The 69,918-nt window shown below is 44.0% G+C and overlaps 4 protein-coding genes and 1 long non-coding RNA gene across 12 annotated transcripts; 2 read left to right on the forward strand and 3 right to left on the reverse strand.

Annotated features, from left to right (window-relative positions):
• Window positions 1-731: 731 nt before the first annotated feature.
• On the reverse strand, window positions 732-9,278 carry UTP15 (UTP15, small subunit processome component). Its single transcript, XM_027634320.1, has 12 exons — window positions 9,049-9,278; window positions 8,617-8,709; window positions 8,348-8,532; window positions 7,003-7,181; window positions 6,095-6,220; window positions 5,317-5,452; window positions 4,133-4,217; window positions 2,987-3,136; window positions 2,703-2,804; window positions 2,372-2,505; window positions 1,848-1,906; window positions 732-1,352 (listed from the first exon to the last, which is right to left on the reverse strand). Exons 1-12 carry the CDS (start codon window positions 9,136-9,138, stop codon window positions 1,129-1,131), a joined length of 1,563 nt encoding a protein of 520 aa, XP_027490121.1. The 5' UTR covers window positions 9,139-9,278; the 3' UTR covers window positions 732-1,128.
• A 60-nt stretch (window positions 9,279-9,338) lies between these two features.
• On the forward strand, window positions 9,339-17,796 carry ANKRA2 (ankyrin repeat family A member 2). Of its 4 annotated transcripts, none has more exons than XM_027634322.1 (9): window positions 9,339-9,378; window positions 10,080-10,468; window positions 12,427-12,585; window positions 13,939-14,004; window positions 15,397-15,494; window positions 15,656-15,781; window positions 16,175-16,241; window positions 16,331-16,411; window positions 17,460-17,796. In XM_027634322.1, exons 2-9 carry the CDS (start codon window positions 10,180-10,182, stop codon window positions 17,513-17,515), a joined length of 942 nt encoding a protein of 313 aa, XP_027490123.1. In that variant the 5' UTR covers window positions 9,339-9,378; window positions 10,080-10,179; the 3' UTR covers window positions 17,516-17,796. The 4 variants fall into 4 exon arrangements, with proteins under 4 accessions (XP_027490123.1, XP_027490124.1, XP_027490125.1 ...); XM_027634323.1 differs by having other exon boundaries at window positions 9,376-9,427; XM_027634324.1 differs by lacking the exon at window positions 9,339-9,378 and adding an exon at window positions 9,427-9,445.
• Window positions 17,797-20,357: 2,561 nt separating this feature from the next.
• Window positions 20,358-26,471, reverse strand: LOC113943057. 2 transcript variants are annotated; one of them, XR_003526181.1, is made up of 3 exons: window positions 25,873-26,471; window positions 21,195-21,352; window positions 20,358-20,393 (listed from the first exon to the last, which is right to left on the reverse strand). It is a non-coding gene; the product is annotated as an uncharacterized LOC113943057 (long non-coding RNA). The 2 variants fall into 2 exon arrangements; XR_003526180.1 differs by having other exon boundaries at window positions 25,797-26,471.
• An 8,013-nt stretch (window positions 26,472-34,484) lies between these two features.
• On the reverse strand, window positions 34,485-41,979 carry BTF3 (basic transcription factor 3). Of its 4 annotated transcripts, none has more exons than XM_027634327.1 (6): window positions 41,890-41,979; window positions 41,484-41,552; window positions 38,174-38,287; window positions 37,776-37,977; window positions 35,386-35,442; window positions 34,485-34,843 (listed from the first exon to the last, which is right to left on the reverse strand). In XM_027634327.1, exons 2-6 carry the CDS (start codon window positions 41,550-41,552, stop codon window positions 34,797-34,799), a joined length of 489 nt encoding a protein of 162 aa, XP_027490128.1. In that variant the 5' UTR covers window positions 41,890-41,979; the 3' UTR covers window positions 34,485-34,796. The 4 variants fall into 4 exon arrangements, with proteins under 4 accessions (XP_027490128.1, XP_027490130.1, XP_027490129.1 ...); XM_027634329.1 differs by lacking the exon at window positions 41,890-41,979 and adding an exon at window positions 41,841-41,858; XM_027634328.1 differs by lacking the exon at window positions 41,890-41,979 and adding an exon at window positions 41,658-41,778.
• A 10,844-nt stretch (window positions 41,980-52,823) lies between these two features.
• FOXD1 (forkhead box D1) lies at window positions 52,824-55,765 on the forward strand. The gene is made up of 2 exons (XM_027634961.1): window positions 52,824-54,103; window positions 55,475-55,765. The coding sequence occupies exon 1, from the start codon at window positions 52,843-52,845 to the stop codon at window positions 54,079-54,081; it is 1,239 nt and encodes a 412-aa protein (XP_027490762.1). The 5' UTR covers window positions 52,824-52,842; the 3' UTR covers window positions 54,082-54,103; window positions 55,475-55,765.
• The last annotated feature ends 14,153 nt before the right edge of the window (window positions 55,766-69,918 follow it).

Below are 69,918 nucleotides of genomic sequence, written 5' to 3' on the forward strand. Positions count from 1 at the left end.
TCTATCTGAACATTGAGCCATTGACCAGTACTCTCTGGATGCGACCATCTAACCAAATTCTCATCCACCGAACAGTCCATCCATCAAATCTCTCTCTCTCCAACTTAGATCAAACTGATCGCTATTTTAATCCAACTTCTTCCTATGCTTCTGCTAGCCACACATCAAACTTTGAGACACTAAAATGGATACATATCTTAGACATGAATACTGTCAGTAAGAACTGAGAATACGTTTGATGTCAAGGTTAGTTTTCAAGCCATGGAACACTACGCTGCCAAGAGAAATGTGTGCCTTCAACTCCAAGCAATACTGGTTCACAGAATAAGGCAGCTCTAGGAAGAGCCTAGTGTCATCCTAAATGTACTCAATAGCCTTTAGCATACCTCTGTTTCCAATGTGTACACAGTGATACAGCACTGCCTGAAGTTAAAATAAACCATACCCTAGCATTCAAACACATACTGATAACAATGTAGACAGAAAGTGACAGAATTAAACAAAAATTGAGTTCTGACATTTAACTGAATATTTTCTCACTGCTGTGTATTTTCCTTATTACAAAAATTTATTTTGAATTAATTTCCCTTTAGAAGTATTATCTACTTTCTATATAATTCATATTTTTCAATATACATAAGCATGTACTTCTCTTCTTGAGTCATTTTGCAATTTCCAGTGAATTCATGGAAGTCTGAAATGAAGATGAAGCAGGGAGAGAAAACACAATGTATCAAATGCATATGCCGTTTTATTCCTATTTCCAAGGATGTGAGACAGGATACTAATCTTAAATAAGGGCAATGACACGTTAAAATTAGACAAACCTCAATTATTTTCTAGTAAATAAAATCAAATCATTATAGTACTGGATGCCAAACACAACTTTAAAAAGTTATATAGCTCTGGAATAAAACTTTAAAATTCAATTGTTTAAAAAATTTTGCAAGGAAAATCTTGAAAACTTCCTTCTTTTTCTGTCTTCAGCAATCAAGCCTATTCAGCAATACAGTTTGGAAGACAGATCTTCAACCCAGAAAGGCTTATTTTGACAGTCACTATTAGAAGGAGAATAGATCATATATTCCAAGTCCACAATATTTTTGTGACAATTTGCTGTGATGGTTCTCAGTCATTCCTATTTGTTTCCATGGTCTCTGCAAGACCATTACTTTTGTTCTCTTCTAGATATGTATCTCTTTTCTCAGTAAAAGTAGCAAACAGTGTATCCATCATTCCCAAAACTTCTAGTAGTTCCTCTTGATAGTCAATCTCTTTTCCTATAGCTTCCTGAAGTTTCAAGAACTGTTTATCAACAATCGCTGACTGCCCAACCACAGGCTGATAAATATCTGTAAAAAAAACATCACTTAAAAATCCACATATTTATAAAAAGGTGAAAATTATAGTAGCTAGTTAGAGATGCTTTTAAGGAATCTGGCATAAGTCCAACCCTGTGGACAAATAAAACAACTTTAATGGTGTTCCGTAAACAGTGGTCATATGTACTCAATGTAACAGTACGTCAAACTAATAAAAACATGTTTTTATGACCTCTAATACCATTTTTACCTCACAGAAGAAGTTACTTGTACTATGTAAGCATAGAAACATGAAGCATTAAAGGTACTTAGAGACCACGAGGAGCTTCCTGCAGCCAGTGCAAATCAGATACTGACTGCGGTTAGAGTTATCTGGCAATGTCTCTTTTTGGATCATTCTCTTGACGCTGACTTCATACTTATAAACAAACCCATAAAAGTTTGTTTTCTTTAAAATGTAGCACTTTCAACCTTATTTCCAAGCGAGCTATATAACTTCGAGAATCTTTTTTGTGTTGTCCTTACCAGTGATCATATCTGCAACAGTGACCAGCACAGGAGTAAATCGTGGCTCAATCACACGCCTGCAAAATTGGAAGACATTCTAGTTTTACTGCTTTTATCCACTGCACTTCTACCACCAACAAGCAGCTTTTTCACAAAGGCATACAGACAACTTCTTCATGAAGACACAGCACAGAACAGCAGTCACAGATGTAGGTCAAAAAAAAACCCCTATATGTGGTATTCACCCTCCTCCTTTTGGGAAGACAGTGGGGGTTGGAGGACTGCCAAAAGTCTCAGGGACATGAGGACATAACAGATCAAGGGTTGAATTTCTGTCAAAGAAGTAGAATATCTCATACTATCAGCAAAACTGTCCTGTGCTAGCCGGTAAACTGTTTCAGACCTATCCCAGCTTGCGATCAGAATGCAAAAGGCTTGTGAGAGCAACAATGTTCTACCTGTGATCTGCTGAAACTCTATGACAAGTTACTGGAAAACAAAAGTGTCAAAATAGTTAGAGGGAACTCAGGTTAAAATAATACCTTGCCACAAAGGTAAGGAGGAGATTAACTTGCTTCTCATCTCGGCCTGCAAGTGCACTCCTCAATGTTCCTCTGCGATGTAGTTCCTGCATAACTGCAACTGTAACTTCAGGAGTATGAAGCATGATGGGTGGCTGGACACACATAGAAGAGTTTAGTACCAAAGCAATATCTTTACACACAACACAGGGCTGATATCAACAAAACCAAAATGGAAACCCAAGTTTGATTCCTTTCTAGTTACACACTAAGATAAAATTAGTTTGACATATAGAAAAAATTCACATCAGGTGATATCACACAACTCTGATGAGAAAAACCAATGCCTCACCTCCAGGACTGCATCAAGAGCCTTGGAAGACTCAAAGCTCTTCAGCAGCTTGTCGTATTTCCGCAAAACACGTTTTACAGGTTTACTGACACAGAAATCTTCCTAGGATTCGAAGAAGAGTTCAGAATTAGACAAATACACACACATAATACATTAGACGTATTACCATGAACAAGCTTGTATGTCTTTATATATTTCCTCCCTTCCCTTTCTCCAACCCAGCACATTCCAAAAAAACTATTTTTGACAAGGGCTTCAGTACCTATTTTCTCACCACCTCATACCTGTTTTGGCATGTAAGTTCTTCCTTTCACATAGGTCCTATATGCTGGTTGTCTCTTCTTTTGTGACTTTTCATTCCTTTCTTCAGGTTTTCTGTGTTTAACATTTAGCACCCCATTGGTCATGCCTACAACTATAGTTTCATCTTCAGGCTAGAACAAAGAAATCACAGAGTTAGGACCCAAGTATTTTATTTGCTGCTGTATCATGGAGATTTTTAAATTTTTATGCTTTGTGATAAGGCTCAAATAATAGTGTGACAGATACCTCTTTGAGGTCCCGTGATCAAATACTTTGTTCAAAACAGGGACAGCTTCAAGGCTATGTTCATAAGCAATATTACAGATTAACTAGAGAATCGAGCTCAATTATGCATTAACATCCTTCTGTAAGTATGAGGTTTTGTTTTTTTCAATAGTATACAACTGCCTTTGGCCTGTTGCCTTACAACAGGCATGACCACCACGTAGGAGAAAGCAAAGCTATCATGGAACAGCAGAATTTTGAGAAACAACTGAAAGTTGTTCAAAACACTGGTCACTTACATAACAAAGTAGGTATAAATTTCACTCAAAGAAGCTGCAGATGCTCTGTGCCTTTAAGTGTTCAAGGCCAGGCTGGATGGAGCAACCTAGTCTACTGGAAGGTGTCCTTGCCTCTGGCAGGGGGGGCTGGAACTAGGTGATTTTTTAAGATATCATTCAAGCCAAACTATGATATAATAAAAGGCTACAGAATTATGACAGGTATGATGGAGATCAGTGGGCCAATGTCTCATTTAAAGGCATCAACTGAAGATAATGAAGGTTCAAGTGGAACAATAAGAAGCAATTCTTCACACAACAAGTATGAGAAATGTGGAACTCCTTGTCAAGGAATCTAGGCAAAGTTTCAAGTTTGCCGAAGCTCAAAAGAGACTGAGTAGGCTTATGCAAGAGAAATTCTTTAACTTACACAGAAATCACACTCTGCTGAGCTAATTTCTCATGTATTTATTACTCAGGAGGAATATAATCAGTCATCCCACTTTGCATCCAACAGCACTCTTCTGAAACACTTCCAATAGCCACGAAAGCAAAATTAATTACTTTAGTGACTTAAAAGGTATCAGTAATTACCTTATCTAGGAAAATGTCTACTGTACTTACCGATAATGCAAGACTGAGGATGGATGTTGCATAATTAAAGCTGTGGACTACTTTGTAGGATGTAGTACTGTAAATCTTCACATGCCTATACAGAAGAGTAATGACAGAACTATTGTTAGTAGTGCCTTATCATAGTCACTTTACAGGAATTTCATCACTCTCAACTTCTATAGATCATTTAAGGAAACTGAGTATTGATACGATGCATTCCCCAGACTACCACTGAGCTTCTTAATTATTACTATTAAAAGATATCCACAAGTCAAGACAGGATTGCTCTTACCCCAGAAAAGATGAAAATGGGGCAAGGACAAGAGAAGAAACTGAAGGCAGATGTAGTGACTATCTGACTTCAGAAACGCTTATTAGGAAACAGCATCACTTCAAATTTGTTCTTAAATTTTAAAGGTAAGATCTATTAGCAATTTCTGGAAGTAAATCCACAGATATTGTATTCAGCTCCTCCTTAATGATTTCATTGAAAGTATCAAATATTTAAAAAATGGGAAAACAAAACATTCTCTTACAAGGATGAACTGTAGTGTTATGTAATCATAAAGCCTGAAGTAACCTAGGAAATACACAAGGGAGGAGGGAAACAGACCACTGTCATTTCAGACCACTTCATATTTCTAATGTTTTAGAGACAACAGACCAAGCACCAGTATTCACCAATTTAAACCAACCAAACAAAAAAGCAAGAAGGTCATCTTTCATCTGTCATCTCAGGTATAAAAAGCAACAGCATGAGACAGAAAACTCAGGCTTTTTAAAAGTGAATACTAATACACTTTTAGCTATTTAAACCGTATTAAAGAATAGTTACTTTACAGAGACTGCAAAGGTCAGTTCAGAAATTAAAAAAACCCAAAACACTTATTCAGAAGTTGTCCATGTGCATTCCCATATGGCACATGCAATCCTTACTGACATTCAGGTTAGTAAGAAGAAAAGGTTAAGGTATATCATAGAATCATAGTACAGTTCAAGGTGGAAGAAACCTTTCAAATGTCATCTAGACCAACTCCCCTGTAATAAGCAGGGACATTAGTTAAATACCTTGGCCCCAAAACCTGTTCTCAAGTAAAGCCCAAAAAACATGGACAGATTCACAAATCCTTTCTGTTCAAAGGAATAAAAGTTCTAAAGAATTTAAATCTCAAAAAGCCACAAAATGTACTAACCTGTCCAGGGATCCTGACAATAACCTTTGTCCAGAGCTGTTCAGGCATAAACAAGTTACAGTTTTGTGATGATTTTTAAGTGAAACTAGTAACTGTCCGCCTTTTAGTACATCCCAAACTTTGACATATCGACCTCCTGTGAAAAGGAAGCACATAAAACAGTCTTACATACGTACACATTTACGCTTCTCTGAAGTTCTCACAGAATAATACAGTACCTCCTTCATGACACAGTTTTCTGTACCTACTCACCATCCCTTCCATTATGACTGTCTCCTGGGACAAGACACACTACAAGCCTCCTCCTTTTTAGACCATTCTAAATGGAGCTGAATGATTCAACATACTCCTCACCAAAAAACAAAAATCTGTAAACCACTGGGTCACAGGACTTGTGATGCAATGGCAAGAAGAGACTAAAAAACCTTGTCAACATTAAGAGAAAGATACAGTCCCATCTTTTCAAAACTTCTTAAGTATGTTTATTCCTTCACTTCAGCACTGGGCTAATTAAAGTCTGTATTTTGTCATTAAAAATGTCTTTTTCTGGGTGGGTCTACGACAAGAATATCAAAACAGAGACAAAAACAAAAGACCCCTACTTACGCCCTCCAAATAAACACAGATTCCTAAAGAAGATATTTGAGAAATCTAGCTGTTACATCACTTACCACTTCATTACGAAACTAAAGCACCACACAAAAAATAAGTAGCTGTAGTATTTCTCAAATTACGACTGCAGAAAAGATATTTGATTTATTTCATTTTATTGAATTACCTGCAGATACTAGAAGTCCACCAGAAGGGAACAGAAGCACGCTCTCCACAGGATGGCCATGTTCTATTGTCATGACACTACTTTTTGTTCGTGCATCAAATAGTTTCACAGTGTGATCATAGGAACCTAGAAACACCACCATAAATGGTTTCAGTTTCATAATTTCAATTATTTCAGGAACTAAAACAGCCATGTTCTACAATCTAAAGGAGCTCCTGGCTAATAGTAACGTTTTAAACCACACACTTAAAAACTCTATGTGGTTTACCTTGGTTATTTTATAGCCTTCAGGCAACATAAACTTTCTAATTTTAGCCCTAGCTTCATCTCGGTCCTTAAAAGTAATTTGCTTTAATTTTATTTCACTTCCATTAATGAAGTGTATTTACAACAACAAATACTAGGCAACCTGATGAAACCTAGACTCTTGTGCCTCCGGATGTAAGGAATATTAGGGTTTTTTCAAAGCAGCTTACCACAGATTAATAGAAAGCTACTGCCAAGAAAACCAAAAGGAATGGTTTCAAAGAACTCTTCACGTGACCTTTCATTCTGGAGCCAGAAACTACTGTCCTGCTCTGGAACCGGATAAAATACCTCAGTCAACCCCAGCCAAAGGATACATTCACAGTATTTTCTTAACTTTCAAAAGCTAGTTAGAACAGTTCTGTTAACCCTAATAGGCTAAAACAAAAGATGTTAAAACTCAGTTCATGTTGAGTTTCCCCAAAACGTCAGTGTCAAGCTTAAAAACCAAGCAAAAAAAGGAAACAACAAAGTAGGCATTGTGTAGGAAGACTAATTCTCCACTATGAAAATACAATAAACAAGATCCTACTGAATGAAAAATCTTCTTTCTGCATTTTTCTTCAATTCAAAAGAAGCATAGATAAAGAATAAAATCGAACCTGTTATAAAGACATCCGCATTCACTTTACTTGCACAGCCGCATCTCACATAGTCAGTATGCTCACTATATGAGACGATTTCTGTGGCACTTGGAATATCCCACAAATTTGTTGAATAATCATCACCACCAGAAAATATCCTGTATTTATCGGACAGGAAACCCACTAGATGAACTGGTCTAGAAAACAAAGTCCACAATACCCAAAGTCAAAATACAATGTGTTTCAAGAAGAGTTAGTCCGTATGAGGAGTTTAATAAAGTATGTTAACTTAGAAGTGCAAGGTGGTTTTTTACATCAGAAGTTACAAAGCCTTACTTTAGAGGTTAAAATATTTTAGGTTTTGTATTTTCAGGCAGAAAAGGGTCCTGCTGACAGATGCTTACCTAAGCACTGATATGGTATGCTTTAAATGTTTTACAGGTCTCCTTGAAAGCTCATTCAAAAGCTCTAAATTCTGCACTTGTTACTTAGAGGTCTGTGTGCTAGCACTGTCCTTTAGAAAACATTTACAATAGTGAATTTTAAGAAAAATTTATTATAGTAAATTTTAAGTACGACTGGTTTGGACAATCTTCCCATCCTTTAAAATTGCTATTTAAATCTTTATTATCAACATAACATCCCAACAGAGAACGACTTATACGGAAAACACAGATACACAGATCTTACTACAGTTAACTTGGTCATTGGAACGTAACACTTGATCTACAAACACAGACCTCAAACAGAAACACTCACATCAACCTGGGTGATTCCCACTGAAAGGGGGGTTGTTGTTCTACATAGATGAAATACCCATTGGTCTTCCACAGCACAGCAACCTGTTCAAGCATTGTCTTCTCCTCACTGATACACAGAACTTCTAACTCCTTCCCCACCCCACCCCATCATGATGAACTTTTTATGTTTTGTTTTGTTTTGTTTTTTTAAGGGATCCCTTCTCTTCCTGGTATATTTCTTCATTGTTTTTGTTTAGACACTTTTTAGAACTCTTTTCCTGCCAGCATCAAACATAATGTACTTATCAGTGCCAGGTAGTCACAAAACTGCATCTACACAACATATTAACAGACACCTACTGGAAACAGAAAATGTATTTACTCTTCTCTATACTCTATGCATATTTAGCATTTAAAAAAAACCACCTCCCTCAAAATTAGAATTTAACTGTAAAATCTACTTTTCAGTTAAGATCTGCATGAGACAGTTGCAAGCAACATGTAACAGTATTACTCAGATTTTCAGCAACATACGAAGCAGGCACATAAGTACTATATCCTGGTGAGGCAGTGGCACGGGTTGCCCAGGAAAGTTATGGAGGGAAAAGCCAATACTGTCTTACTTAGTGTGCCCATCAAACTGCCTCAGTGGTGCTCTCCCACTGACATCAAAGAGGCGGATGCTGCTGTCCTCGCTGCCTGCAACAAGCAGCTGCCCATCATCCCTGTACGTGGCACTATATGCGGCATCTCTGAAGCGAGAGAATGTTTTGATGGGCTCCTGGGAGTAACGGCCATAAATGTGGATCTGGAAAAACAACAAGGCGTTAAATTTTCTTGTATCATATCAACACAAGGACAGCATCATAAAAACCTCAGAAAAGCCACTTACCCTTGAGGAGGCTGTGACAGCATAGTTGTATGGTGGGACTGGGGAGAAGTCAATTTTACTTACTGCACCAAATTCCTTTATCTGAACGGGTGTCTAAAACAATAGTAGCAAAGATCATAAAAAAAACATTACCACACCATCAAATAGGAAAACAGCAAAATAAAATCTAATTTCTACAGAGCGTTCAAAACTCCTTTAGAACCAAATCGTTTCTTAATTATGATACCGAATTTCACTTCTGCCAGTCTCTACTCCGGCTCTCGTAGTTTTTTTCCAATACACTCAAAACAACTGATCCATTCGTTACGTGTTTTCATGAAAAACAAAAAAAACCTAACTCACGCATCTTTACAAAATAATTCGATTAGTTGCACGAAAGCGGTAAAAAAAATTTTCCAGGGTAGTAACTGAGGCTGTTGCGCCGCCTCCTACCTTGTACCCTCGCCAGTACAGCGTGTCCTGCGTGATCTTCTCGCCGAGCTTGGGGCACGCCTGCACCACCACCGGCTTGTACGCGGCCATGGCGCACCGAGCGCGGGGCCTCCGGGCACGGCGAAGGCTGCCGCGGCGTCTCCCCTGACCTCTCCGGGTCAGGCGGGGGCTGTCCGGGAGAGCCTCGGGAAGCGCGACGGGATCGCGACACGCTGCGGGCGCGCTATGGCGGCACCGGGCCGCCCGCGAGGAGAGGCAGCGCGGGCGCACAGTCAGCGCGTCATCGCGCGTCACTTCCCCGCCCGCGGCGGCCGAGGGAGCGCGGCCCGGGTGAGGCCGGGACGGGCCGGCGGGAGAGGGGACGTGGGGTAGCGGGAAGGTCGAAGCGGTGCTGGAGGTACCGGCATCTGTGGGGCTGCCAGGCTGGAGCGGTTTCTGGGTGGCGGGTGCTTCGCCCCCCTCCAGGGCGCAGGGAGGGCTCCAGGCGTGCCCGCGCTGCGGCGGATCCCCTCCCGATCGGAGGTTTCCCGCGGTCCTGTGAGCAAGCCCCTGCTGTCCCGGGGTGTCTGCCGTCGGTGTGGAAGGGATTTGGGGTTTTTCCTGCGTGTGTAGTAGAAGCCGTTTATTTTACGCAGGTCGCAAAAAGACACAAAGGGGCTTAAAGTCACTTTAGCTTTTCATTCAAGTCTGATGTTTTTAGGAAATAAAATCATCTTTATGAGCTTTTTCGTGGCTTGGTATAAACCAGATTGGTTGTGGTGAGAGGGTTTTTGTTGCAACCAGACAAATATTCTGAAGCATCACTTAGATGAAACTTCTACTGGCTTCATTATGGAATTTGGTTTAAACATCCACGTGATAAAATGTCAGTGGAGAATTCAGTCAGTAGCTTGTGACAGCAACAAGATTGATATTTCACCAATGTTTTGACTGTCAAAACTAAATGCCATAAAATTAAATTAAGCCAAATTTGGTGTATTTTTATTCATTGTTTCACCAGAACGTTCTTAACCTGTGTTACGTTTGTTCAGTTGCAGCTTGTTCAAAAAACTGGACTTGGCTGTACAGAATTGGACTTAGCTGGAAACTGTGAAGAAACATTTTGCATGAAACTTTTACGTGATTGAAGCCATGGCATCGTCAACAAACTTAGACGTTGGGGCCCAGTTAATTGTGGAAGAATGTACCACGAGCTATAGCCTGCCGCCCATGCCAGACATTAAAGTGGAGCATCAGCTAGACTCCAGCACAGAGGAAGGACCAGCTCAGAGTGTCACCATGGGGATGAAATTCATTTTGCCCAATAGATTTGATATGAATGTCTGCTCACGATTTGTGAAATCTCTGAATGAGGAGGACAGTAAAAATATTCAAGACCAAGTCAACTCTGACCTTGAAGTTGCATCTGTCTTATTTAAAGGTTGAATTTATGGTACAAATTGTTTTCTGTGGACTGTGTCATCCTGTTAAACTATTATGTTTTCTTTAAAAAAAATCCACTATCTTATACGTGGTATTCCCCTTTTTATTATATGATTAATGGATTATTAATGTAAAATTAATTTCCACCAAGATTATTTTTGAAATCACATTTCAGTTTTTCTTTTAAATTGAAAAAGCAGTGGCACAAAAAGCCCAAGTTAACAAGAACTGATGCTGATCATGGAAACATTTGTAGCATGTCCTACAACAGTATGGATCTTCACAAAACACTACTGAAAGCACTATGCGATCACTTTAATTTCAGTAGCTTTTAGCAGCATGTTTTATCTTTTCACTAGTATGAGGAAAAAATAATGTAGGTCATGTGGTTGCTTGTTTTATCAGTGTGGCTGTACAAGGCCTGTGGTCGTAGAAATGGGCTTGTCAGTTCAGTTTCATGCCACTTGAAAGCAAAAGCTGCTCCAATTCTGAATGCCTGCAGCTAATCCAGCCATTGCTGGGCAGCTTCATCAGAACTGATCCATGCTTTTTCACAGCTGGGGATATTGATACAGAACAAAATTAAGTCTTTAATTTACTTCCTCTTAACAACTGGGGTTTTTGGCATTTGCTGTCATATCTCAGACATGGTGTGTCTTCTCATGAGGTTGAATGTCACCCATTTCCTGAAACAAATGCAAACACAGGCCTATTGTGAATTTTGATGGTTTCACTGATTGGTATTGTTGGGCTGCAGTTCAGCCGTTGTAGTTTTCAGACTTTTTTGATTTGGAGGCCCTAAGTGCTCACCAGCAGACCTGCAGGTCTGAGCAGCAGATGTAAATCTGTCAGCAATAAGCAGGTTGCTGTCTTAGAAGTAGTCCTGCAGATCCAGGGACCACAGGTCAAAATCTGTAGTAGGGCGCTTAGTGAAGTCAGCTGTAGCTATTTGATTGGCAAACAAAATGTAATTTAATTTTTATCCTGTGAAGCTCTACTCCTTTTAGTTGGTTCTTTCTCAGAATTTGTGCATAGGTTTATGATCACAAAGTTCTCTATGGTATTAATTCAGTGTGTGTTAATTAGCTTCCAGGCATTTATTACTGCTTCACACTGGTGTCAAATCAGTACGGAGTTTAATCCTTCAATGTCTTTCCAATATTTAATCAGTTAGCTTCTTAAAAATTTCTTGGCTTCTCAGCTACTTCTCAAAACCAAAAGCAACTTTTGAGAATTAGAAGCCAAGGCAACATATAAATATATTCTGTAGTAAAATGCCATTAGCTTCCAAGAGAAAGCAAGGAAAGTTAGTATGAAGGAACACATTAGCACTGAATGACTTCCTGAATTCTAAGTGGTGACCTGCTGTTGCATTTTATATGTTAGTGTGGAACATCTCTTTTCCTGCTGGATAAGTATTCATAAGGCATTCATAATGCTGTCAAAATATTACCCAGGAGTGGGAAAAGCCCTGGTAAAGAAAGTTAGTGAAGGTCTTCTCCACCCAGGCAGTGGACTGGTTAGGAGCAGGCAGAGGCATGATCTGAGCAGTTACCAGACTGCACATCTGACCAGAAGTGCATCATGTCATTACGTTGGAGTGTCCGTAAGGATATGACAGGTTGAGTGGAGCCCTCCTACAGATAAATCCAATGCAGGCATGTTGAAAAATCTAGACAAAGGCTTACCTCATTTAGAGATCAACTTGTCTTTGGGTGACGTTATACCATACTGAATGTGTGTGGTAGCAGCATTGTTTTATGCTAGAAATGAATGCAGCCTTTTATTCAACTTTCACAATACACAGTGGAAAAAGCACATGTCAAAAGCTTTCTTAACATGGATTTTAAAGGTCTTGTGATACTGGTGCTTTCTAGTTTGACTTAGAATCTATGGTTTGCTTTTAATGCTCTTATTAGTACTGAAATCTTGTCTGGTTTTTTTTGTTCAATGTAGCCGAATGCAACAGCCACACTTCTCCTTCCCCTGGTATCCAAGTAAGACATGTTTATACTCCATCAACTACTAAGCATTTCTCACCAATAAAACAATCAACTACCCTAACTAACAAACACAGGGGAAACGAAGTCTCTACAACACCTCTGCTTGTAAACTGTAAGTATCCCTCTGCCTTACTAATTATTTTGTGAACTGTATGTTGAATACTTGACAGATTTTTCCAGGTTTTGGTGTTGCAATGAACTTCAACACAGGAAGAAAACACTTAAATTAGTCTTATCTAATATCACATGGTTTCAACCACAAAATAGTCATCCACCTTTTGTATTGAATTAATGACTGAAGCTTACTTTCCAGAAAGAATCTAATTATTGATTTAAATAATATAGGTAAAGATTTTTCTAATTTTTTTCTAAGCTGTAGGTTAATGTGCCTCATACACGTTTTCAGAATTTGTGCATCTTGTAAAATTTATTAAAATTAGATTATTAGAATACTGCAAATATGATTGTCATGGATCTTGAAAATCAAGAAAGTAGTATTATTTATGGGGGGGGGTTTCTGAATTTTCAAGCATTTTCTTTATAAATTAATTTGCTGTAATTTACTTTATCTGTAAATTATTTCCTCTATAAATGATAGGCCTTTTTTTTTTTTTCAAAAAGCCACTTGCATGGGAAAAATTAAGCTGGAGCTGCAGTGTAGGGCTCTGAATAAAATATGACGTCTATCTGAAATTTTCATGTAGTGACTGAGGACAGTCACATTTACAACTGATGTAACATTAGCTAATTTCATTATTATATAGTGTGGATGATTTATTACATTTTCCCTCCTGAGAATCTTTCAGGCCTGCTCCAAGTTGCAGTTAGGAAAACCATGAACCCATGCAGCTTGCTGTGGGATTGGAGATTTTTTTTCTTCATAATCTCTTAAGAATTATTCTGCTTTTAAGACATGGTACCTTATATTAAGGAATTAAAAAAAAATCCCACAATATTTTCCTTTCTCTGTCAGGTTGTATATAGTTTTGTAACGTCTGATCTATTCCACATTGTAGTGAGTGAGAGTCACACTAGAGGTTTTGTCCGTTGAATAGCAGGAGAGCTCTCCTGATGATATGCAGTGTCTTAGGTGTAATTTTTAAATTGTACATCCTTAATTTATCAAAATACATTTATTTTCATTTGATAAATGGTCTTAATGTGATCTTGGTTTGCTGACCAAGCAGTAGAGAAGAGTGTGGGAAAAGTCAGTGTGGGAGTATGTATCTTTGTTTTCAAATAAGACTTCTACAATGATTAAAAAATTACCTAAACCTATAGAACTCTTTGAAAACTTCAGTTTTTAAGAGAGTGATTTCAGTTCAGAGTACAAGGTGAAACCTATCTACCCCCTCAAATCCAAGATCAGTAGTGCTCAAGCCAAAGGATATGTTATACTCAGCTTCAGTTAGAGTAGAATGAAAACTGGTGTGTGTAACACATGCTTTTGCTTCCTTTTCTGCAGCTTTATCAGTCCATCAGCTGGCTGCTCAGGGAGAAATGTTATATCTGGCCACACGTATTGAACAAGGTAAGACAGAGGGAGATTAAGTGCCTTTCTTTTTCCTTTGGGCCATTTATATGCTGTTGTATTTGACCCTTCTTTAAAGCTATATTAAAAAAAGAAGTCCTCAGTTCTGGTACAAATTGAAGGACATTTGACATATCTGTGCTTTGCAGATATGGACTGTTGTTTCGCATCAGTCTGTTATTCACTCAGTGCTATGATTTGCATTTAAATTAAAACATTAGCATTAATAGGAGTAGTAGATAAATCCTTTCCTCTCACTCCTCTCAAGCTATATAGGTAATCCATGGAAATGAGAAAGGAATCTTAGTTCTATCAGAGGAATTAATTTTACTTTATTTTTAGATTTTCGTTGTAATTTAAAACACATTTCTTCTAATGATGGTTTTCCAGTTCTGTTCAATCAATCAGCATAAGGACCTGTGTGCTGCTAATTTAAGCCATGGCTGACACCTGCACTATCATAGTACTACACATTCTGAGTTGTGTGGTAGTCTTCAGTGTGGCATTTGTTGTTCACAACACGTATACAAAATTTCAACTCTAGATAACATATTGAATTTAGTACTATTTAGTTAATAGTATATTCTTGTTGTACTAATAGTAATTAGCCATGCTTTCAGTGCATCCTCGTTGAAATGTTTACTGGATAGGAGGTAATGAGTCACTAAGTCTATATACTATGTAATGAGCCATGTATATGAAAAGCAGATCAATTCTGGAGTGTTGGTAATTATTAAAAATGCTTATTTTGTTACTATGATAACCATGAGATTTTTAAAGTATAGGTATTTTTTAAAAAATCCAACTGAACTATTTCAGTCAGCCAATTGTTAAAAAAAGCTTTTTTTTTTTCCTAGCTGCACTAGATGTAGACCTTAATTATTTTCACAGACCACCTTATTGATTACATGAACTTTGAGGGAATGAAGTTGTTCTATCTATATTGTTGTATAGGCACATTCTTTACAAGATTGTGTGGCTCACTGTATTGAAAAAAAACACTGCCTACAGTATAATACAGAATGTACCTTTTTATTTTTCACATATCCTTTCTCTTCTTTCCAAAGATAAAGCCCAGATTACAAACAACTTGTAACATTTCTAAATAAAAACAGAGTTTATAAAGTTTAAAAACTTAAATTTTAAACTATTAAACTAAAAGTTTAAATTTTACTGGGGTCAGTTGGATGTGTTTTTTTTTCTTGGACAAAGATATTTCCACCACCAATGGGAGAGAATTTTGTTTTTAAAGTTGAGATGAGAATGACTTTTAGGCCACACTGGTGCCTGGTGAATATATGGTATTCACCATGGATACATCAATACATTTCACCAGCTCACACAGTGCATTAGTGAAAGGGATTACTAAGTTATATATTTTTCTTTAAACAGAAAATTTAATCAATCATAAGGATGAAGAAGGATTTACCCCTCTGATGTGGGCTGCAGCTCATGGGCAGATAGCAGTAGTGGAATTTCTCCTCCAGAATGTAAGGAAAAAACCACACTACATTTTAAATTTATTTACTCATTAGTTCATTTTGCCTTCTTAAGTTTGTCAATGCTGCTATAGAGTTAAATGGTTTAAATTTAAGTTCTATGTAAAACCTCAAATTTGCTTCTTGTTTTTAAATTGATACTTTTATTTCAGGGTGCAGATCCTCAGATCCTGGGGAAGGGGCGAGAAAGTGCCCTCTCACTGGCCTGCAGTAAAGGGTACACAGATATTGTCAAAATGCTGCTTGACTGTGGAGTTGATGTCAATGAGTATGACTGGGTAAGACTCTAGTTTAAATTTATGTCAGAGGGTGCTTTGTTCAGAAAACTGAAGCAGGACATAGCACTGGCTCGGATTTAAAAATTGTTCTACTTCTTCTGAAATATTTGAGAGTTTCAAAACTTGCATAGGATAAGAGAAGTTGGTTCTGCTAGTTCTGACCTCTAGGGAGAAAGAGAATGAGATTAATGCTGGCTCCTTGTAGAAGTGTGAGCTTAAAGTTTAAAAAATAGACAAAAAAAGATGGAAGTTGTGAAGATCCAAAACAACCTCATTTTCATAAAATCTATGAAGTCTTTTACTGATACATAGAAGCATATTGGTGTGTTAGGGAATTAAAATCACAGACTGTTTAATCACTAAGTGTCTTAAGGCATTTCTCTGCTTTTGCAGAATGGAGGCACGCCCTTACTATATGCAGTACATGGGAACCATGTGAAATGTGTAAAAATTCTCCTTGGTAAGCAGACTGTCCAAACAGAATTACCAATAATAATGTACTATCAGTTGTCATTGTCAGAAATACAAGTCTGTTCCTATTTTACATAGAAAATGGTGCTGATCCAACTATCGAAACAGATGCTGGCTATAATTCCATGGATTTGGCTGTAGCCTTGGGCTATCGGAGTGGTGAGTATTGCAAATGTAAACTCTTCTAAAAAAATTTTAGTTTTTACAGCTCCTTGTATACGTAGCTGCTGTAATGGCCTGGTAGAGGTTTTGCAGCATTCAACATGTTACCTGTCCTACAAGTCTTAATACACCTAAATGAATCAGGCCAAAATGGGTAGGGGCTTCCATCCCTTTTTCAGAAAGCCAGGTACCTAGTAAGAAAATGTCACTGACCTGGATCTGCATCAGTGGGCACAAATATCGGTGTTTAGGGCTGATGCAGCCATGATTTAGACAAGGGGAGCCGAGCTGCTCCCCCATCCCTGTAAAAGCAGTGTGTTGCACTGGACAATTGTAAGAGGCCTGCAGCTGTCCTGAACCCCTCACTCTGGTTGACTGGCATGTAATGATGTAGTTTGCAAAACCTTCTTCCTCTGTCAGACCAGCTCTATCTCTAGTTTGTCTTGGAGGCACACAGTAATAGGATCAGTAGTGAATATACTACCTCACTTGGTTATGGAAAACAGAAGCAAAGAAGGGACTCTTCATTGGTTTTTTTCCTCATGCTGTCTTCATTTTGAAAGCTGTGAAATGTCTGCCATCACAGAAATGAACTGAACCAAAAAATACTCCCAGCACTGGATGTGCTGCTTCTCCAAGCAGAGCCCTGTGCTTATGAATGAGCCAGTAACTTCACAGATGTCTAGATATAGGACTGCTTCAAAAGCTCAATCTCAGAATGTTCCACAGAAGACATTCCTAATAATTTTTTTCCCTACTTTCCATTTGTAGGCTAAAAATTTGCTTTCCATATGCTATCAACCTATTCAAACCACAGAACAGATGAGGACCCCCAAACCCCATCATCTGCCTTCCTGGATGTATTGTGTTTGCATTATATAAGGCTTTTATTTTCTGAAGGGATGCAAACCCTCTTCACAGAGTAAATTATTCCTGTCTGGTTTTTAATAAATCATTATACAGGACAAGCAGGCATCTGGCAGAAAAAACAGTACAACCCTGAAAAATGAACACTGATTAACCTCATCTTTTTTCTCTGCTTTAGTTCAACAGGTTATTGAGTCTCATTTATTAAGGCTACTTCAAAATATCAAGGAATAAGGGTTGGCTCTTCTTCGGGTGTCAGTTCTTGGCTTGGAGATTTGAACTGCTTTTTAGCCTTGTAATCGGTGACAAAGGTTGGTTTTTTTGTAACTTTACCTCAGTTCAACTATTTGCTGATTTTAGTTAAGCTATTTAGTATTCTTCCTCTTCTTTCATTGTTATTCATGCAAATATGTAATTTCATCCTTTTCTTAAATATATTTTATATAATTTTAGAAGAAAAAGTCAGTTGTCATGCATGAAAATATTTGTAAATAAATCCAGTTTTGACCATCTAAATGTTTACACTGAATGCAGTGGGTGACACTGTGCCAAGTATCCTACTTCGTCACATCATTGATACGTATTCACATGAAGAAATGTGTTTAGGTATTGAGGTATATCACCACAGAAGATAGATGTCTTTATTGTTATTAATACTAACTAGTGTGTGTGATAGTTTGTGATATTCTCAGTTCATATTTGTCCTGCCTCTGGCCAGGACACGTTATTTTTCCAGTAGGCAGGAGGGGGCATGGCTGGGACCCTTTGTCATTACCAGGGGTGCAGGGGAGTCTCTTTCAGAGAGAAAGGGTTCCTTTTACTTGGGGTGGTGTGGCTGTGGTGGAGTTGGGTCAAGCTCCATCGTGAGCATTTTTGCGTGTACTTTTTTTTGTATACTTTTGTTATTAATATTGTTGCTGTTACTGTTTGTTTTCGTATCTCATTGCTGTTTCTAGTAAATTGCTTTTTTTCTCAACCTGTGATCTTTACCTTTTGTGTCTCCAATTCCCCTTTCCATCTGGCCTTGGAGGGAGAGGAGAGGGGGTGGGGGAGCGAGCAAGCAGCAGCATGGTTTGGAGGGTCTCATCAGGAGCACTACATTGGGGACTACCCTTCCTAAACCAGGACATCCTTATTTGGCACCCAGTTTGGCACAAAGGGTTGAGAAAACAACAGATCTGGCCAGAGCAGATTGGAAATAAAATTGATTTAAGCGTTTGTTTTATTGGGTGCAGAGACACTGGTCACAATGTTCCTTAGTCTGTTCGTGTGGCTGAGGTACCTAACCCTGTATATATTCTCATTTGTGCCCCTCATGATGATATATTTTAGAGTAGGAAGAGGGATCAGGATTGCTTTGTTAATGTACTGTGGGATATCAGTTTATGGCACGATAACATCAAGGGCAGTGAGGGTCATTTGGGATATGTATCCAGTGCTGCTCTCCTATCCTTACCTTGGGTGCTGCCTATGGGAGCCCATTAGTAATTGTACCCAGTCTGTGGGTGGAACAGGGAAGAATGATTTTCCCCAGCTTTTCACCCCCTTTTTCTACGTCAAGCCTGTTACAACAGCTTTTGAGAATTGTGAATTGCCTCTGGATATTGAGGAAAGCATGGTTTTGTTGCTAAGTCTGCCAGGTCTCCTCAGTGCAGTCCACACCATGTTTAGAATCAAGGTAGAGATTTCTAGGAAGGTCATTCAGAGATCTGCAATGAGTCATGAGTGACATGGGGATAAAATGGCCAACTTTTGAAGGATTACTCTGCTCTAACGGTTTGGAAGTTCCCCCCTGAGCAATTACAGGACCCTGATAAAGTGGTAGAATATGTGAAGGAAAAATGTTGCGGCAACTTGAAAGAGGCACAAAGTTATGCAATGTGCTGGGCCCTGGCTACTATTTATCAGACACCGATGGTCACTACATGGCATCCTCAGGGGGAGGAGGAGGAAAAGCAGAACAATAGGCACTGTAGCCACTCAAACTTCAGCTGAATCACAGGAACAACTCATGCTGGTAGCAGTCCCACCTATACAGAAGAAATCCAAGACCAAATCAGTTCACAAAGTGAGGGATGAAGAGGAAGCAGGGCCCTCATGACAGGAGGAAGAGCCAGGGCTAGAGATTTCTGTCCGATCCCTATCCCTGGGTGAGCTGTAAGGTATGCAAAAATATTTCAGTCACCAGTTGGGTGAGGCCCTGGTGACCTGGCTGCTCCAATGCTGGGATATTGCAGCCCACGATATGACACTAGATGGTAGTGAAGCCAAGAAACTGGGATCCCTGTCCTGGGATGTGGGAATTAAAAGAGGATTGGGAAGAGGAATCTCTCAGCCTCTGGAGGCAACTCCTGTCTGTCAAGCAGGAGGGAAAGTTATTTTCTCAAGAATGGTCTAATAGTGCACCCAAGCAAGTGGAAGACTATGAAGAAAGGTATCCAGTACAAGGTATCCAGTCCTGAGAGAATCAGCTGTGCTGGTGGTAAGCTACAGAGATTCAAATAATGAGCAGAGGTGTACACAATCCATGTGGTGGAAGTTTGTATGGAGCACACCATTGTCATACACCAATTTATTTGCATTCATGTCTGTTACAACCCACCCCTGAGGACAAGGATAATTCAAGTTAATAGATCCCTTTGGGCAGATTAGAGTGAAAAGACACTGAATGACCAGTGTTTATAAATATGTAGGTATATATATGTATGTAGGGTTTATTTTAGAACAGTCTGGTTGCAATGGAGAGCAGGTATGTAGCCCTTTTAGTTATTATTATCTAAAGTAATATAATAATATAAAAGCATAAAAATATCACTTAAGAAAATATAAGGAAAAGAAAGGAAGGATAAGAGTAGAAAGATATCACCACCCGTGGATCCAGTGACAAGACTTGATTGTTGCTATTTCAATGTCCGTTGGTCAAAGTGATGGTTGCAGTCTTGATCCATCATGGATGGGAGAAAGCCCACAAAATACAGAGTTCAACAGGTTGATATACCTTTAGGTTTACTTGGGAATGCCCTGGTAACTCCCCTGGGGGTGGAGCTTTACTGCTTTACTGCTTTACTGCTGAATCTACACTCTGATTCAGCAGTGTAGATCATGTGTGGTCCTGTGGTAGAAAGATCCAGAAATGAGTCTGGGGGTGCTTTAGGGGTCTTTGATGGTTTATGACACCTTCTAAAACATGACAGCTGCCTCTCATGTCAGTGTATTTGAGCCAATTATGCCCTATCACAAGGGATGAATACCTTCAGGCCCATATATGAATGCCCCAATATCTCCCCTGGGGGAGAGTTTTACAACAGAGCCAGTTGTAGAAGGGAGGACGCTGGCATGATGAAAAGCACCATCCCACCTTGAAGGATCAGCCTCTTCTCTTATCTGACTTAAAATGTTGTTTCTTGCTAAACAAAGGTTGATTTGTCATCATTATCCTCTGCTGCTCATGCCCTCTGCATCAGAGGTTTCACCACTACACACCCAAAATTCTCCTCTCCCCCTCGGCAGGGAGCTGCAAACCCAGGCCCAGCAAAGCACCCTGCCACCTCCACAAATGGCTGATTGTTTTGAGTCATTAACCATTAACATTTCTGTCTTTCACAATATCAGTGAAAGAAGGAGAAAAACAGTGCTCCAGTGACTACCTGACTCCAGCAATATGAAGATCATCCTTTTTCCTCCCTACCAATCTGTACCTTGTCTGTAGAAAGACTGTCCAAGAATGGACAGATTTGAAAGACTTGCACAAACGAGAGGAAACATCCCATGCCCCACCGGTATGGACCAGAGTTTCTGCTACTGGGAGCAAGCACCCCCCTGTTTGAGAGAGTGGGTACACACCACAAGGTAACCTGTGTTTTTATCTGCATGACCAAGGAGAGGACATGAGGAAGGGGGATGGAAAACCCACCTCTGTCCCAGCAGATGGGTACATGAGTTGAGAGGAAGAACAACTACTGCAGGAAATTCTTCAAGGATAAATGCTGCTCCAGTTTCCAGTGGGCAAGTCCTCTGATGGAATAGAAGGGCTGATGTTATTTCTGGTCCTCTTTAAAGAACATCCAGTTCCTATTTACAAGAAGTGAGCAACAAGTACTATAAACCAGAACTAGAGAGGCCATGCCTCCAGCCAGGTACTGGAAAGGGACAGTTGGATCTATTGGACCGTGGGGCTCCAGTGACTTGGCACATCAGACCCACAAGGGTATAAGGCCATCAAGATGCCTGATGCCATCAAGATATGCAGGGGCAGAATCCATCTCTATTTCTGGGGTGACAGGGGGATCCCAACAGCTGACTGTACTGGAAGCTCAAGTGAGCTTGACTGGGAGTGAATGGCAAGAACATCCCATTGTGACTGGCCCAGAGGCCCCATGCATCTTTGGCAAAGATTACTTCAGGAGAGGGTATTTCAAGGACCCAAAAGGGCATTGCTGGGCTTTTGAGATAGCTGCTGTGGAGACAGAGAAAATTAGACAGCTGAATACCTTGTCTGGTCTCTCAGAGGACCCTTCTGCTGTGGGACTGCTGAGGGTGGAAGAACAACAGGTACTGATCTCTACCATATCAGTGCCCCATCAGCAGTACTGCACCAACCAGGGCTCTGTGACCCCCATCCATGAAACAATTTGTGAACTGGAGAGCCAGGGGGTGGTCAGCAAGGCTCGCTCACCCTTTAATAGTCAGTCTTATATGGCCAGTGCATAAGTCCAGTGGAGAGTGGAGACTGACAGTCTCCATGGCCTGAACAAAGTCACACCTCCACTGAGTGTCGCTGTGCCCAACATGCAACACTTCAGTATGAGCTGGAGTCCAAGGCAGCAAAGTGACAACACCACTGGTATCCTAGGTAGAAATTTCCTTGGTATAAGAAAGCGTAATTGCAAGTACAGAAATTCTTAGCTCCTAAATATCTTTCATGCAGTGGCTGAAAGGAGGCATCAGCTGTATAGGAAGAGAAGCCACGGTCTACTGCATTCCAGGCTTCTTCATCCACAGTGTAGTCCTTTGGATCACACAATATGATTAAGGGACCCATAAGGATCACTGAGTCACACTCGCTGCTCCTTGCAGGATGATCTTTATGGGTCCCTTCCAACTTGAGATATTCTATGACTACTTCAAATTAAACCATATGACTAAGCATCATCCAGATGCTCCCTGAACTTGACAGGCTTGGATACTACTTTCCTGGGGAGCCTGTTCCAGGCTCTCAGCAAAGAGCCTTTCCCAAATGTCCAGTCTAAACTTTCACTGATGCACTTTCATTCCATGTCCTTATGTCCTATGACTGGTGACCAGAGGGACCAGTGCCTGCCCCTCTATTTCCTCTCATGAGGAAGCTGTAGGCTGCCATAAGGTAACCGCAGTCTCCTCCAGGCTGAACAGAGCAAGTGCCCTCAGCTGCTCCTCATACAGCTTCCCCTCAAGGCCCTTCACCATCTTCGTTGCCCTCCTTTGGACACTCTCTAAGAGCTCAATATCTTTCTTATTTTGTGCTGCCCAAAACTGCACACGATATTTAAGGTGAAGCTGCCCCAGTGCAGAGCAGAGCGGGACAATCCCCTCCCTTGACCGGCTGCCTGATGCTCCCCACCCCGCAACACGGTTGGCCCTCCTGGCTGCCAGGGCACTGCTGACTCATATTCAACTTGCCCCCAGCCCAAAACCTCAGATCTCTTTCTGCAAGGCTGTCCTCCAGCTTCTTGTCCTCCAGTTTCAGGAATGTCTCACTATAGTTGTTTAGTTAAAACAGCAATTAGGATTTTGAAATTAATTGAAAAAAATCAGGTAATGTTAACGGATTTTCTGGAACCCCTACACTTAAAGCTACAGTGAATGATGGGACATGATATTTGTGCAGTTTTGCACAAATAATAGATAAGCCTTTGAAAGAGACTTTTCAGCAGCTTTTGCCCAACAGTACATAGGGTTTCCCCATGCAGTATTCACGTTTCCATGAGCATTTCTCCATTGTGTCCACTAGAGGTCTGGAATCTACTGACAACCATACACCCTGAATCCCTGCGTTCTTCCCCAGTCCATGGATGGTGAGCCCAGTCTCCAGTTTGCTCTCACTTAAGAGTTCATAATAGATAACTGAACCCAAGTAATTTACTATATTCCTATTATAGTGTCTCTGCCTTGCTTGTTTTTGTATTTGAAAAGCATTCCATACTCAAAAGAAATTAATACCATTTAAAGTACATGCACTGTGATCCTGACCAAAGATACTGGAAGGCTGGAGAACAATCCAGCCAGGTTCTCTGAGTGAGAGCCACAGAAATAATGAATTAAAAATGTTAACTTTGAAATAACAGAGTGATTGAATATATAATAGAGGAAAATGTGGGAAAAAAAACCCAAACCTACATGGATTAAACCTGAATTTCTGGCTAAATTTCTCTCTGACTCTGTACTGATATATCTGTGGTGCACAGAAAGTTTACATCAGGTAACCTCTGCAAGGCTGTGTGAGAGCCAGTCCAGAGATCCATTTCTTTCATGAAGCTGAAATCTGAAATGGAATAAACCTTAAGGAAGATGAAGCTAAAAAATGTAACTGGCCTTGCAGGTGTTGGTGAAATCCTTGCTGCATTGAGTATTATGTGTCTCCTAGGCTTTGACACCTGTATTCTTATGTAGCATTTACACCACTTTTACTGTATGATTAAATCAGATGAAAGAAATAGCAAATCTGGCATGCCTTGGAAGCAACAGGGAAAATGTTTCATAACCAAAATCCAGAAAAATACATCTTCTTGTAAGTAATTTTAAAGTAACATGAAGTGGCAATTACCATAAAGTTGCATATTAAAAATACTGAGATTTAATCATTCTAAAAACAAATGCTGAACTGCCATGTTTGTTGAAAAGCAATGCAAATAAAATGCAAATTGCCTTTTCTTGAAATACCATAACCTGAACCATTTCTTCTTAAAGACATCTCATATATAGACAAGCTACATAAGTTTGCATAAGGAACAAAATTTCCTTTTTCTGAATTATTTGTGTTACAGGAAAGTACTTGTTCTAAATAAACCTTCAATATCTGCTTTGTATTTTGTCTTGAATTTCAGTCAGCAATAATGAGTTAATATATAAGAAATAAAACTTCTTAACTATTGCCTGAAAACATACCCTAGAAAATACATTTATTAATTATATGCAAACACACTGGAATAGAGGAATTCTAGATTAAGAAAACAAAATGCAAAATTTCTTTCATCTTTTTGTTGTAGAAATTCAAGCAATTGTCAGATAGTCATCACCACGCCTGCCACAAGAGTGAGTACAAAGGTGAAAATGGTAATCTTTCAGAAGGTGTTTCCTCCATTTTGTATAGTTTAACATTATGCTGCTAAAATGGAATTGAAGATTTCTGTATCTCTTGTGAGGGCCCTGCAGGGATCAGCCAGCACTATTTCATAAGATATGATTCAGACACCCTGAGGAAAACTTAGTCAAGAGTTAGCAACTGGGAAGGGGGAAAAAAAAAATCTATGCGAAGAAGCAGCTTTACTCACAGGAAAAAAATCCCTGTCAAAAGAGCAGAGACAGCTGTTGATTATGCAATACTAACAGCATGCTTCACTCCACATACTTTGTGTTCCTCTGATGCACAACACTGATTGTTTGTTTCTCTTGGTGTAAATACTTCTCAGCATTCACTTTTCTTTGTTTACAGTGATAAAATTTGTAAAGCCCCTGATTCAGCACTGGTGTTTTGAAATGTCAGTCTGCTGATTTTGCTTTAGTGAAGGATTTCTGTAGCCTTTGATGGCAGTGAGGAGATATTAGGACTTACCTTTTGAACCACACCCATGAGTCCAAAGGCAGCCAGTGTTTCCTTGCCACAAGACCAGGAGTTTGAAAATTCTGCAGTCAACATCTTAATTCCAACTGATTCTCTCCAAACATTTTACCAAAAGCTCTTGCCAATCTAATTTCTTACAGTAATGTTAATCTTTTACATTTGAACTTCAATGACAGTATACTGTCTTTCAGAGTGTTAGTAAACAAGTTGCTTTTCCTGATTAACTACATTATTTTTGCCAAATTCAACGTGCAGCATGTAATCACAGATGCCATGAACTCCGCTCACAAAGCAGGTTGCCAGCAGTTTCATGTAGCAGTAACAGCCAAATGCTTCAGAGCTGCACAAAGTCTTTGTCTTATTCATTCCTGTTTGACTTTGCAGGGGATTCTGGTTAATCATGTACAATGTTAGCATTACTATTTGCATGTAAATTTGATGAGCACTTTGTAACACTCTTCCCTGTCTGCTCTGGTTTTCCCTGAGGCTGTTACTAGTTCCACTCTGTTGCCTTCTTTGTTCATCTGTCTTGTACTTTGAATTCCCCACTTGTATTTCTGAGACAGTTACAGAAAGCAGCAACCTCCTGCCAGACCTTCCCAGGGTAGAGCCTAATCTCCCTTCAGCCCTCCTGTGGGTTTTTCCTTGGTATTAAAAAAAAAAAAAAAAAAAAAAAAAAGAAAATCAGTATCTTACACCTCCTTATGCCACACAGGGAGCAGGTGCCCACAGCAGGGAGCCAAGTGATGGAAGATGGGCCTCTGCTCTTCACCTTTTGCATGATCCAGGCAAGGTGACCACAGCTCCCCACTCTGGTACCAGAGATAAACTCTGTCCCATTACCATGATGGAAGGGCCCCATGGCACTCTTTTTTTCCCAAGAAAATTCAGCAGTTGGTATCCCAATGGTATTGCTGCAGAAATAATGTTACACAACTCCAAGATGAAAATCAGCCACTTACTCAGCTGAGAAACAATATGAGACAAACTTCTACTTATGGCATGCACCAGTTTTGCATTTCCAAAGCAACTTCCCTGTATCTTGGTCCTACAATCTATCTTTAAGCAATCTTGAAGCTTGCTTCTCTAAACCCTGATGATGCTGCTTAGCTCTCAGCCTGAAAAGACAGCTGTAACTAAAGCCAGAACTAGTACTTATTTTACACAACTGTTTTATAACACTAGTTGGAACAAAAAATGTCAGAAACAGAGCAAACATGGAAGTTTATCTGAATTCAAGGTAACTTGTTTTGCCTAAGCAGTTCATATTCACAGCTCTAGCCCACCCCTAGCATCAACCAGATGCAACTCCATATTCTCAAGAAACTGGAAAGAATATGGGATAGAAAAAAAAAAAAAAAGACTATTAACTGGGATGATAGACTCAAATATGTTCTGCATTTTTCACTAGTAAGCTGATTGTTAGGGACATTCCAGCAGAGTTTTTCCTGAATACTGTGGACTAGACTTTTTTCCTCTACAACAACAGTATAAATCACTGGAGTGCAGACACTGCCCATCACTAGAATGATCATCATTAGTATTGTTATAGCAGTTCCGCTTGCATGCACCTCCTGCTGTGCAGCACATAATGCTTTCAGGAAGTACACTGCTCCATCTGGCAATGAATGTATATCTGGGTGAATTAGGAATCCAGTCACTTGGAACTTTCAAGATCAAAGATATTGTTAGGGGTTAGTCCTAGGAATGACGTCTGAATAGATCTTTCTGTTGAGGGTTATTTGTCACCAAATTAAGCTAGCAACTCTCCAGGCATATAGGACTGTAAAGCACGTCAGTCAGTCTTCAGCAGATGAGCAGTCATGAGGCCAACCATGTACGCAAAAATCAGCAGGGAAAGTTGCAGAGCCCATCAGAAAGGGAACTGGACACAGCAACAAGGTGGATTACAGCTGTGGGACTGCACTGTATAGCTCATCCTTTTACTGCAAGAATAAACCTAAGTAATCCCCAAATAATCCTCTGAAAAAAAATCCTGACCTGCATTGTGGGAGATATTGTTTTGATTCATTATGCAAATCAACTGTACATGCTCTTTTTTTAGCACTGAAATCAAAGCATAGCAAATACAGCACCATCACATGCTTTTCACAGCCTACAAAATTTTCTAGTACATCAGCATTTCTATTTCATAAATAGAAATTAGAGCTTACAGGACAGGATCATTTTCACACAAATTCTAGTATATATCACTTGCAAGCATTTTAGGAGGACCTACCATAGGCTGGACTCAACCTTTGTGTGTTGTTGTCAGCTAGAGGACACTGAATGACATGCGATCTGCAGGGAAACCTGATGTGCCAGAACTTACTCAGGCTTCTAGAACCATGGAAATATGGGCAAGTTTTACCTAAACCCTATAAATCCCAGAACCCTCCCTTTGTAGCCATTAGGTTACATCTAGACTGTCTTAAATGTTACAACCTATACAACTCAACACACAGCAGTTGTTTCTGAAAACGCATAGCAAAACCAGCTTGCTTATCTACTCTGTACCTGTGGTATCATGTCTATCCCAAATACAGGGTAAGATCACAGGTGTAACAACACTGCCATTGTCTCCAAAAATGCTTTTGTTTAGAAGTGTTATGGTTTTCTGTTCCCATAAAATGCAAAGGTTTCAAGAAGGTCCACAGCCTATAAGAAAAATATACTGGTGCATCCTTGAACTCTTGCATCCCCCTTGAAATTTCAGTTACAGCCTGCTGACATAGTTGGTCAAATATACTGTATTTCCCGATGAAACCAGACTGCTATCAATGTGGGACATAATTGAAAAATGGAAAGTAAAAACAACTCCATGTTTTGAAATAATCACCTAATTTTCAAGGTACAAATTATTAAAATAGGACAATGCTAAAATATGAGGAACAAATATAATGGGAGCAAAGGGTCTGTTCTACAAATGCAAGGGCTGAATGACACACTAAAGCAGAATTACAATCCATCTAGACTACAGTTCCTGACAGAGGTCAGCCTCAACACCAGTGTATACGTGTACAAGGTCACATCTAAGCAAGTCTGAATTTTGTATGCTGGTGGAAGATGATGAGTCAGTGAATTCTGAGACCTGTAGGCTATTCTAGCTTCTACACAGTAAAAACCACACACACATACACACAAATCTTAAAGATCATCACCCCCGGGTAGTAATTACTGGAGCATGAAATGCTGCAGATGTACATGGGGATTGTTTATCCAAATGCTGTCCCCAGCATATGGTAAAGGCAAACCCCAGCTGTATGAGCTGGCTATGCTGGTTTCACACTGTTTAGGAAACTCCCTAAACCAGAAAGGACTGTACCATCTCCTGATTCCTAACACTTAACTGGTGCAAAGCAGCCAGAAGGAAAATAAATGAATTATGAAATTAACTCCTTCCTGGTTCTTTGTATACCAACTGTCCCAGGAACAAAAACTTGTAATGGATGCCCCAAATCAATAAGTCTACCCCTGTGCTAACAAAACTGTTTGATTTTTTCACTGTATCTCATTTTTACGTTTGAATCCTACCAACACTCATGTTCACATTATCTTTATAGGATCAGGAGCTTTGAGGCAGTAGCTGTCTCTCACCGTATGTTTAGGTAAGACTCCTGCCTAGGGGGGCAGATGAATTTCCTTCCCCAACTATAACACAACCAAATGAGTTGACTGACCTGTATAGGTGAAGTCAAATAATGTTAGAAACCAGCACAAATGCAGAAGTCCTAACGACGTAGTTGATCATAGTAAGTATTGTAAAAATTTTTCCTACCCACTCAAGTCTGCTGACTGCTATGTTACTCACCTACATGGCTCTAATGAGGCACTACCACTTTTAATTCCCACTAGTCCTCCACATTCGACAATACTGAAGAGACAAGGAAGATCTTCATCACCACATGCATTTTAACACTATTCTACTGTGACTCCCAGTCACATTGTGTGTGTAATACCACAGATGTCATGTCAAACACCAACGTCACACATCTAACATATATTCTGGCCCCCAAAATGATCTTAATATTACTTTTGTCCTGCACAGTCACAAGTTAAGAGTGCGAGAATCATAGAATCAGCTGGGTTGGAAAGGACTTCTGAGATCATCAAGTCCAACCCTTGGTCCAATGCTGCCGTGGTTACTAGACCATCCAGTCTGATCTTAAAAACCTCCAGGGATGGAGAATCCACCATTTCCTGGGCAGCCCATTCCAATGCCTGATTACCCTTTCTGTAAAGAATTTCTTCTAATATCTAACCTAAACCTCCCCTGGCACAGCTTAAGACCATGCCTTCTTATCCTACTGATAGCTGCCTGGGAAAAGAGACCAACCACCATCTGGATACAACCTTTCAGGGAGTTGTAGAGAGTGATGAGGTCTCCCCTGAGCCTCCTTTTCTCAAGGCTGAACAACCCCAGCTCCCTCAGCCTCTCCTCATAGGACTTGTGCTCCAGTCCCTTCACCAGCCTTATTGCTCTTCTCTGGACCTGCTCCAGCACCTCAATATCCTTCCTGAACTGAGGGGCCCAAAATTGGACACAGTACTCAAGGTGTGACCTCACCAGTGCTGAGTCCAGGGGAAGAATCACTTCCCTGGTCCTGCTGGCCACACTGTTCCTGATCCAGGCCAGGATGCCACTGGCCTTCTTGGCCACCTGGGAAGCCCTCCTGCATCTCAGTTGGGCCCTTAAAGATGGCAGGAGTCTGGCTTATACAGTTATTAGGACTTCATCACAAAACAGAAGCCCACAAAATGGAGATCTGACTGTCAAGTCATACTCAGTTACCTATGTAATTGCCTAATGCATGTTGCTGGAAATAACAGGAAAGAATAGCAGGATTAGCCACAGTTCCTGAAGTTGCGGCCTAAACCCAGAGCTCCTCCTGTTTCAGTAGATACTTCCAACAACTCCAAACCTTGCTTAATCTTATTGCATCATTTTCAACTCAACAATAACATGCAGGTGCAAACACTTGCCACAAGTTATATGTTGGTTGTGAAGCAAGATACTGATCAGCTGTATGTGGCTGAAATTTTTGAGATTCCAGCATAAGCCCGAAAAACATTATTAACTCAGGTGCAGCTTACATAGAGAATGTAAGCACTTTTAACTCAACTTCAGGTATGTCCTAAAAATTTGGAGTAGGATACAACCCACAACTATATTTTTTCAGTACACAGAAACAAACAATAGAAATGCAGAATAAGGATTTCAAGTGCAGCAGATACTTCCACATTTATCTGCCAGTATCCTGCAGTGCACATCAAATCCCTGACTGTGTGAAACATGTTGCAAAAGCACTGTGCACCTAGATCAAACTGACCTTCAACCAATCCAGTAACTGAATAAGCAGTAAGATGTCCTAGAATTCTGCCTTCAGCCCATGTAAGAAATTACAGACATTCACTATAAAAATGATTAGTGCTTATAGCATTACAACACTACTTGTTCAACAATTGTTCTGATTTGTCCAGATTCATTAGCAATTCAAAATGTTGGGCTGTAACTTGCCTGTAAAAGTACTAATCCCTGCACTACACAAACATTGTTAGAATGTCTTTTTCATTGCCAGGATATTTTTGGTGCAATGTAAAGGCAGTAAGTTATATTTGTTATATCTCCTTCTTGGAAAAAAAATAAAAAAATTACAGCAAGACAGTACAGTAACAGTATCATATAAGCTGCCTTCCTTCTATTCAATAACATTTTGTTCTAATGATAATCCATGTATGAAGGCAGAATATTAACAGAACAATTAAAACTTTCATTATGAGACTGCATGTATCATGTGTTACCACAGAACCATAGCTTAAAGTCAATTAGAATACACAGAAAGTTATACATCTGATTCTCAGAGCTTTAATGTGCATCTGCTTTTTATCCATTTTTAAAGTTACTGAGTTCAACTCACAGTCAAACTAATCATCTTACTGTCTCGTGCTATAGACTGTTTACCTCAGGTAAGTAAACTTGCCTCAGCTGCACTGTCAGCTCCTTTTCTGTAAAACAGACTTCCTTCCAGAGTTCAATCTCTGGTATTAGTCAGGATCTTTCAATTATCACATCCAACAGAAAATGTTTTCAGCAGTTCTCACAAATTTCTGGATGCAGCTAAAATGACAGATCTGAAAAGGAATAAAAAATAGCTTAGAAAAATCAGAAGCCACATTGCATGTATTAGGTAAGGGCAATACATGTTAGTATTTGTTAATATTTTAAAATATCTAGCTTAGAAATCCCTCCTCTTTACATATACCACCATCTCGCCAGTCACTTAAGGCTGTAATTTAGCCATCAACATGGACTTCCCTATAGGCTTTCCTATCTGTGCTGAATATTAACTGTCTAGTTTCCTAACTTGTTTGAATCCATTCTCACAAACAGGATGATCAAACAGCTTCCATGTTCTGGCTTCTCATCACTTCCTCTGCCTTCCTTGAAAAATATTAACTTCTCCCACTCACCTTCCACCACAGAAACTTTTTCCCTAGCCACTGTTCTGATTGCATTCTATTTCTCCTTACATTCCTCCACTGCCTCTGACAACAAATACAACCTACTCTCTTCGTATCAAGAAGAGAATAGCTTATTACTCTATCCGTACCATGACATTTAGGTTTTCAGCAGATACACCAAAACACTTCAGGAAAAGTAAAGCATGTATATGATGTGTCACCTACAAAACAGCATCAGCACAAAATTTCAAAGGTGGCAACTACATTGAACTTCCCTCACATCCCCAGCAAATCAATATAATAAGATACAAAAGTACTGATTTGGCATTTGAGGTACTGAGCTGTGAATATTTTAAACCAAGTGTTCTTCCTTTGTCACATATGTTAAACGTGCACTACTAATTATGTGAAATTCTCACTGGTTAGATTTCCTAAGAGACACAACCACAGACTCACAAGGTTTTAATAATAAAAGCAACAAACCAACCTGTAATAACACAAGGTGCATTCTAGAGCTTTAAAAACAATATTATTTTAAAACAACAGTAGGAAGCTTTTTATTTTTATATATGCACCACACTAGCTTAATAAAATACATAGTTTAACCACCTTCCAAGAGGGTTGTTTTTTTTTAATATCAGAATATACTAATTTTAAATCAGTGCAAAGCCCTTGAAGCACAATTAACAATTTTGAAAATATTTCCAAAAACCTGTTGCAAACATTATGAAAAAAATCTCACTAGCAGTCACTACTGCATTGAATCAAGCTATTTCAGAGCTTAATGTGACAGAACGTGAACATTCTCTTAGCTTTTAAAAAATAAAAAACTAAAAAAACCCTTTGTTTCAATAGAAACACAGGCAACTCAAAAAAAACTTTATTTCAATAGAAACACAGGCATCTGTTTTCATTTCTCCATAGTCCAAAATATTTGGAATGGAAATACAAAGCCATTTTCCTTGAGTAAAACTACAGATGTGAATCCATAATGACATAATTACATTATGGCTACATAGAAGTTCAACCTGATGAGAAACATCATGACAACTATTCTCAATTTCTAGCAGTTAATGACAGACTAGGAAGACCATAGCCAAATTCTCCTTAGCAAGAGGAAATCACTACAGCATTGAGGCCAGGACTGAGCATTTAAGTTAGTCATGAAGACTATTATGCACTTCCAGTTAGAATCTGCAATAATCAAGAACACATTTTGCTCACATCTTTGTCCTCAGTCAAGAGTCTGGGGATGCAGATAGGCCAGTATTTCCGGACTGGGAGTGTGCTGGGAGCATACCTTGCACACAGACTTCCAGACATGTCACATGGCTGTTTATCACTAGATTAGCCTCACTTTGCATTTCAAAGACACTGCTTTAGTAACGATCTTATTTTTTAAGCATCAAGTATGTCTGTTAGTGGGGAAAAAGCTAATGCTGTCTGGAACATCTAAGCAAGACACTTAGGTCACTTCATAAGAATCCAGTATGAGGTATTTCATTAACAGCAGCTACAGTGGCTTAAAGTACTTATGAGGACTTACATATCTGAATCACAAAACAGTTAACACATTTATTGACTTCTAAGAAAAACCCAGCATGTCATTTATTGATTGGACAGGTCACAGGAAGTCTGGTAAACTACTCTGTAGAATTTGGTTACCTTTTCCAGGGCAATTACATTCACCATCCTCATTTCAAAACGCAGATTCACAAAGTCTAGTTTTTCTACCATACTTCCACAATTCAAATTGAATTTTAACTAATTCAATGCTAGAAGTATAATTCACTGATAAAGTACTTGCAAACTGAGACAAGCGCACTCATATTGTTACTCTTAAGTTCTTGTACTTGACTTCAGCCATGTCATGCTCACATCAGACTGTGTCTGACCTCAAACCACAAGAGTTTTATGGCTTGAATAAGTTCCTCCAGTTTCCCAGTAGTAATGACTTACACCACGATAAACGTGCTTAGCAAGTTAGACACAGACCCACCTTTTCCCAGGCACAAGTAGACTTCTGTTATGGCTATAGCAAAGTCCTACCTGGATTTTATCCTGGACAAGTCAGGGTGAATTTCCACTTCCAAAAGTACTTGCTCTTGAAATAAGCTTAGAAGGCCAGTAGCTGAGTGCTCTTCTATCCTAGCTTACCTTCTGTTATGCAAGTGATCTGATCTATCATTAACATCAATGACTCACAAACATGAAGTTTAGCCCTCATCCCTGGAAGCTCCAGCTATACGAAGGTCAGAACGGAATTTGAAAAGTCTTTCCTGTGCCCTAAAACCAAGTTATTTTTTTCTCTGTAACACACAAGAGCAATAACATATTACTGAAATATTCAAACAGAATTATTAGTTAATAGATCTGGAGCTGATAAATACAGTCTTAATTAAGAGTCATTATTAATTTTATTAAGGCTTTTCCCCCTTCTTGTACTTCATTCCCCTCAAAACTGATATTTTCAGGTAAGTAAAATTAAAATAATAGGAAAGTATTGTTTAACACATTTAACAGTTATGCCCTGCAAATATCTATTAAACACTGACTGAAGATAAAAATTTAACACTCAAAGTTCGTCGAGATGCCAATTGCTTGCTGCTGTTCTTCATGGCCAAAATTTCTTTCTCAACTTGCATGTTCTGTATTAAGCCACCAGTAATTGTGGCTACAATACAAATTTATTTCTCAAATTCAGTAGGTTACAAAGTGACTTACAGCATATGTAGTTCTGATCTGCACACACTGAGAATTCATTGATTAAATACAAAGTGCTTCAGAATGTTTTTTTTTTTCAGAGGCCAGCTTTTTAACACAGCAAAAGGAAGATGCCCTGCAGAAAAGCAAAACCTTTTAAGATTAATACTTAGGGCCATTTTTCTTTCTGCTTTTCTGAAAAAAAGCCACACCAGAAACTTTTTTTAATGTTTTTATTGTATGCCAAAGTTCATTAAAGATAGGGTTTTGCTTGTATACAAGTTACTCAAAAAATGTGTCTAGGCAGAAATTTGTTAGCAATCTGACTTATCTCAAAGCATATGTCTGTTCGAGCCACAAAAATAATATTGTGTACAAGCATTAACTAAGGAGCTGCAGATTCAAGGATTTTCCAAATATGACAGATCTTGAGATCTCATCAGAAAATAAAATCAAAGCAGTCACAATATAAAACAGCAGCTCCATGTAGCTTTTTCAAGTTTCAGTTTTATTCAGAAAGTGACACTTAGTTCAGTTTGCCTCATTCTTCGAAGCTTCATCGAAGTTTTCAACAAGATCTAGAAAAAGAAGATTCTTAGAATTAAAATTTGACCCACTTTCCCTTTTCCAAACATTTTGGGTTTGGATTTTTTTCCAAAGTTCCACTTCATATCAAGTTTTTACAACATAAAAACTTTCAGCTTATAAAATACAGACCAAATAACCTCTAAGAGCTTCATGATTCATTCTCTTTGCTTAACCAAGGAAGTTTTTGATGACTCATTATAAAGTACAATTTTAAAAGCATTTAACTTCACTATACCCACAACTGGGCAAAATCATACTGAGAAGGTATTTTCTTCACACCCTTCTTATGGAATATTAAATAATTGTCTTAGCCATAGCTATTAGTTCTACACAAGACCAGAATACTAGCTCAAACTACTAAGTCTCTCATGGTATCTGAAATCAAGGAAATAATCTGCCTGCAGAAATTCCATGGCAGCAAGTGACTAGTCAATATATTTACCATCCCCAGCCTGATCTTATATGCTCTGCTTATGCTGAGATCTCTAAGCAAAATTCACTTCCTTTTCCTCCACTGCATGCTTGTTCTTACCTGGAACTTCATCATCATCATCTTCACCAGTAGCAAGAGGTGCTTTTCCATCCACAGCTGCAAGAGCAAGAAGTTCAAAAATGTCATTCAAACTCACCATAAACATCTTCATTAGCTGTTTTGCTTTGTGTTTTTTGAAAGCATTATGTAAGACCCTGAGATAAGATAAAATGCTTTATCCAGTTCCCCTGCTGAACAAAAATCTTCAACTAACCTAGGAAGTTCACACTCCCTTTGTTACTGATAATGCTCAAACAGTCCAGCGGGGAAATCAGAAGATGTGTGCTAAACCAGCTTACTAGTCACCATCTTGTATCTAACTATACTAAGTGCCCCGCATGTAGTAATTTTCAAGTACAATGCACAGACTGATTTTACCAATTTCTCTTAAAAGTAGGTTGGTTTATTGATTACTGCATGTTTCTCAAGATTTATGTATTTTACATGATCCATTTTAAAGGAAAAGAAAGGATCTTATGATCCTAGACATTCAAAGAAAACTGAGGTGCAATTGGGAAGTTGCAGGCGGACACACATGACTTAAGAGGTATTTAAAAGACACTACTGTTCCCTGGCAAAGTCAGAGAATTAGGGAACTGGATGGACAGTTTTACACTTCTTAGGTGGTTGAGGTGACCAAGTCTTCTGGTCTCCAAGTTTGCTGACTCAGTAATTTCTTTAACCATTCCCACTGTATTTGACAAGAGGTAAGAGAGTTGACCATATCCACAGTAGCAGACCAGCAAGCATCTGCTGAACTGCAGCAGTATAACGCTAAGAACAGATATCTCAGGTGCCACTACTTTTACTGCTACTCTTAGCTGTATTACCAAGGGTAAGCTGTCTCATATTCTCTATCACCTCAGTTTTGTTCTGATTCATCCTTCCTAGTTTTCAAGAAAAGCATGAGGCTCAAGATGGGTTCATACTCGACCTGTACAATAATTTCTAGACAACCAGAACCGATCAATGCATAAGCTTTGGTTTGAAAGGGCTCGGGATAAGGACACCACTAACCTTCATTTGCTTTTTTAACAGTAGAAAGCTCTTAAATCTCAAGTGCATCTTAGTGTCAAATAGGACATTTTAAAAGCAAACCATGTTATTTCCTCCTAAGTTGCCTGCATTGTCTCTCATCTCCATGTTTACTTTAGCACCTGCAATCATCACAGATGTTTCACTCACTGATGTTAGGCTTCCAAATCTAGCTGACAATACTGAATGGAAAGTTTTGTGCATATTCTGCCATCCACCCTAACTGGAAAAGAACTAGATCATACAAAGCAATCACTTCAAACAAACCTCCTTCTTATTATAACTACACAATTTATCTTAGAATATAACCACCTTGTTATAAGACAGAACTCTGGGGAAGTTCTTTCAAGCCTATTACTATCACAAGGAAGCCACACACAGATGATATTAGGAAGAAGTTAAGTTGACAGGAGGGAACAATCATCAACTTCAGGAATGGAAATAGAGGTGGTTTCATTGGCAAGAGGAAGAAAAAAATTAACAATCTAGTTAGAATTACCAGAAACTGGACACAATTATATTCCTCAATTTTTTTTTTTGTATTTAGGATGTTTCATACCTTAAAAGGAACAGGTTTAAGGTACTTCAGAAAGTAGGAAGACTGTACATGAAGGACATAAGGAATGTTCCCAGTGTCAACAAGCCTGTCTTTCACTCCTAATTCTCATCCTTAGTGGCAGCATCTTTTCCAAACACCACATACTCAAGTCCCTCCTCTACTATTCCCACACAGTTTTAGAAAGAACAAATATTCAAGTTGTTTTACTAATTTAAGGATGGAACAGGAAATTGGTGTATCTGGCTTGATGCTCATGCCAGTCCTGTTCTCTGCACTATTCTATGCATACTGAAATGACAATGTACTTCCTTACAAATACGGTGTAATTCCCTCCTACTTATTAAAAAGCTCATGCAAGAAATACCTTCACCACACCTGTGAGGCAGAAAAGCAATTGCAAGATGGTTTTAAGTCCCTTTCCCCACTACTTATATTTCCATTCAAAGTGTCAAAAGAGACATACTCAAAGCTTATCTTTCTTTAAAACCTAACTCTTCAAAAGTAATTCATCCCCCTAGCTTTAATGAACAAGGTACATCAAAATATGGTAGCTACATCAAGAACTAAACTACTACAAAATCAAGTCTGGCTACAGCTTTCCAGTGCTAGACCAGCTGCAAGACATGCCAACAGGTGACTCTGCTTTATGGAGTTATACTTGTTATTGGATTTGAGCTATAAATAAGATCTAAGGAGTTCCATTTTTTATAAGCATTTTACAGTATGCTTGCAAACAGCCAGAGTGCACCGCCTCGCGTCAGCTGCCAGTATGAAATGCATTCAAGTTTCAACTTACATTGCTTGGGTAGGGCTTCTGCCAATCTCCTCAGGCTGGTCAAACTGTCAGCTCCAAGCTGGTTTAGGATGCTAGGAAGCATTTCTGTCAGCTGCTTTGTCTCAGCATGGCCAGTGATAGTGAAAGTGTTAGCAGCCAGAGATGCTTGAACTTTTGGGTTATTGAAGTGAATGACTGTTCCTTGATTGGTAAACATGTTTACCTGCAAGAAAAAAATCCAGTACTTGATGCAGTTTAGTAAGATCTTTCAATTCAACACAAAATTGAAGTTCTTAAAGCCCTATGAAGACCTATTGATATTTTACAGACAAGTTTAGGAGCTGTGTTACTTACCAGAAAATCAATTTTAATACATTTTCTATTTATATATAGAATGTTTTTTCCTTTAAAGCAATTACCTCTTCAATTCCAGAAATATTGTTGACTCCTAGTTTCTTCAATGAAAACTGAAGTTTCTTGTCATCTGCTGTAGCTGTTCTGTGAACAACCTTCTTCTTTCTGCGGGCAGTACCCTTTGCAAAAAAACCAAAAACTTAAGTAGTTCTTCATAAACTCTAATCCTCAGGGCTGTGTAACTACTTTACAACATCGACAAATCAACTCAACGTATAAAATTCTACTACTGTGTTTCTGTGCTACAGTGGATGCAACTCCGCCCTCCAGCTGCACTGCAGCAGTGTTTCCCTTGCTACAAGGCAATATTTGCACAGTCTGTGAGAAGCATGAGATTTTAGGAAGCAATCTACTAGAAAATATTTATTCCACAAATCTTATAGTATTCGGCCACATCTTAGAAAAGAGAAATTGCACGTTTACCATTGTTAACCCAAGCTATCACAGACATAAAACTAAAGAATGAACAGCTTTAGGTAATTTCTGAAGCTTACTACTTTTTCCTTAGATCATCTTTCTTAAATCAGTCAAATTTTGGTAATAGTCAGAAGCCATAAAGTTATAAACACATGATTAATAAATGAATACAAAAAAACCCAAAATACTCCATTTTTATTCCAGATAGCCATGTCCCATCAGATGAACTTACATATTTGAAGAAACACCTATTTTTCTAAAATATTTTATAAATTCATTTGTAAAAAATGTTCCAGACCAACCCGATTTATAAACCAAACAAGAAAAGGTTAAGTTCCCTACAGACCCAGAGCTCTAGATTTCTCCAGGGAAATTACTGTCCCACATTAGAAGATTAACTATACCCATGAAAAAGCACAAAACATCATTCTATACTCCCTCGCACGATCATAAGGGTTCAGTAAAATATGACATAAAATGTCTAGGAATAAGTGAAACTAAGCTCCTCTTTTACGTCCTGTAACTACGAATCTAAGTCCTCCTACTCCAGTTGCTCATCTGCCACATGATAGCACTAAAAGAATGTGTTGCTGCCCAACTGTACAAATAGCTGGAATACCTTTACAGTTTACTGTCAGAAGTTAGAAAACTGGGTGGACACTAACGACTCTAACATAACTCAGTTACCAATAACAAGGAATGTTAATGACAAATTCATATGAAACTAACATTTCGAAGACTACACCTCAGAAGTTTAGGGTTTTGTCTAGAAAGCTTGATATTCATTCCCTGCTACTGTCAGGTTAGCACATACGGTGGTTTGGAAATGATTAAAAATAACAGAAATGGCTTCCTTTTAGTGCCTTGTCTACCCAGATAAGGTATTTGCTAAGTGACTCTGGACCAAAGACCTCAGTAAATTTCAAAACATTCAAGGACTATGTAGAAACATGTATCTCCTCCACACCCATCTCAATTTACATGGCAACAATGCCATGAAGAATCCCAGGTATAATCTGGAACTACAAAAAAAAAAATAAATTAAAAACTCTAGTTCAGGCTTTCCAAATATTTCACGGGCAAATTTTAAAACTAAACTACAGCACCACCATTCAAAGCTTTGCTTAATGTCTCTAAAAGACTTTTTTGATATTGACCAGAGTGCTGTGAGAGCTGTAATCTGAACACATGCTCTTATGTGACAAACATTAAAAGCCTCTATGGTCAACATACACTGGTTAACATGCACAAAATCAGCAACATAATACAGGAACACTCTAATTAACCAGTAACTCATACAAAGAATATGCAAAAATCACCAAGGCAACTAATAAGTACACTAATCCTGATTTAAGACTGCCTAAATCTCCAGCAATCAGCCGAAAAAGAAGGAAAAAACAAAAACAAACCCCACAGGAATGAAAGCTCCTGGAAACTCCTCAGCAAGAGTTCTGTTGAATAATTTGTATTCTAGAATATTGTGTATGCTCCCACAGGTATAAAAACATTACTGACAAATTCCTGAATTAAGACTCACACTGTAATTAAAATATATACTGCCATATGACTATACTAAACATCCCTTTTTTCTTTTCAGATTATAAGTAAGCACACAGGTACATATATTCAGATGTCTTAACAAAATGAAAATGTCTTCTGAGCATGGTAGTCTAAAACTACAGGCATGTGACAAGTACAGAATTTCCAACTTGTGCTGAAAGACAAAAAACCAGCTTTGAGCAACCTTAATATTTCTGACAAGAGTCTGTAACAAATTCCTCTACAATTTGTTATGAAAACTATACCCAAGCTCATGCTCTAAGGTCTACTCACTAAAAATATTTCATGTCTTCTAAAACAGCCCATACAATAATCATAAAATCATAGAATGGTTTGGATTGGACCATAAAGATCATCTTGTTCCAACTCCCTGCTGTGGGCAGGGACACCTTCAACTAGACCAGGTTGTTCAGAGCCCCATCCAACCTGGCCTGGAGCACCTCCAGGGACGGGGTATACACTACTTCCCAGGGCAAACCTGTTCCAGTGTCTCACCACCCCCACAGTACTTTTTTCTAATATCTAATTTAAACTTACCCTCTTTCAAGTTAAACCCACTCCCCCTTGTCCTGCTCTCGTAAATAGTCCTGCCCCATCTTTATTGTAGGCTCCCTTCAGGTACTGAAAGGCTGCAACTAGGTCACCCTGAAGCCTTCTCTTCTCTAGGCTGAACAATCTCAATTCTCTCAGCCTTTTCCCACAGGAGAGGTGCTCCATCCCTCTGATCAACTCAGCATCCCTCTGGATTCACTCCAACAGGGAGCTTTTCTGGGGCCCCCAGAGATGGATGCTGCGCTCCAGGTGGGGTCTCACCAGAGCAGAGGGGCAGAATTCCATCCCTTGACCTGCTGCCCAAACTGCTTGTGATGCAGCCCAGGATACAACTGACTTTCTGGGCTGTGAGTGCACATCGCTGGGTCATGTCCAACCTCTCATCCAACAACACCTCCAAGTACTTCTCAGCAGGGCTGCCCTCGATCTTTTTTCCCCCAGTCTGTATCAAATAGAGGGGCTTGCCCCGACCCAAGTACAGCACCGTGGACTTGGTCTTATTAAACCGCATGAGATTCCCATGCGCCCTAATATCGGGTGTTAAGTCTGCTTTAACATAAGAAAAACAAAGCGAAATAGCTGGAGATTCAGCTACTGCATACTGTCCCTAGGCATGTGATTCCAGAGTGCCCTGCAGCAGCGCCGCTATCCCTAAGGACAGTCCAGCCGAGCTGCGAACGCTCAGGTCTGCTCCCACTCCATTTCCATGACCCCTCGTGCCAGGCCCAGTGTGGGTGCAGGACACGCAGTCCCGAGAGCAGGGCGGGACGAGGTGGCCGCTCCTACCTTGCCACCGATGCGCACTTGGGCCTGCAGCTTGGCCAGCTTCTCCTGGTTCATGATGGTCTCCTTCATCTGCGGAAGCAATAAGAGCGCCGGCACAGGCGGGTGTGGCACGCAGGTGGGGCAAGTGGGCATAGGGGGCCCCGCAGCCGCCCCTGCCCGCACACCCACACGCACTCTCAGGGGCCGGGCACCCCCGCCCCGTCACAGGGCCGGGAGCGGGCTCACATCGCCGGCAGCGCCGCCGAGCCAGGCCCAGTCCAACCCAGCCCAGCCGAGCCTCCCTTCAGGCCCAGCCCGTAACCGCCTTTCCTTCCTCTAACCACCACGACCGCCGCCGCTCTACCACCGCCCACCGACCCGCAGTCCCGGCCGCGCCACACGCCCCACCGGGCCGCCCCCGCCGTACCTCGGCGGGCGGAGGCGGCGCCGGAGCGAGGCAGGAACGGCGGGCAGGGCGCGGGGCCGGGATTCGCACGCGGGCGCAGCGAGATGGCGGCCGGAAGGAAGGAGCGGCGCACCGGGCCGCGCGTGCGCCGCCGCCGGGGCCGACAGGGGGCGCCCTCCGCCCAGCGGGGCGGGGCCGCCGGACCACGGGATGGGGGAGGCAGTTGGGGTGGGAAGGGCACTCGAGTGTCACCGAGTCCAGCCTGTGACCAAACAGCACTGTGTCAGCTAAACCGCGGTACTTAGTGCCACGTCCAGTCTTTTCTTAAACACTTCCAGGGATGGTGGTTCCACCGCCTTCCTGGGCAGCCCATTCCAACGTCTAATCACCCTTTCTGTGAAGACGTTCCTCCTAATGTCCACCTCCTCCGGTGCAGCTTAAGACTATGTCCCCTCCTCCGTAAGACTATGTCCTCTCCTCCTCCTTACCGACCCCCACCTTGCTTCAGCCTCCTTTGAAGTAGCTGCAGAGAGCAATGAGGTCTCCCCTGAGCCGCCTCTTTTCCAGGATGAGTTCCCCCAGCTCCCCCAGCTACCCCTGAGCGGCTCCAGACCTTTAACCAGCTTTGGTGCACTTCTCTGAATGTCCTGCAGCACCACAATATCTTTTCTGTAACGAGGGGCCCAGAACTGGACCGGGTACTCAAGGTGCAGCCTGTCCAGTGCCGAGTATAGGGGAAAACAATCCCTTCCCTGGTCCTGCTGGCCACACTATTTCTGATACAGACCAGGATGCCACTGGCCTTCTTGGCCACCTGGGCACACTGCTGGCTCTTGTTCAGTCAAATGTCAACCATCATTCCCGAGTCCTTTTCCACTGAGCTGCTTTCCAGCCACTCTGCCCCAGCCTGCATGGGGTTGTTGTGACCAAAGGCAGGATCCAGCACTCACCACACCTTGCCGTGCCATGCCTCACGCACTTTGCTGCTCTCTTACCTGCTCTGCCACCTACAGCCTTGCCAGAGAAGTTCCCTGCTACAGGTGTGACCACCCCAGTTTGGCATCACAAAATCATTAGGGTTGGAAGGGACCTCTGAAGATCATCTAGTCCAACCCCCCTACCAAGGCAGGGTCATCTAGAGCAGGTTACACAAGAACATACCCGGGTGGATTTTGAATGTCTTCAGAGAGAAAGGCTCCATGAAATGCTCCCCAGGCACCCTGTTCCAGTGCTCTGCCACCTGCCATGTAAAGAAGTTCTTCCTCATGTTGAGGTGAAGCTTCTTGTGTTTTAGTTTATGGCCATTGCTCCGTATCCTGTTGCTGGGCACCACTGAAAAGAGTCTGGAATTGTCCTTTTGGCACCTGCCTTTGAGATATTTATATGCATTAATGAGGTTCTGTCCCAGTCTTCTCTTCTCTAGATAAACAGGTCCAACTCCCTCACTCTTATAAGAGTGATCATTTTTGTACATCTGGATCCTCCACAGTAGTTTCTTGTCTTTCCTGTACCAAGGAGCCCAGAACTGGACATGGTACTCCAGATGTGGCCTCACTAATATTTCTCTTCCTAGAAAATATGTAATCGTTGTGTTTCTCACCTGTGCAGTGCAGGCCCCCTCCCCAAACCCATGAATGTGCTTTTCCCCACTGCCCCTAGTGATTTACCTCCTTCCTTCCAGTGAGCCATCACAAAGATCCACAGAGGGGCTTCTTAAGTGAACCACTCCTCTGACACCCTCATTGCCCCTGTCCAACCAAACTGCTGAGGCTTTTTCTGTTACCACCACTTCTGTGTCAGTCCTTGTCCTCTTTCATGTTCCTTCCACCTCAGGTGTTTTCACTGTGGCTTTGCTTCATCTGTTATGTTACCAGGCTGCTTGCTGCTGGTCACTGGACACCCTCTGCATGCTCCTGCTGGACTTCTCAGAGCTATTCTCCTATAGTCATGTTTTCCATCACTGAGGCCTTAGTAATGTTTATGTTATCCAAATGCTGTTCTGAGAGCCAAACACACCCCCCGCAGACCCTAACTCAAGTAGGTACTGTTGCACTTGAATATATGTAAATCCTGTTCCCAGCCTGTGTTCCTCAGGGCACCAATCATTCACAGCCTGAAACTTCAGTCCCCCACAGGTTTGCCAATGTGTTTGAGTTGGCTCTCTCTCATGAGTCTTGTGGGACTAATCTCATGGTCATCAGAAACTTGCATGTTTAGCTCCAACACAAAGCTACACAGCCTTTGCAGGGTCTGGACCTTTGTTGCTTATCAGACTGAAGGAGCAGATTTTTGGGGGAAGAAGCCTGGCATTCCCATCAGTGCTACACGTGCTCACGGAGTGATGCAAGAGGAGTTGCATCTGTTGCTCTGTGACCCTGCTCTGATCGCCACTGCAGCCAAAACCAATGCACCCACTGGCATCAGCAGAAATACTATTGATGTTACCATCTCATACTGTATTTTAATGCCATTTATACCAGTTCTTCTCTGAAATATCCTCAATAAACTAATTATTTGTTCTTGTTTCTGTAAAACTATGTTAATAATTTATACATTTTGTTGATTAATATTAAGTCTCCCTTGTTAGTAATCCCCAGAGCCAAGGCTTTGCCAAGGCAGTGTTTTTTATGTGTCTATAAATTTTATTTTTTCTTATGTTATCTCTCCACTGCTCCAGAGCTGAGTGTTAATTTTTACAAAAGATTTTGATCTCTATTAAAATTGAGACTTATAATTACTGAAAATTTATGATAAGCCTGAAATTACTTCATCTGGTGGTGACAGATCTCAAGGAAGTGACGATTCAAAAGGTGCTGCTGAAGAACAACCTGTGCCTCCCAGCAGATGCATCACAGATGAAAATTAAAGGATGATCAAATAACTGTAAAGGATGATTAGGGACCTCTAAAAATTTCGTCCAGCATATCTGCAAAATTGGAGCAGTGAATCAGTTTGAGCAGAAAAGATGGGGGGAGAAACCTGTGTTACTGTACCTGAACTAGCAAACCCAGTATCTAATTCAGAAAGAAAAAAAAAAACCAGATTCAAGAGAAGAGAGTATTTGGGGATAGTTTGTTGAAGACAGAGTTCGTTATGAACTAAAAAGAAAGCTTTTAAATTTATTGCAGTATGAAACTGGCAATGTACCTGCAGCAAAAGAGAAGGGAACCACAATGAAAAAAAAACCCCAAACTTAACCAGGATCACTACAGGGTATTGAAAGTAAAATTGAATCAGCCTCTGATTTATCATAATTTGCCATCAAGGTACAAGAAAGATTTTAGAGTTACTAGGCCAAATGATAATTACAAACATGCAAAATTATTTAATAGGCTGAAATACTGAAGTGAAAATGAGTCATAGAAAGATTATTCCAAGACAGATGCTGTAGAAAATGCTGTTCCAGCTGTCATCTTGGGATTAACTGATCTAGAGGTATGATCTCATATTCCCTCATGTGAGATTTTGAAGGTAAATTTTATTGAAAACCACATCACTGAGTTGTATCAGGAATCAACTAAAGCAGCTCAAGAATGACAGTTCAAGAGATTCTAAGATTTGGTTACATCTTGTGGATCTCAAACAGCAGACCTTCAAAAAACAAACTTTGCATCAGAGAAAAAGTTATTTTAGAATGCTAAACAGTATTGTCTTGTTTTCTTCAGTTGTTTTTGTGTAATTGCATAATGGAAAGCATAAACCTAAACCTGGATTTAGCTGTAGCAGAATTTCTACTGCGAAATGAAACAGATTCAAAAGATATAGCACTGAAATGGAGCCTGAGCTCAGTAAGCGTCTTTTCAGTTCTGTAAAAGAGTGAAAGTTATGATCTCAAACTCATCAAAAATATGCATTGCTAAAGAAAAGCTCATTAACTGCAGAAAAGCGGCATAGGAGTGGGAAAATTAAACCTTAATTATGTGAAATTTTAAAGACAGAAGAATGACAACATTTGCTATCAAAATGCCAATGGTAAAGCTCTTCTGAAAGTCGTGGCCAGTGCTTTGTAAGTAACAACAGGGTATGTTGAGGAGATGTGTTAAGTTAGTATCTAATCACAAAAGTGATCGGGCTATAGTGATAGTGTCCTGATAGCGTCCTGATTGCCAGTGACAACAAAGTAAAAAATGTGTTTTCAGGGAGTGAGAGAAATCTGTCTGATAGTCAAAATCTCATTTGGAAACATTTGTTCAGAAGAATACTGTGTTTAACAGCAGGACATAAGGGGGGAGAAGCACTAAGTTGTTTGGGAAAATATCCATGTATGTTAGTAATTTAATGGATGAAAATAGCTGCATTATGGGGTAGAAGAGCAAAACTCTTCAGAGAGAGACAAATGGAAAAGAAACTACCTCCAGATATCTGGACATAACACTCACTCAAGAATTCATAACTTTTTAAGGGATACTAAATATATAAACATTGAATAGGAGCCCGGGAAGATTGAATGTAAGTCCGGTGCTGTTTTCATCTCATATGTTGTACCCCGTGCTGCTGAGTCGTATGGAGTGATCTGTAATAGAGTGCAGTGTGAAGGAAGAGAGAGTGCTCCTCAGCAGTGTCCTTTTCTCAACCATACCTGTAGCTCTTAAACTCAGCAACCCAAATAACTGGGCTTAAAGCCACATCACAAGCCTTTCATGACCTGTGGGATGCCTCTCTCTGTTTGTAACATCCTGCAGAGGCTGACTGGAAAGCAGTCAGGGAAGTGCTGTATCAAGAATCCCCTGCCTTCACTGTACATGGTTCAAACAGGCTTTGCAGAATGCTTGGGAGTTCATGTTAATAGGACTGGTAAAAGGTTGCTAAAAAAGGCCTACCTGTTAATCTTTGACAGTAACGAAGATCTTGCTGGAAAACAGGTAAGAGCCAGAAGTCAGCATATTCCTCACTGTCAAAAAGGTGGTACCTTAAATTTATGCACAGATGTCAGAGACTCAAACAAACAGTTTATTGCTGTAGGTATCCTATACACCAAAATCAAGAGGACGTGATCCTTTAAGCCATTACCGCAGAAATGTTTTGACTGCTGCTAAGACAGTGGTCTTTGAATTGTCTTTAAACCGTTAACACTTACAAGTCAGAAATGCTGTTGAGACATAACCCAAAGTCAGCATAGTTCCACTCAGGCATAGCACATTTACCTCAGGATGAATAAGAACTAAATTTGGCCCACTTTAGAAGTATAGGTGTCAGTGTGATAGCTTTGACTAATGCCTTGGCAGCTGCAAAGTTGTGATTTATTCTGGAGTTGACTTCAAGTTTCTAGTCCAGCTGGTGCTCAACAGGAAGTAAGTGATGAGAGCAAGTGGCCAGAGGTGGGAAGGCTGGACAAGGCAAGGGCCTTCATCTTTCTGTAGCAGCTAGCCGTTATTTCTGCTCAAGTCCTGGCAGAACCCACCACCCACTTAGTTCTAGATGGAAAAATTTTCTTCTCTATCTTCATTCACAGTGTAGCTTATCCACAAGGATTTCTAAGTGAAAAAAGAGCATACTTGCCAACATTCACTGCATTTACAAATGGGTTCATACTCCTTTGGGGCTTACTTCCATCTCTACAGAATGTAATGGAAAATATTTCAAATATTTGAGATATTAATTATGGGATCTCCCTCTTAGTTTGCTAAAGTTTGTCTACAAAGAAGAACTTAGGGCTTATGTGGAAAAAATCTGAAAGACTTTCGGTAGTTGGTGAAGTAATGAAATCAAAGGTAACCTAAAAACACATGATTTGTTCATATGAAAAATGCCCTGCTATATTGGTTCTGACAGCCAGTGCTCCATTTTGAAAATCTGATATCCTTCCATTAGCATTAGACATAGGCACTGGCTTAAAAGAGTAGAAATAATAAAGTGAAATTAAAAATGGAAAACCAAATTTAGGCATCTCATGCTGTTCAGAAGGATTATTGCAATAATAATAGGCCTGAGCTGAACAAGAAAAGGTAGAGAGAATTATAAGGATTGTCAGGAGTATGGAATTACTTCTGTGCTAATCCATTGATTCTGAAGCAGAACCCTTCAGTCTGAAAAAGAGATAACCAATGAAAAAAATTGTCATAAAACGTACAAAGTCGTGAACAGCAGGGAGAGGGTGTTTAACAACAGTTGTTCCTTCTGTCTTCTAGTACAAAAATGAGAGCACATTAGATTAAATGAACAGATGACTTGCTTAAAGCAAATGAAAAGAGACACTTCATACCACACATGGTTAGAGCTGGGGAACATTCCACCACAGAATATGTTTAGTGGTGTAAAAGTACATGATTTCAAAAGATGACCGGACCAATTCACAGAATAAACTCCATCAGAGGCTATTAAATTCAGCTATTATCTCTTGCTTAAAAAAACCCCAAATCTAAAAACTAGATTTCTGGAAGTAGGAATCAATTTTACACATTTGCTCTGCTCCTATATTCTTCCCTAGACATCTGGTCTTGACTGATGTTGAAGTCAGCTTATGCTGCTACACTGGTCTTGGTCTAAACTGGTGAAAACTCTCCTTAAGTTCAAAAGGGTTGTGAGAACATTAAAACACATTTTAAAAGAAATTAAAAGCCCAAAGGACCTGAAAGGAAGTGACTTTCACTTGTCAAAGCAAATGTACCAACCGATAAGAATTGTAGAACTAAGGAGGGAAAACAAAAACCAAAAACCAAATTCAAATAAAAAACCAACCAACCAAGCAAACAAACAAACTTGGTCAAGAAGAAAAATATGTTTGACAAGAGGAGGGGGGGTGGGTCATCTCCAAGGGTGACAAACTCTTTTTCAGTACTAGGCATGGCTGGAAGCCACAGATTTTTCTTCAGTTTTTCAGGTGACTGCTGCCAACCCTCACCAATGCATTGTGGTCACACAGAGACTCTAATCCTAGCCTCTGCAGAAGCCTTAAAGAAAGTGTTACCTTCCCCAAAGCTACATGGTAAGGGAAGAGGGGTGTAAACCCCTAAAAAAGTGGAGCTAAAATGGATCACTGTTATAATGGGCAAAGAAAACCACAGCTGTCACTGCCATTGTCCCTGTGACAGATAAAACCATTCTTGCAAGGGCATCACTGGAGATTTATTCTTTCCATGACACAAGCAGCTCAGAATTCAGTCCAATCTTTGGCCCAAGACAGAAAAAGTAAATTATTAAAGAAATTATTATTTATATAATATCAGGAAGTCTAGTTCTGCAGGTAAGACATGGATCTGGGTGTGGAGAACTGCAGCCTTTGGTTTTGAAGACTTTCAAGGCTGAGATGGCCCAGGAGAGACTTCAGCTCCAGTATGTGTCACTAGTGGCCAGGCTCTAGCTTGATTTCTACTGGCTGCACCCAGACAAGCGCTCAACATATCGTCCAGGGCTGCACACCACCACCAGACACCTGACTCATGTGGTGATGAAGAAGCCTTTGGCATCCTTCTGCATGGTCAGGATCAGTTCTAGAAAACTTGAAGGACCTCAGCCAGTGTGTCAGTGTGCAAGTATGGTTGCTTGAAAATGCCCTAAATGGTGCCTGGGGTGCTCTTTGATTTTGAATAAAAGACCAGGGAAGATATATGGGCTCATTTATTCCTTGTCCCATCATGGGCTCCTGTGTGTCCTTCTTGGAAACAGGCCCCCTAGCTGCAGAAAGGTGTGTGGCCTGGAATGCTATGGGGGTCCCAAGGGATACTGTCTCCCATAATAAAGGAGACATCAAGAGGAAGTCATGGCAGGTCCACCCAGTCTGGCTTCTGCCCAGTGTCCCTGGACATACCATGTGAACCAGAATACTCCTGGTCTGGCTAGTGTGCTACTGTGGTTTTAAGTGCATGTAACATTACATCATTCACAACCAGCAGGAAGCCACGGAGGGCAGCCCCCGAGGTCCTGGGCCACGGGTGGTCCTTTCAAGGTTGGGTGTGTGGACAGAGAGCCCCAGGGTGGAGGTGGGAAGGTGGTCGTGGAAGTTCCAGCCATTCCATTGAGGGGGGTGTTCTCAGGGCCCCTCCAAAATGCTTCTTTTTCCTTAGGGTTCTCGGGGTCCCACTCAGTACCTGAATGCGGGGTTTCTGCCCGACCCTGCCCTTCCTGGGGGCTGCTTTGGGCACACGTCCCAGCCCCGGCGCACAGCGTACCGCAACCGGCGCTCCTTGCCGGTAGATGGCATCCACCGTCCGGGCAGAGCAGCGCCGGGAGCGGAGGGGCGCGGAGCGGCGCGGAGCGGCGCGGAGCGGGACCGGCCGCGAGGTGGGGGACAGGGCAAAGCCCGCGGCCCCGAGAGCGGCGGGTCTTACCACGGGAAATGCCACCCATAGTTGTACCGCCGCTGCTCGCCTTCTCTCTTTTCTTTCTTGCTCTTTTAAGACGGCACCTGCCAGGTTGGGACGGGAGCGACTGGAAGATGCTCAAAGACAAGTCGCGATCAGGAGCTGTATTAACACGGGATCTTAATTGTCCACACTGGAGGCTGGAGGCTGGCTCAACTGATCCCTAGAAAAGAATCCCCTGAGCAGCCCCACACACACACACCACACACCCTGCACCGATAGGCAAGGGTTTGGGACTACTGCCCAGGTCTTTCAAGGGTGGTACCCACCATCACCCTCCGAGGCCACCCCCGTCGGCCACGTTCAGGAGGAACCACACCCAACCGGGGCCCCTGGGGACCCGGTGCTACCGAAGAACCACCGCTGTGACTCGCTCAGTGAAACACCCGTGCATCCTGCGTGGGTGATAACAGAGGACCGAGGGCAGACCCGGTTCTTTTGGTTTGTCGCTACAGCGGTTCTTCCCCATGCAACATTTAAACTCCGCCGTTCTTCATACTTCGGAGGCTGTTTTTTTTGTTTTTAAGATGGTTTTTAAACTCCAGCCTGGGAGAAGACGAAGAATAAAAGGGGGGGGGGGAAGGAGTAAAAAGGAAAAATACTAACTTTTCGTCAAGAGAAGTAACCTTTTGAAGAGGAAAAATCCTCTGTCTGCCTTTCTTTTAGTAGCTTGCCCTAAGACCTCAAAACTAGTTCGAAGAGGCATTTTATGAACTTTATGAACTGTAAATCTCTATTGACATCACTTTTTCTACAGAAAAAAAAATGGTAGTCAATTACTGGGGGTACTTTTTTTTTCCTTTTTTTTCCCTTTTACTTTTTTTTCCCCCTGTTTTGTAACATTTGGTGGTATTCTCCTGTAGGCGTCTTAGTAGTGAACAAAATGTAAATAGGATTATTTGGAAATAGTAGAAGGGATTATGTTGTAAATCCATGGAAATGGGTTTGAAACAGGGTGGCTTGTAATTTTGGGTTAAGACAATATATCCAAAACGTATTTCAAGAAATAGGTTTTGTGCTTTGTTTGAAAAGTGAGATTTGATCCGTTAGACTCTATGCATCAGCCCACCCTTCTCACGATGATTTCTGCAGGAGAACGAAATGCTCCCTTACTTTTATCCCAATCGAATCCTATTGTGGTTTATCCCGCCAGAACTGGGAACGATGGGATTTTTCAAAGCTTTTCTTTTGAAGACTACAGTAATTGCATTTCTCTCCAAGTTTGTGGGAGTTTTGTTTTGTTTGGGTTCTTTGGTGGGGGTTTTGGTTGTTTTTTCCCCTGCTAGCCCTTACATAAAGGGGGCCCGCTCTTCTGTCGTCGCATGGATCACCTGAAACGGGAACCCGTGCGACTTAATTAGCAATTAATTAACAATCCTCTGTGTTACTTTCTTAGGAGTGTTGCTCCTGCTTAGAGCAAAATTCGCATTTTAAAGGCCGGCGAATTGTTTTCCTCTGCAGACGAAAGAAGTAAGCTAAGTCTCTGTTAGTGTTTTCCATAATGGAGAAAGCTGCTTCTCTCCCTTTAAAAACAACGGCCTGACAAACTGAGAATAGCGGTGTGATTTGGAGGCTGTTCTTTGAGAACTTGTGAGGTCGACTTGGAGAGATATTTTATTTAATTCTTAAATAAGTTAAACCCTGGATGGGGGAAGGAGGAGAGGAAGGGAGAGAGATGTCTCTAAAGCATTCCGCGGACAGAAGTCTGAAGTTTATTAACTCACCACCTCGCTCTCCGGCCTGATTTTTTTTTCTCCTTCCCACGGGAAGCGGCACCCCATCTCGGAGGGCAGCCCTGGAAGACGCGGAGCTCCGAACGGCTCTGGAAAGATGCTCTAGCTCTTTCTGACAGAGTTGCAGTGTCCCCCCCCCCCCCATCCCCATCCCCGCAGGGGTCATATGTTATCTTTATTTCCCCCCTTTTCCACTAAAGATGGCCCTGGTCGCCCCGCGGCCCCCCAGAGCCCCTCCTAGACGGGGTGAGGACAGGGGGCCGGGACGGTCGCGAGGCGCCCCTCTTCGTGGGGGGAGACACGGCGCCGCTCGCCCCGTCGCGCTTTGACGCTGGGAGCCATGTGATGGCCCCCCCCGCTATAAGGCGGGGAAGGCCGCCCTCTCTGGGACTAAGCCCCAGCCTTTTCACCGTGTTTCCTAAGGCCTGGCAAGCCACCCCCTACGCCCTCCCTCCTCGCCAGCCTCCTCCCCTCTCCTCCTCCCAGGACTAGGCGCACTCCCTCCTGCCCCCCATCCATTAATGTCTGGGCTTTGAGGTGAGGAGAAAGAAGGGGGAACCGACTTGCAGGAGCGGCGGCACAGTCCCTCTGCGCCCACAAACCCCGACCCCAACGGAAAAAAAGCTGAGAAGGATCCTCAAAAAGGGGGAGGGGAGGGAAAAAAGAGAGAGAGAGACAGACAGAGAAATCCAAACAGCAGCAAAAAATACCCCGAAACAAAACCCAAGCCAACCGCCGCCTGTGAGCGAGCGGCGGGAGCGCTCCCGAGGAGCGGCAGCGGCACTGGGGGCCGGCGCGGCTCGGAGCGGCCCGCCTGCCCGTGGCGGCGGCGGGGCGGCTCTTCGCGGAGCGACGCGGAGGCCTGGCGGCGGCGGGGAGAACGCCTGCCCGCCCGCCGCGCCGCGCCGGCCGCCACCGATGCGCTGCCCCGCCGCCGCGCCATGACCCTGAGCTCGGAGATGTCCGAGGCGTCGGCGCTGGCTGAGGAGACCGACATCGATGTGGTGGGCGAGGAGGACGACGAGGAGGACGACGAGGAGCCGCAGACCCGCCGTCGCCGCCGCTCCTACGCCGAGGACGAGGAGGAGGAGGAGGAGGAAGAGGACGAGGAGGATGTGGGCGACCTCCACGACGCCGCCCTGCTGCCGCGATCGTCCGTGCGCGGCGGAGGTGGCGGCGGCGGGGCGGGCGGCGGGGACGGTGCCGGCGGCTCTCGGCCCCCCTCGCGGGGTGGCCCCCAGAAGGCGACGGCGAGCGGCGGCGGGGCGGGCGGCGGCGGTGGGGCGGGCGGCGGTGGTAAGAACAGCTTAGTGAAACCGCCCTACTCCTACATCGCCCTCATCACCATGGCCATCCTGCAGAGCCCCAAGAAGAGGCTGACGCTGAGTGAGATCTGCGAGTTCATCAGCGGGCGCTTCCCCTACTACCGAGAGAAGTTCCCCGCCTGGCAGAACAGCATCCGCCACAACCTCTCCCTCAACGACTGCTTCGTCAAGATTCCCCGGGAGCCCGGCAATCCTGGCAAAGGCAACTACTGGACGCTGGACCCCGAATCTGCCGACATGTTCGACAACGGGAGCTTCCTGCGCCGCCGAAAGCGCTTCAAGAGGCAGCAGCTCCCGGCTCCCGAGCTTCTACTGCGCGCCGTGGACCCCGCCGCCTTCCTCCCGCAGCCCCCGCCTCAGCCTCCGCAGCAGCCACCCTGCACCTACGGACCCTACGGATGCGGCTACGGTCTCCAGCTCCAGCCCTACCACCCCCACTCCACTCTCTTCGCCTTCCACCACCCCTCCCCGCCGCCCCGCCAACCGCCCGCCGCCCCTGGCAGCGCCCCCGGTGCGGCGCTGCCCCCCGCCGCCGCCGCGCCGCCGGGCCCCTTGCTGCCGGCGGCGGAGCTGGCACGGACGCCCTTCGGCTACGCGCACCCGCTAGGCACGGCGCTGGCGGCCTCGCTGCACTCTGCCAAGCCCGGCAGCGGCGCGGCGCTGGCCCGCTCGCCGTTCTCCATCGAGAGCATCATCGGGGGGGGGCCCGGCCCCGGCGCGGGCAGCAGCTGCGCCTCGCAGTCGGCCGCGGCACCGGGGCTGGCCCGCTCGCTGGGGAGCGCCGGGGGCGGCGTGCCCCCCGCCGCCGCCCTGCCCGCCGCCCCCGGCTTCGCGGCACGGATCTCTAACTGTTAAGTGTTTGGGAGTCTTTCCGAAGGTAGGATCTGGGGTATCTCCTTTCTCCGCCGCTCGGACGCCCGGCGGACGCCGCTCGCAGGGGCTGCCTGTCTTTGCGTGGGGATATTGTGACGGGGATCGGGGGGCGTCCGCCGCGAGCGGCGGACCTCCCGGGACCTGCACGAGTGCAAAGCCAGGTCTAGATCTAGATACTGCACGGGCAGGCGGTAACTACATCGGAAAGTTATTCGTTACTCCTTAAAAAGTAAAAAAAAAAAAAAAAAGGTGATAAATAATGTCTCTAAACCGTTAAAGTTCAGAGATTCTCAGGTCTAGGAGCTTGAAAACAGTAATGTACAGGAAAAAAAAGGCTTGAGGGAGGACAGCAGAGCAATACTTTTTCATTTTGGTACACTTGTCTCATGTACTTTTATAAAAGAAAAGATTAACGTGTTTACACAGAAGAAAGTCAAGATTATCATTTCTTATTTTAACCTGTGTTTTGTATTATAATAGACTTACGGAGTTTTTTATTTTGTACTTTATGCTTATTCTTTACAAGGAATATTGTTAAAAATTACTGGCAAGTATTGTACCATTTTAATGTAAAATTTTTACACATTTTCAAAAATAAAAATCTTAATTTTAAAAAAAAAAATCAAAACCAAACCCAAAGACCAAAGGATTCCAGCCAAATAATTGGCTTTGGATCCTTCCCTCCTTAATATTTCTCATTTCTTTGAGACACTGATAATTTTTTTCTTCGGGATTAATAGCACAATAGTCAAGGAATATTATAGCTTGAAATTCATTACATCCGGATTTAATCATAAAGAAGAAGATCAGAATATGGTCTTTGCAGTCAATGCGTTGTTAGCCCTAGCAGAGAATGACAGACAACTCCCCCCCAAAGAAAAAAAAAAAAACAAACAAAAAACACAAACAAAAAACCCACCCCAACACAAAACAAATAAACAAAAACAAAAACCCTAAACAAAAGACTACAAAAAACATCAGGGACAAAAGAGAGGATAAATAGAAATAGGTCTCTCTTTAAGGCACCAATCAGGGGATTGATTAAAAAGCCGGTTTAAAACTATTTTTATACTTTTGGGTGTGTTTTAAATCACAACTGCATCACAGTTTTGTTTCCAAGAGGCCCAAAGGAAAATACTACTACTGAGAGGCACGTACTGAACTTAAGACAGATTTGCCCTAGACACTTATATTTCTGTGATGATAACGGTGGCCAGTGATTCTACTTTTCAATACATATAATATAAAATGAGCTTTGGAATATCCTTGTGTGATGAGTTGATTAAGTGTATAAGCTGTCGAATTAATGATATATAAGTATATGGAACAAACCGTGAAAGCAGTTTTTCTGATTCCAAACACTCGTTTTTAACAGCGTAATGTCAATATCTATTTTACGGACTAGAAATTTTTTAACCACAAAGCCGGCCTCAAATATTCAGAACTTGGGCATGGAAAAGAGAAACATAAGATTTTAAGAGTAGCTATGTGGTTACTTGTTGTGGACTAAGAATACACGGTTTTCAAACCAGGGAGGCTCTTTTCAAGTACGACTGTATTTATAACAATTGAGGAGACTCGGGGATCAATTATGTGAATTTTCTTAATAAAAAGAATTATAAAAGGTAGGGATGCCTTTTAGTGCTCTTTGAAGCGAGGAGGGAAAGGTGGGGTAAATACATGCATTTACATATCGAAATACTTCGTCGCCTTGGCTTTAAGTGTTTTCGTAGATAGAAAAGTGACGCTTTTCTGTTTGTTTTGTAGCAAGGCAGTGTTAAATTAGCTTTGAAAAAGCAGAAAGAGTGGACGTAAGATCTCTGCTCGGCTCCATTTGCAGTCTGCAACTGGAAGACTCCTTTGGGTGTCCCGAGTCCATTAGAAGACGAAGTAGAGTCCGTTTTAATTTTTAAAACTAAAGGGAAAATACCCCAGAGGCACCGTGTATGTACCGGGGATAGCGCGTCTTTTTCACGAGAGACCGATTAACTCGCTTTCTCCGAGACTGACCGGGGGGATGCGCCGGGCCTACGGCCGGTCCAGCGCGGGGTTCCGAGCTCGGCAGAGGCCCCCCTCGGACAGTCAGATAAAATCAAGCAGGAAAAGGTTTTGCCGGGGTGAAGGCAGCTGTAGCAACCGAGATCGGCGATGCCCGGCTCCCCGGGAAGGGACGCTGCTGGCCGTCAGTCAGTCTGTATTCCGGCTTCTTGAGTCCTCGCACTCTCCACGAGCAGTTACATGGGAAGAGTAGATACCAGCGACCCACTCTGTGTTTTTTTCTGTTGGCTTCCCCGCAGCAGACTCTGGGGAGCCCAGCGACTCCCCTGCGCGGAGCCGGGCCCGGCCCGGCGGGCCGCGGGGTCGAGCGTGCCCGCTGCCTGTCCCTCAGGTCTTCTCGGAGGTGCATGGCAAGCAAACTGCTTGGCCGCCTGTTTCTTCCACGCTCTCCGCCGGTTGCCTTCATCCCATACGGACAGGGCCTTCCCCTGAGAGCTGGTAGGGAAGCTGGCAGGAACAATTTGCAGTACGTGGTGTAGATTTTTTTTTCCCTTTAAGGAAAAGGGGATCGGGGAAGAGGTTTGTGGCGTTGGTGGAGGACCTTTTCGCCTGTTCTCCTCGAGTCGACGGGGAAGCCGCCCCGTCCTCGGCCTCGGTTCCGGCGGTCCCTGTTCCCAAGCCGCTGCCCCGGAGCAGGTGCCGCCAGAAAAGGCGCCGGCCCCGCAGACTTTTGATGAGCTCGCAGCACCGCCGGGCCGCAGCGCCTCATTCGCATGCTAATGGCCCACCGTGGTCTCCACGGCTTTCAAGGCTGAGAGAGAGGACGTGTAGTCCTCGCAAGGACCTAGCCCGGACGAACAATTCCTCCAAAATAGTCCGGGCCCCAATAAACAGTTTGGTAGGACAAGGAGTATAGTGTCGCCTCCTTCGCCTCCTCCCAGCGGAAAAAGTGTGGATTCATTAACCCGTTTCCTTGCTCATCATATCCCCGTAGGGCTGAGACACGAATTACTGGATGTGAATTAGGAGGGGATTGCTCTATAAGGGGGCTAATGTTTCAGTCAGTTCCTCCAGAAGGACCACACAAAAAGAAACTTTTTAGTTTATGGTGCTATTATGCGGAGTTTTAATCTAGGGATAGATTTAGCCAAATGTTATCTATTGGGAATTTAATGAAGCCCTTATGTATTCAATCCTCTTTCATGCCACACACAGTGTCTCTATCCAGAAACGTTTCCTTCCACATATTTCTTTGTTTCTGATGGGTGATTTATATATTTTTAATTAGGTTTTAAAAAAAATATTTCTTTTCAAGCATCTTGTATAACGTTTCTCTCAAGCAGGACTGTGTTAAGTCCCTTCCCACATCCCCTATAAAAGAGGTTTCCCCTTCCCGGTTTCAAAGATGATTAGCTTGCACGTCTGCACGCTGTGCCCTTCCTGCCGGAGCATTCCCGCTGCCTTGTACAGAGGGTCCCGACATGGTGCCCTCTCGGTCATCACCGGCGTGGGCTGCGGCGAGCAGCACAGCCTGGGTATCCGGCCGAGCCCCGAGCCCCCCGTGCACAGATCCCCGGCCCTAAAGTTGCACTCCTCACAAACCTTCCCCACCCGCAGCTCCTTCGGACCACACCTTTGGTCCTGTTTGTATTTCTGGTGCCGTGAGAGGCACCCCTGGGGACAGCGAGGTCTCAACTGGTGCACACCTCGTCTTTGTAGGCTCGTTTCAAGTATCCAGGACCAACTCCATCCCCGATTCCGGAGGATGCAAGTGGGGTGCGAGGCCCTCACCTGCTCTCAGCTGCTCCCTTTCTTTCGGCGCTGGTGGCAAGGGCAAACCGCACGGTCGCCCCCATCGACAGTGAGGCCTCTGCGGGGGATCTGTTGGAAAGTAGATCTGGTTTAACTGTCCCTTGGCACGGCCCAGAGATTCCACTCTGTATGCAATACTTTCCCGCAGTACTTACAGTAAGTACTGCAGTAGTCTCTGATAATATTGTATTTGACACAAATAATGGAAATTATGATCGTGGCCAAACGCTCCCCACTCTGGAACTTGCTAACCAATGTAGATCCGTTTTTCAGCTTGTTGCCAGTGGCTCCCTCATCCGCAGCGGTATTCCTCCCACTTCACTTGGCGCCGGCCACACGCACCACTGAAATCCGGGTACGGGCAGGAACCGGCCGCCTTGTGCTCGCAGCCGGGCGCATCACGAGCAGGTAGGTGTCTGCTCGGCCTCCGCCGCCTCTCACCCCCAGGCTCTGATGATCTGCCGCAGGTGATTTCAGTGCCTCTACACCCTTCTCCACAAGTCCTTTCTGCTCTGCAGCTCCCACTGTGAGAGCCACGTCGAGCAGCCGCCGTGAGCTCTCTGCTCTCTGCCCGTTCTTGCCCTGCAAGACACGACCAAGATGTTTAGGAGACATTCGCCACAAGTGTGTGTGTGTGTGTATGTGTGTGTATGTGTGTGTATGTGTGTGTATGTGTGTGTATGTGTGTGTACGTGTGTGCAAATGGCACTCCAGAAGGTAACAAGCTGCTGCCGGATCCATGCTGCGGCAACAACCATTCTCAATGCCTCTTTAATCTCAGTGCCATCTTTATGCAGATGGTGCATGTCGATTTTGGGGACAGGTAGAGAAATGCAGGCGAGCCCCAAATCGGTAAACCTCTCGTTTCTGTTTTTCACTTGCAGGACAACTCTGGTCCCCACCGCCGGCCCCCGCCCGAAGGTGTGCTGTGAACTACCGGCCCTGGAGCCACGCCGGACCCCTCCCCGCCGCCCGGCCCAGCTCGCCGCTCAGTTCCCGGCACGCTCCAGAAGAACAGAGGCAAAGGCTGTGAGGTTTGGAGGGTACACACCTCAGCAACCTCAGATCAGCCCGGCTGCAGCAGCGTGGGTGGCACCGAGGGCTGTGCACGACCGCGCAGCGGCGCAGGGCTTCCGCGGCCTCGGCGGTGCTCTGCCCGTGGGAGCAGGGAGGCACCCGGCGGCGTCTCAGCGAGAATCACCGCGTAAGGCACACGGAAGCTACACATCGTAAGAAGATGTGTTCTAAGTGCAAAGCTCCGGCTCCGCGGACTGTCGCGGCGAGGGACAGAGAGGCACACGCTGCGCTCTGCTCCACGGAGGAACCTACCGGCTAGGCCTCGGAGTGCACAAAAACTAGAAAAACATATGGACTGGAGTGTACGAAAGGCACTTTTTTTTTCCTTTTTCTTTTTTTTAAGTGCTGAGTCTCTCCAATTTCAGAAATTGTACCGCTGAGCTGAATTCAGAAGGAAAGTTGAGGATTTTTTTCAATCAAAATAATTAAATTTGCCCTTCCTCCAAGTCATAAGAGACCTGTTGAATTGATTCTGAGTTTCTCTTTCCCTGATGGAGCAAACGGCATGCAGATGTCTGCGGGGCCCCATATTCAGATGATAAATTATACAATTTATGTTGGAAGCAAAAGGATAAATAGATAATTCAGCTTTTGCATTAATTCGTTTTCTAAGAGCGGGAAAGCCTTAATGACAGTTAATCCGAAGGTATTTCTATCCCCTCCGCACAACAGAAAACCATTTGCATGCATCGAAACGCATGTGTACGTTCAGACACGTGTGCCCCTCACCCAGTGATGCCACCTTCCCGAGCAACTGTAGCACTGCAGTGATCTCTCTGGCAAATTCCTAGGCTTTGGAAAGTCTTCATAAAACCCAGGTATATGTCTCTTTGTACCGCGGTGGTCGTAGGTCTGCTTCTCTATTTTCATAACAGCTGAGTACATGCACACCTGTATACACGAAATACATGAAATACACACAATCAAAATAAATGAGGTGTCTTCCCTGGGTTTTCTTTTCGTAAAATAAACACTGTCACGTCTGCTTATTCAGCAACCACTAGACGAAACAGATAGCTTTCTAATGTACGTGTATACAGTGAAATTCCACCTGTCGGCTGCACTAAGAGAGGGATAGATTAGGACAGTCTCTTCGAATCAATAGCTCACGATTAAAAGAACCATTGGTGAGGAAAAAATAATGTCCAGCTCTGAGTGAGGAGGGACAGATGTGTCGGGTGACTTTGCTCTAAAGTAGACGGGATTGGAAATTACGGACCATGGAAAAAATAGTTTAACTTTTCATTGCAACCTGCCTCTGATTGCACAAAATCCCGTCTGCGAAAGCTCGGTGGTCTCTGTCAAACATCCTCCCCTCCTTCCTGGAATTCCGTAACTTGTCTTTTTCCTTGCAGACGGCGCTGGCTATGGGGCAGCGCACGCAAATGTGTATCATCGCATTGTCCCGCAAGCGCTCGGCAGCCGGTGGCCCCGCTAACACCAAACACAGACCTCTTCCCCTCTACTTCCAGCTTCTGTATGAGAAGCCAAAGGGCGGCCCTTCTCTGGAAATTAACCTCTTTAGATCGCTTTCAGCACGACTTCCTTCGCCATGGTTCTTCTCCGGGTGCTCAAACATCTGCCTGCCGGGACACCATTTTCGGGGCAATCCCTAGTCCCACCCGGCCGCCCATGAGGCAGGTACCCCGTCCCCCACACCGAAGCGGAGCTACCGACAAGCCACATGAAGTGAACGTCTCTGCTTTTTAACAGACTACCTTCCCCTCCAGCCTCCTCCCCATCCAGAGGGAGTCCGCAAAAACTTGCTAACACACGCGGGCAAGCCAAACCTGGCGGTCCCACAAGAGCTTTTGAAACCAATTCCAGAGATGCTGCTGCGCCTGCGGCTGCAAGACGGCGCGGTCCGCCCGGGTGAGCGGCGCAAAACTCCGCGGCCGCGCCGGGGCGGAGCCTGGGGCCCTGCAGCAGACCGGCTGGAAGGAACCGTGTTCTGTGCCTCCTCCCGGCCCCAGGTACGCTGCCGTCCTAACTGGGCTGCGCTGGGCCGCCCGCTGGCAGAGCAGACCACTGCCGCCGTCGAGCGAGTGGCCTGGGTTGATTACTCTCCCTGACGCGGACAACTCGCGGCCCGGTCCGGTCCTGCTTTCGGCAACCACGCGGGGCATTTGGAGACACTGTGGGGCGCCTGGGGGCGTGTGGGGTGAGGGGAGCCCGCTGCCGACGCTATAAATCCCTCGGCAATCGAGTTCTGCACCTTTGATTTGAAAAATCGGATTCTTTGAGTGGAAACAGTTGACAGGAACCTAAAAGGATTAGCTGCATTCCACACAGGATCATTTTTACTCGTAACATTTTGAAACGATTGATCCCTTCCAGACCATAAACAATGTCCAGAAAAATGATCTAACGAGACTTCCATTGTTTCCTTTTGTCTACGAATCCCCTTCGCCAGCAGTTTGATTAGAGACTTTGACAGTTGGATCTTAATTACACACACACACCCTTTTCCCGAGATAAGTATTGAATTTGAAACTAGTTCACTATTTGGTCCGTAAGCTTAATTTGCCAGAAATCGAGCAAGCGCGGAGAAAGCCAGGTAGGGGAAGAAGGAGCAAGGAGAGCGGGAAGGGAGGGGTATGGGGGCTCAGTTGCCACAGGTTGCCGTTATGAGAGGTAGGGGCATTTCCCATGCTTCTCCTGCTGCCTTTTATGCCGACCTGGAGGAAGAAAGAGGAGGTGAAATCCCACAGGTTGCCCGGGACACGGCGAGTAGAATACCGCACGCGCGGCCCCGTTCCCTATCGTGGCCCAAGAGGACTCGAGATCCGCGGGCACTGCCTTGTCCCCCACCCGTCCTCTTCCTCTCCCATCTGAGAGCAGCACTGTTAATGGGGAGACACTAGTGGGGGAGGGAGCGAGGAGGCCCTGCCCTGTCGTGCTGACCGACTGACTTTTCCTGTTTTGACACCTGCGCGCACTGCCCTATGCTCGTCTCCTTGATTTATCACCCATTTAAATGTTCAGCCTTCCTCGAACCGGCCGCTCTGCTTCCGTTCGACGGGTCTCCGCAGGTGCCGTGTCCCCGACGACAGCACAGGAGGCGATGGCCGAAGTGCGGACCTGGGAAAGAAGCCGCTTCTCTGCCTCTTCCCTTTCTTTTCCTTCCCCTCCTCACGTGTGTGATCGCGGTGGCCAGCTGCGCAGGGGCGAGACGGCGGGTGCTGGAGCGGTGCCCGACAGCGAGTCCTGGCCCAGAGCTGCGTCGTGCAGCGGGCAGTGCTTCCAGCCCAGGACGGAAAACAGTCAAAATCTGGGGGAAAACCCGGCCAGGAAACGCACCTCAGTTATGCCTCCCTTCAATTAAGAGATAGCAGCTTCTGCCCCTCGGATTCCTCAGGATTTGTTCTTCCTATCAGGCTCCGGGATTCTTCTTCTTTCTCTTCTTTCTCTCTTTCTTCTCTCTCTCTCTCCATCCTCCCCCCCCCCCCTTTTTTTTTTTTATTCTTTTCCTTTATTTCTTCTTTCCTCACATTAAGAACAAGAGATTCACCGGCACATATTGGTGTATTGAGCGTCTTCGTATCTTAACTGTGTCTTCCCTGTATCTATCAATCCACCTCTCTAATTAGACTAATTAGAAGATATGTGGAGTGTTGCGGGTCCATAGACTAAACTGCTTAGGGCTTCTGAAAGGAAGGCTGAATGCCCGCCATGGGAGGTGGCCATTCAGGGAAACGGTAACAGTTGCTACATTTATCTCCTGCCATTGAAAAGAGCTCTGCTTAAAGCTCGATTAAAATGTTTGGAAACTAATGCCACCCTGGATCCGTCTCTAATTAGAGGGCCTGGATAGATCACCCTGAGCAGTCAAAAGGAACTCCTTCCCAGGCTTGGCTTTTCTGTTCAGCAGAATTACTTCTCTCCTGACAACTCCTCCCCTCCCCCCGCCCCCACAAAAATAGAAAGAGAAAAAAAAAATGAAAAAAAGAGGAAAAGATAACTCAGCTATAAAAACGGAGGGCAGAAAAATGGCACTAGGCCAAAGTCTTCCTGTCCAAGGGTTATGTTCGGTCCCTGCTTTCCTGACGGGAGGCCTGGACTCTCCTTCCTCCAACTTTTTTAAGCGGCCAGGATGCTCCCCACCCCGCGGAGCGACAGGTCCGGACTGGGCTCCCTAGATCCTTCTCTGTTGCCTGCTGCAGGCAGTCAGGAATTCTGTGAAGGGGAAAGGCCGTCGTCGTCCTCCCCTCGCACAGCGGCCCCACAGCTGCTGTGCGTCCACAGGTGCAGAGCGCGGAGCCTGGCTTTCCTCCTTGCCCCGCTGCCCCCGCTGGGCAGAAAGCGACGGTGGAGTACAAAAAGGGGCGGAGGGAGCGTGGGGAAAGGTCACCCCCCGAGGTGGTGGCTCCTGCCCCCCAAAAGCTGCGTGCGGGAAGCCCAGTCGGAGTGACTGTTTCCAACAGGCCTCTGGGCGGAGTGAGGGAAAGGAAGCTGGAAATCCCTCCCTGAGGAGCCCTGTGCCCCCAGGTGAGCACACCGCCGCGCACCTAAGCGCGCACACACGCGTTTCTGAGCCCTCTGGGATGTGCGCAGGGGCGGGGGCAGCCCTCGGGGCGCCTTGCTCCCGGGGAACCCAGCCCAGGGCGAACATTGCAGTGTCTGGCACCTCGTAAATTCGCGGAGCAGTTTCTTCCCCTACGACAGAGTTATATTTTGTCCTCATAAACGCGAATAAAAGATTGGTGCTGACGGGGGAAGGCATGAGGAAAAGGTTCTCTTCATTAACACCAGCCTGCTTCACCCAGATGTCTTAATTTACGGGATAGATATGACCAAAAGTGCCTGAAAAAGCTCCTAGTCATGACTTGGCAGGCGACGAGACCGCGACGGTCAGATCTCACCCGGGGGAGCGCACCGCCCTTGTGCCGACAAACAAGTGTGTGCCTGCGGCCCCGACGGTACCAGAGGGGGGAGGGCCGGCGGGGGGTGGTGATGCGGGTTTCACCCCGGAGTCTTTAGCGATTGCAGAGCGCCAAGTATCAGCAGAGGAGAATAAAGCTGGTGTGTGATTTTTGTTGTTGTTGTTTTTGTTGACCACGACCCGGTGGGCCTTCTGGAGAAACTGTCCAATCTACCAGGGGAACGTATCCGCATCCCGTTCTCCCTGTCTTCCCCCAGGAGAGGCTCCGCTGAGCCGCTGACGGGTGGGATCTCCTGGGAGAAAGACCTTAGGAAGTGGCAGACGCAGAAACCAAAGTGGTATCTTCCCTTTCTTCCAAGTCTCTAGAGTCACTTTCTCCAGAAACCCTCTGCACGGAAGGGGCACAGGAGAGAATGGGACAGGTTTGCTCTGTGTGCGCCTCTTCGTACCAGTAGTCAGGCGACGTTACCAGCGGGAAAAGGACTGACTCCACTGCAAGTGGTAAGCGGGGCAGCCCCCACGGTGTCCCGGGTCTGCTGTGCTCTTCGTCGGCCAGGCGGAGGGCTGCTCCCGCTGTATCACGTCTAATCCCAGTGGATTTAGGACGAGACTCAAGGACAAAACCGATCAAATATTTCCCTTAGGGACATACGGGGAGCTGCTCCCGCTGTATCGTATCTAATCCTAGTGAACTCAACAGGACGAGTCCCAAGGACAAAACCGATCAAATATTTCCCTTAGGGACACAGAATCTACTTCCCCGTCCCCCGCCCTCCTCCCCCCCCCCCCCCCCCCCCCTTCAAATGCGAGCCCAGCTCAGAGGACAGATTTGTTCGTCTGCAGAGAGGGTATCTCTTCATTAAATGTTCCCGGGGGATCTCACCCCTGCTCCACTGGGATCTGCGGGTGAAGGGGCACCCTTGGGGCTCATCTGCGGGAGTAAGAGGGGAGGCCTCTCCGCCAGAGGGTGGGGTTTGGCCCTGGGGAGCGAGCAGGAGACTTTCTCCTGGCTGCTGGGCCGGGTCAGGTCACTGAGCAGGTAAAGAGAGAACACACACGCAACATACCCTCCAGAAGGCAAGCCTGTCGCTTGCCCCTGATCGTGGGCTGTGCCCGTACCCACACCCCTCCAGCATTGACAGTATGTAGGGCACTTCATCACGAAACGCAACTCCGGAGATGCCCAAGATACAGTCAGGAGGGAGTGCCCGGACTTCAGGGTCAAAGATCTGCATGAGAGATAATAGAGTTTGCTGAGCTTTGCTGAGTTTTACTGCGTTTTAGAGTTTTCTTAATTTCAGAGTGCAGCATCTTCCCAGGGCCAGTGTCTGCATTTCTCGAGTCCAAGGGTAGACCCTGACACTGGTGACCTCTCACTTTTGGCAAACAAGTAGATGAGGACAGAAGATGCTTCCTGTCCAGAGCCAGGGGCAGCTGCAGCTGTGTGCCTGGTAGTCTGTCTCAATCAGCAGGTGGCTTGAGCTGTTTGTCTACATTTTACATGTTTCACATTGTTTTCCTCGTGGGCGTTATAGGGCAACCTTCCTTGTTAGCACTGGGATTTTCTCTCTTTTTTTCTTATTCTTTTTGTTTGTTTGTTTGTTTTTCTTTTAATAAATTCTCATGTGAAACTTCTGCAAGTAGCAGGGACATAGGGGCAGAGCTCTGGGTTGAGTGGTTTAGCTGAAACCTGTGCCCTGGCACTGATCCACTTTTCCACTCATGGTAGTCCTGGGCGTGCCTTTGCCTCGGATGTCTTTTGTGTAGTTGTGTCATTCACCCCAGGCTGGTCAGGAAGGAAAGTGGTGGGAGATAGATGTTTTGGGATTGGGGAAGGCTGAGGGCAGGAGGAGAAGATGGGTTAGGCCTCTCTGAAATCTAGTCCTCGGTGAAAATCCCAGGCAGGGAGGGGCGCAGGGTCATAGCCGCCCCGTGGAGAAGCGGGAACTCTCTGGGATGTTCGGAGCTGTGGACACTTTTTTTTTCCAGCGAGTCCTCCGGATAGAAGCAGGCTGATGCAGGGGGCCCCTCGTCATCCCACCCCGCTGGGGGACGGCCTTTCCCAGGGCCCCGGGGGCCGCTGCCGCAGTGATGGTGGGGCGCGAAGGGTCAGGAGCTTTACTAATGGAAATTTCAGAGGGATGGAGATCTGCGTGTCTGAAAACACGCACTCCTCGCCAACTCCCGCTAAAGTACCCTTGTGATCTGGCTATCTCAACCAGCCAGAACAACGGCTTTCCCCAGATGCTGATGGCAGAAAGAGATAAAAGGAGAATTAAAATAAATATTTGTCCTTCAGGAATGGAAGTTATTAAATTAACACCCCAAAGTTTGCGCTATCTAATGAGTTTTGTCAAACATTATTTTTTCAAAAGAAAGATCAAAATATGTGAAGTTTTGCCCTTGACCGGTGCAGTGGAGTGTAAGAAAAACATATTAACGTACATCATCGAGCCACGCAAGCCACTGCTGGACACGTACAACAGAAGGTAAATAGATTATTTTGTTTAACAATGCTGACAGCTTGTATGGAGCAGAATTGGAGAGATCTAAATATTAATAGACTCATTCAAGTGGAGCAAAAGTTACAAATCATTAGCTGAAGAAAGTTGGCTTCCAGCCCACATTCTATAGGGGCATGAGGGAAGCGTGGTAACTGTGCTGTTACCAGCTACAAAAGGGCAATTTTTGTATATAATTTATTTAAATGAAGTGTGCAGAATGTTTTTATTTGTTCTACTTCTAGCTGTCTCACCTCTGTGTGAACTCCCCAAACCCAGATCTACTCCAAATACTTCTGCTCCCCCTTCTGCACACTTCCCTCCAACGTGTTTGCTTTGGCAACTTTTATGTTCTTGCAAACAATTCTTCCAAAGATATCAATCACTCTTGCACCCGAAGAGAAATACTGTATACTCAATGCGATGACAAAATGAAACATGTTTGAAGCAAACCATGTGTTCTAGCGTGCCAGGGATTATGTTATTTGTTCAAGGAATACGTTCGGAATATTTTAGGCTTCTGTTACTCCTGTGATATTAAAATTTTATTGTCTGCTGTTAGGATTTATTATTTCGGAGACAATCCAAATACCTCTTTACACGAGGAGAGCTTCTAAAGGGGGAAGCCTACTCTGCGTCGCTCTAGGGGAATTTATCGGCCCGTGGTATTGCATTTTGTAATGCAGTTCGCTCCATGAGACGTGCCGAAACCGCGGCAAGTGGGCCTGGTGCGGGTAGCGTGACGCGAACACCCCGCCTGCTCCCACGCGTGTCCTCCCGGCCCCGCGGGTGCCCCACGTCGGCCAAGAGAGTAGAGCCAGCGACGTTCTACCATGGAAGCCCTCTGCCAGTGGCGGGCAAAGCAGAGGAGACGGGACCAGTCTATGGCACCCGTGCGGAGCCAGCCGGCAGGTAGGAGCCCCGCGGGCGACGGCGGTGGGGCGACCCGGAGAGGCTGCGTCGGCCCCCGGCCTGTGTGTGGGCACTGATAGCCTGCCCTGCTTCCTGTGAAATCCTGATGTTGCGGGAGGGTTTTGGGTGGGGGTTTTCTTGGTGCATTTTGGTAAGTTTTTTGTTTTGTTTTCTGGGTTTTATTTGTTTGTTTTTTCCTCCCTGGATTTCCAAATAGCCTTGCTCGCCAGGGAGCGGAGCCTCCCGAGGGGAGCACCCACCGCGCGGGTGCTCCCACTCGGAGAGCTGTCGGGAGTTTTCCCCGTAGCCACCGCCCTTCCACGTGAGTCAGTCTCCCCTCCCCTCACCTCGGCACCGGCGGAGAGGGATCGCCCAAGAGTGGTACGCTATCTCCCCTGTAAAATGCATTAATGTTCCCCTCCAAATTCGCACGGAGCCTACCCATGCAACTGCAGAATTACTGTTCTCAACGCCAAGTGGCCTCCAGCCCCTTTCCGCTTGCCCTCCTTGCGTGGGTGGCTGTCTGCGCCACGGCACCCTCGCCTAGTGTGAAGGGCGCTCCAGGCCTCATTGCATCGTTTCCGAGGAGCCCCCCCCGATCCCGCATCTGCTCTCCAGTAGCACGAAGAAGCCGCTGTCAGCGTTTGTCTGCCCCCTCCGTGCGGGCTGGCCTTGCGTATGCACCTTCCCCTTCACACAGCTCCCTGTCCGCCGCTGCGCCTGTGGCAGTGAAGACAAGGGCTCAGGCTGCTCGAAGGCAGCTGAGCTTCCCTTACTGTTGGAAAGCCAACCTGGTATCTGCACATAATTATACCATGCTTCTGGCCTCCCAAAAGGCTGACGGGGCTGTTGGATATAACGGGTCTGAAAATCAGGCGTTAAACTATCGCGATTATGTATGAGCCAGTGCAGGCTCATTTTCCTAGTTTGGTATTGCTGACCGAAGTGAAAGTGGTAGTGCCTTGCCCCAAAAGAAGCAGATATAGCCCGGAAGCAGAGCTGCCGTGTGAGGGATGCCAGGGTTTCTGATCAGGAGCACATTTCAAGCGCAGAATACACACATTTCCCTGAAACTCATTGTTAAACTTCCTCCGGCAGGACTCTCACTTGGCCTGTGGTCAGGTTCTGCAGAGACTGCTTCAGATGGAATAGGTCTTACTTGATCCTTCAGGGAAAGAAAATAGGTTGTAGGTCATTAGAGCAATAAAGCAGGTTTTGGTATCTTGAATTGCCAATGTCGCCTTCCCAGGTGCGCCGCGGTCAGCTGGCGGGGACAGAGCGTATCTACTCAGGACAAGAACAATGCCATGGCTTAGGGGAGCGCTCCGCTTGCCCTCGAGGAGGACAGCACTGCTTTCGGAGGGTATCTTGGAGCATTAAACGTCCTAGGTGGGAAAGGGCTTCTCTTGTTAATACACAGAGCTAATCCAGGGATACCTCCCCAGGAAATATTTTGTAAAAGGTTTTAACGGGGAAAGTAGAGCAGATACTTCCTCCCCGCCCCCCCCCCCAGTAAATTTTTAAAAATATCTGTGTTTGTGTGTGTGTGTTGGCCCCGCAAGAGTGAACTGGGAGGGATATCCTGTTATGAAATTGTTGACGCTTTCCCCCTGTACACCTTGGCCTAAGGATGCTCGATGTTCAGTGTCAATGTGTTTTATTGACGTGTTAGGCTGGTTTCAGCAGTGAGCTCAAGCCGTGAGCAACCGCCTGTCTCAAGACAAGGGGAAGTATCTTCCATGATTACAGGTAACAGTGCAGGCAAAGAGTGCCAGCGTAAAAGATAGAGCATGGTTTACGTCGTCGCCAATTCCTTCATAATTGATAAAAAAAGCATACTGAGAAAAATACGTGCAAGTCTGTAAAACAAAGAAGCATCAAGCAACGCCCACAGACCAATCAACCAATAAAAGCTCCAAAACGCTATAGTAAAAAAATTAAATAAATAAAATAACACAAAACCCCCCCAAAACAAAACAAAAAACCAAAACCAAACAAAACAGACAAACAAAACAAAACAAACACAAACAAACAAACAAACAAACAAACAAAACCCAAAAAACCACAACCAAAACAACCAAAACCCAAAAATCCCCAGTTTTACAGGGAAAGCAGCCTTCTGCAGATGTCACGAAAGGGCAGGAAGCCTAAAAGAAGGCTCCTTTGGTGCTCAGCTCGGTATCTTGGAGGAAGCTGGAAGCGCTGAGAGCAGCCCGACCCCAACCGAGTGGCGAGTCGGTGCCAGCCGACACCCGAGGGTGACCACTGTCACTGTCTCCTGCAAGTGAAGAAGAAACAAGGGAAATAGTGCAGTGCTTATTATTCCTGGAAGGACGGCTGGAAACCGGTCTGCCCGGCAGCGGGAGAGCAGGCAGAGGCTTCTCCGGGCAGCTGCACTTACATCGCAGCTTCTCCTGGTCCCGGCCCCTTCCTTGCGATCTTATCGCTGACAACACTTTAAGTAACAGAAGTGAGCGCTCGGGCCTGAAGGCAGAAAATAACTTTGTTGGGTGGAGGTTGTCCAAACCCGGGGGTCCTTCCCCAGGCTGGAGTCTGAGTGCCCGGGAGTGAAAGGTCATCTTCCGGGACCCCCCCTCGGGGCGCAGTAACCCTGTGCCGAGACTGCCCCCCGTCCCA

The sequence above is a fragment of the Corapipo altera genome, unplaced genomic scaffold, assembly GCF_003945725.1.
Source record: "Corapipo altera isolate COAL_440 unplaced genomic scaffold, ASM394572v1 61411, whole genome shotgun sequence".
In the NCBI taxonomy this organism is placed as follows: domain Eukaryota; kingdom Metazoa; phylum Chordata; class Aves; order Passeriformes; family Pipridae; genus Corapipo; species Corapipo altera.

Excerpts from the sequence above, each read along its gene's own strand:
- UTP15 (XM_027634320.1), bottom strand. The coding sequence starts at position 9,138 with ATGGCCGCGTACAAGCCGGTGGTGGTGCAGGCGTGCCCCAAGCTCGGC. Across the intron at positions 5,453-6,094 it reads TGGACTTCTAGTATCTGCAG|GAGGTCGATATGTCAAAGTT; the intron begins GTAATTCAATAA and ends TCCTTTTCACAG. Across the intron at positions 3,137-4,132 it reads TCCTCAGTCTTGCATTATCG|CCTGAAGATGAAACTATAGT; the intron begins GTAAGTACAGTA and ends TCTTTGTTCTAG.
- ANKRA2 (XM_027634322.1), top strand. The coding sequence starts at position 10,180 with ATGGCATCGTCAACAAACTTAGACGTTGGGGCCCAGTTAATTGTGGAA. Across the intron at positions 10,469-12,426 it reads TGCATCTGTCTTATTTAAAG|CCGAATGCAACAGCCACACT; the intron begins GTTGAATTTATG and ends TGTTCAATGTAG. Across the intron at positions 16,412-17,459 it reads AGCCTTGGGCTATCGGAGTG|TTCAACAGGTTATTGAGTCT; the intron begins GTGAGTATTGCA and ends TCTCTGCTTTAG.
- BTF3 (XM_027634326.1), bottom strand. The coding sequence starts at position 41,615 with ATGCCCACTTGCCCCACCTGCGTGCCACACCCGCCTGTGCCGGCGCTC. Across the intron at positions 37,978-38,173 it reads ATATTTCTGGAATTGAAGAG|GTAAACATGTTTACCAATCA; the intron begins GTAATTGCTTTA and ends TTTTTCTTGCAG. Across the intron at positions 34,844-35,385 it reads TGATGATGATGAAGTTCCAG|ATCTTGTTGAAAACTTCGAT; the intron begins GTAAGAACAAGC and ends TTCTTTTTCTAG.
- FOXD1 (XM_027634961.1), top strand. The coding sequence starts at position 52,843 with ATGACCCTGAGCTCGGAGATGTCCGAGGCGTCGGCGCTGGCTGAGGAG.